Source organism: Nothobranchius furzeri, chromosome 3 (assembly GCF_043380555.1).
Source record: "Nothobranchius furzeri strain GRZ-AD chromosome 3, NfurGRZ-RIMD1, whole genome shotgun sequence".
Taxonomy (NCBI): Eukaryota; Metazoa; Chordata; class Actinopteri; order Cyprinodontiformes; family Nothobranchiidae; genus Nothobranchius; species Nothobranchius furzeri.
Window position 1 is genome coordinate 49,382,847 of NC_091743.1, and position 72,089 is coordinate 49,454,935.

Genomic DNA, 72,089 nt, shown 5'->3' on the forward strand with positions numbered 1-72,089 from the left:
TGAAGCTCCACGTTCTGAGTTCATCAAGAGGAGAAATGTGCTAAAACTGTTTTCTTTATTTAAAAAAACACTGTTTAACAGATGCTGCGGCATGCTTTGCACACACACACACACCTGAGTTTTTATTGAAAAGGTTCAAATATTCATGCACTCTTTTTAGGATCCTTTATTTGTTATTATTCTGATTTTTTGCCAGGTTTGGAGCTGCAGCCTTAAATAATTTCTTCTCTGTTGTGAGAGAAGCTCAGAGTTTTTATTCTGGGAGAAAATGTCGAACAGATACGTGAGAGTACGAGCGATGATCATAAATCCACTCTTGCAGGTTTTTAGCAGGTAGGTGTTGCTCTGCATGAGTATTTTGGCCAAGAGGTGCAGATTTGTTGGGTTTTCTTTGGCTCTCGAGCAGCAGCTGAAGACTGACAGACTGACTTTGTGGAGTCCTGCTCATGACCTCCCGTCTGTTTGTCCCGCTGTTGTTGATGAACTTGTTCGATGAAGCAGAAAAGTCAGAAACCAGGTGGAAGATAAACGAAACGAGAAGGTCCACGGAGGCAGAAAGAGAAAAGTGTTACACGTTTAGAAAAAACACTGAAAAAATAGTTGCACGTCTCTGAGAAGTAATACAGGTCGTTCTGAGAAGACTTTTTTTTTGGGCAGCACGTGAACGCCACGTAGAGTTCAGTCATATTTTTACCATCAATTTTATACAAAGCATAGCCCTTTAATGGTCAGACACACACACTGACTTTGTTATCGGGGCCCTCGTGGAGCCACTGGATGTAGTGCTTCATCTTCTTCAGTTTCCTATTCTGAATTCAACCCGCCATCGTCAGCATACAGATTAGGGATTAGACACATCTGCAGGGACGATTCTGCCACCAGACGCTGAGGCTCAGAGAGACGCAACTCACTGCGTTTTCCCTGCTTTCTTTTGTGTGGTCGCTGCTGACGCCTCCCCCCACGGCTCGCCATCACTGTCCGCTCCCCACTCCTTCTCCTCTTCCCAGTAGTCGTCTTCCTCTTCCTCCTCCTCCTCCTCGAAGGCCGACTCGTACGTGGACTTGTCCTCCTGCTTGATGTCCTGAACGGCGGGCGGAGCCGCCGTGGCGCTGTCGCTGGAGTCGCTGCTGTCCTCAAACACGTCCGGGTTCTCCAGCATCTCCCTGATCAGAGGAGGCATGGGGCCGGGGATCTCCATCTTCAGGGTGATGGCTCTTTCTGCACCTGCAGGGGCCGCCAACGAGCAAACGCAAGGTCAAGTGTTAGTTTTTCTTTTAACTCAGTTTTATTTTTCTTTATTTTTCTGTACCCTTGGTGCTGATTCCTCGGAGGTCGGTGACCTTCATCAGCATGCGTGGGAACATGTGAGGCTTGTTTGGGCGTCTGCGGCGGGTGTAGATCTTCAGAGCCTCCAGCAGCGGCTCCTGGAGCTTGTCCACCTTCTCTGGTTCCTCTAAGTCCATTCGGTCTGGATGGAGGAAGGAGGAGGAAACGTTAACGCTCGGACAATCAGCAAACAGGATGAGATAAATAGCCACTGAACAATGCAGGCTGCTCTCCAACCCCCATCCGTCTCAAGGTTCCTATTAATCATCTAGACACGGCATGTAGACAGCTACCTCCACAGATCAGACAGATGGCACTGAGGAGCCCCGTCTCTGTGTCATCCATCTCCAGAGGCAGGAGCTGACCGGCGAAGGCGAACACCAGATCCGTGAGAGGGCCGAAGCCAGCGTTGTGCATCTGGGTCCTGTTGAGGGTCAGCCCATCGGAGAACGTCATGGTGTCCTGTTCCGGAGTGTAGCGGGTGCATATCCTCAGCATCTGGGCCAAGTCATAAAGATGAAGAAAAATGACAACTCCACTATCTGGTTATAAAAACAGACGTAAACATGCTCATGTGGACTTCTGTAATAACTGGTGAAGCAGCGTGAGGGATGAAGAAGCATGGGGGGTGGGGGGGGGGTGGTGGCTAATACCAGAATGTCCAGACATGCAGATTTGAGGAGGGTGATCTGGTCAGCGATGGTGAGCGTGGTGAAGCCTGGTAGCCGCTTGGCAAACTCCACAATCTTTATAATGCACTTAGTGGAAAGCTCACTGAACTTGTCCCACAGGCCCAAGTCCAGCTGCACCCGGTGGTCAGCGCTGGAGTTCTGGGAGAAACAGAGAGACGGGACACGGTTGTGTTGGTTGCTTCCTGAAGAGATGTGAGCTAAGGGGTTCTGGTTAAAAGCACTCACCGTGGTGTATTTTCCTAGCTGGCACAGAGACGGGAAGGTCTCCTGGTGAGCTTTGCTGACTTTGTTCACCAGTTCCTCCAGCTCTCCGCTGAGCTCGTAGTTCTCCGGGAGAACCACCTCCTCCTTAACATCCTTCTTCTTCTTGTTCCTGTCGTTACGCACCGCTGAAGACAAAATGAAGGCAACGTGAGACGCTTTTAGGACAGAAACCTCCTCTACCTTTTCAAACTTCATGGCCAACTAACCTTCTTTGGACATGCCAACCTCAAAGCACTTCTGCAGCCGGCAGTACTGGCAGCGGTTCCGCGTCACTTTGTTAATCTGACAGTTCTTGTCTCTGTGGCAGGTGTACACCATGTTCTTCTGGATGCTGCGTCGGAAAAACCCCTGAAACACACACACACGGCTTTAGAGCAGGAGACATAACCCCTCTAAAAGCTCAGATCATGTTTTGTTCCTTTTACTTTTAGTTTGTCTCCAACTGGAAACACACAAACGGTGTTTGGCTGTTTGCCCGTGTTTTCGGTCTTCATGCCAAATAACAGGAGGAGGAACGTTTCCCAAAAACTCATCCAGGCAGCGTGCAAACAGGTTCTTCCTGATTTTATTTAAAAGGTGGTGGTGAATCCGTGCAGAGCACGAGATTCCTAAAATATACATTGACACCAATTTGCTGGTTTCTGGATGAAGTTGTGAAAGCCTGAACCTGATTTCATGCAGGAACAAAGTCTTTGTGGGTTGAACCCAGGTTCACGGTGCAGTACCAGGGTCTACACCAGGGGGCAGCTCTACAACATCACCCCAGTCAGCCTCAGGCGTTTGACTTTCCACCCATCCTGTAAACTCCTCTGGCTTCATTTACCTTGCAGCCCTCACAGGAGCTCACTCCGTAGTGATAACCAGATGACTTGTCCTGGCACACGAAGCATGGCTTGTAGACCCGCGGAGGGGGAGGAGGAGAGGGAGAGCTGGGCACCATCTCCTCTGAACTGGTGCTCTGGGTCTCCACCGCTGCAGAGAGACCAAAAAAAAAAAAAAACTTTATTATATCAGAGCATCTTGTTTGCATGAATTCTTCGAGCCTTTGAAACAATGATGAAAGCTATTGCAGCAGCTGATTAAGAGAGAGTGGTCAACAAACAACCCCACCCCACCTCCAGCCCCATACAGGCCACCCCGTGGAGCCAGGAGGCAACAAGCTCCAAAGAAGGGCATTTTTAAGAGAAAAGGGGAGGGGTGGGGACACTGCTGACTGACAGGGACTTAAAAGGGACACAATTAGCTGATGGCCAGATTGCCCTGCTGATAAAAAGCTGATTGGCAGCTGAGATTTGATTGGCTTCTTCATCATTGGAGAGGAGGGGGACGGAGCAGGATGCCTGCACTGACTCACTGACTCTCATCGAAAATGTTTTTTCTTTTTTGAGGTGTGTGTGTGTGTGTTCACAGGGTTTTATTTGAGAGGCTGCTGTCCAAGCAGACCTGGCCGTATCCCTGCAGCCCCATGTGAACAAACAGAGGTGGGATGTTTACGAGACGCCGCTGTCTCCCCCGAGTCCCTCTCACCGTCTCGCTAGGGAAGATTTCACACTGTACAACAACATATTCTTGGCAAAAGGCTGCTGACAGGCTCTAGTGAAGACAAACAATGTCCCAAAAAAAAAAAAAAAAAGAGGGAAGGTTGGAGTAAAGATCACCCGGAAGACGCCTGGTCCACATTTGAAGGTGATGACTGAAGAGCAACCAGATTCCATCAAATGTGCCTTTCAACTTTCACCTTCAGTCACCCCAACTTCACCTCCCCGAGTCCGCCCCCACCCCCTCTCCCTTGTTTCCTGGCCCTAAATTCCTCAGTGCAGGCTGGACGGGGTTTAATAGTTGCCCAGGCTCATAACCAGCCCCATAAAGGTTGTGTCTCAGATGGGAAGGGGGCCCCGGCCAGGGTGACGGCTCCTTTATCGGGATCCAGTCACCTTGGGCCGCTATTCACATCAACAGCTCAATCCTTGGATCCCTTCCTTGTAAAAATAAAGAATCTGGGGGTCAAAACCCCCGAAGCCACAGCCCCTCCTGTCACCTTGAATGGACAGCACAGGACTGCACCAAATGTGGCCTCCAACCCTCCACAGCAACCCCAACCTGAACCCGTCATTAACAGGACTGGCGAGGTTTCAGAACCACACAAAGGAATTATCTAGTAAAAACAGAGAGGGGAGAATGAAAAGAGAAAGGAGGTGAGCCCGAGGACAGAAACTTCTCAGTGGCCGAGAGGTTAAATGAAACCCCAACGATTTCACTTTGACCTTGACTGAAGGAGGCCAATGCTAATGACCAGCAGCCTGCTGTAAACTTCAGAAATGTGAGAGAAAATGACCACCATCATAAAAAAAAACGAGCAGACTCAAACTGTAGAAACCCCAATAAAAAACGGCTTTTCTGGAAACGACTGAAAACATTTTTAAGGACACACACTTCTTCTGCGTGGGTGTTTTTGTTTGTTTCTTCTGAACTTTGCTGGATAACGACCTCGCCCGAGATGTGGGACTCAGGCTGGAAAAACTATTACGGGACTTCTTAGAGCAAAGCAGCTGCCTGCACATTGTGATATTAGACGGTGCTTTTTGACTTGAGATATTTGGTGATTTTGACAGAAACAAACATGCCGACTCGGCAGGATGAGAGTTTCTCACATAAAACGTTTGCTGAAAGGGAAACACACAACAGACCAGCTGCTAATCAGCAAACGTGTAACAGACCTGAAGAATGCTACTGTCTCTTTAAATGTGTCACAATTAAATCCATCTGAAACTCTGCATTTAGATCAGATCTGTTGAGAGGACACAAAGCTAAATAATTTATCCTGTTTGTCATCTTTAAATAAAACTGTTTCTAGTCATGCTTTCTCATGAACCCTAACCTTAATCCACAAAGTATTAAAAAGCTGAAAACCTGTGAATTACCTAAAACTAAAGAAAGTTTCGGATGGGATTGACAAGCTAACGGGCAGCTCCTAAAGACCAAAGTGGACAGCCGTAACCTTAAAAGAAGTCCCAATGAATATTGAGTATTAATTATTTACCTTGTTGTTGAAAACAGTTTTTATTTTACATTTAGCTTTGTAGCGTTTTGCAGCCAAAGTTGGCAGCAACAGCTAGCTATAGCACTTCCTGTGCACCCTGGGGCCACTCCTGCAGGAGTATCATAATACGTTGCTGGGGAAATCCCTGCAAAGCAAAACTAACAATTATATAACGTTTTGATGCATTTGCATGAAAAGCAATAAAAGTTTGAGATGGGCACGTTTTAAGATTTTAGAAGAAGGCAGATAAAAAATAAATTTGTCAAAACGTGGAAAAGATCAAATAAAAGCTTAATTCCTGCTGGGGATGAGCGAGCGCAGCTTTCATTTTTTATTGACAGCTTCTCATCTGTGTGGTTCTTCTGCAGTTTTGGCACATTTAGCATCAAATTTAATACGTCAGAATGAGTTAGATCCAACGTGTAATTAGAGCAGAGCCCCTTAGGCCTCAGTTAACCCTTGACAGGTTCATTTCATTATTCTCGTTCTATAATCCAAGACGGCTTCAAGTTTCAAACGTCTTCAGTGCTGCAACATGAAAAGGTTTGATCTCCAGGAACAGGAGAGTGATTATTTACTTTATAAATAGATGCTGAATGGATTTGGTGCATCTGGTTGGGGATGAGCAGGTGAAGCAGCAGAGCGAGCGGTAACTCGACCGCTGCTCCGTGTTTATATAGTAACAGCGACAATGTAAAAGTGCTCCTGAGAGAATGAGTGGAAAATAGCTGCCATTGAAACGGAGAGGCTGCATTTGGCGCCAGGGGAGAGGTAGTGACTGACACCGTCTGAGGGCGCTGAGAGCAGAGCGTGTGAGGAGGGACGTGACTCAGAAACATGACGGAGGGAGAAACAGAGGAGGAGGAGGAGGGGGATTTTTACCTGGCTAGGAGAGAGAGAGGGCGAGGAGCCAGTAACTGTCAGCAGCTGTCATCACCCTGAACTGAACTCACCCTCAGAGCCCTGGTTAACAAAAAAACACACCTCTCTCCTCTTAACCTGCAGCTCACCCCGGCGTGTGACACTCCATCAGTCAGCACAGAGAACATGACTGGTGTGAATCAGCTGGTCTGATGCAACCAGAACCACAGCGGGTCCACGCTTTAAAACCTCACAGAGGTTTACTGTATCACTCCATCACAATTCCACGTGTTTGTTCCATCTCCTCTTTCCCCCGTGTTTGTTGTCGGATCAGCACATCCCTGTTTAGACAACAGGGGCCTCTCGGAAAGCAGACACCTTCCTTATCAGCTCTGCAGCTCCAGAGTCAGACTCAGGACTTTAGAAAGCCTGCAGGGTGAAAGCTGTTTCTGACTAGAATAACTCTTAAATACAACCGTATCACAGCTGCCCTCGCTGGGCTGTTTAATGCTGCAACTGGGAGGATTTATCAGAGTTGTGCATGTGCAGGGATAACACCATCAAAGAGGAGAACTGTTAAGACTCATGCACTTTTACCCCTGAGTGCATCATGTGCAGGACTAGCATGCATACGGGAGTAAAAATTTGATTTTATTCAGGATTCTCAAACAAAACCTATAGTGACTAAAGTTCTGATGGAATGCAAATTTACCTGCAAAATTGCAATTTAAACATATTTGCAAGCATAGAATTTCAAGAGTTTCTGAAAGAGTTTCTGTTTCTAAACTTTTATGCTTCCTCCCATTAGATCACAAGTCCTGCAGATTTAAAAGATGCATTTACTTCCTATAGAAGCTTTTTGATAAAACATTAAATTCACTTTTACTTTCTGGATTTAGAGGTGTATGCACAATGACTTTAACATAATAAATTATCCAGATGTTTGCAATAAAGCACATTATTTGCAATGATAAACTAAACCCGTGCCTCTTCCTCTTTCTTAAAAAAGACTTAATTTCAGTCAGTGACTAACATCTCGACTCACAAACTGTTTAGTAGCGTGCAGAGGAATGCACATGGTGTGTGTGTGTGTGTGTGTGTGTGTGTGTGTCTCCAGGGGTCAGCTGGACTGTGTGTGACGGCTTTCCGTGTGACTGCAAGTGCAACAACATTCACAAACATGGAGATGAGATACGGGGCGGAAACGCTGATATAAATGCCCCGTTAAACAGTCACAGAACAACCAAAGCTGAGCTTCTCTGCAAAAACAGAGCAGATCCAAGTAAAATAATGCCCGACTCTGACAGGATGTGCGATGCGTCTCCAGTATAAGACGGACGTGTCATCCACTGGCCCGCAGAATCATAAGCAGATAAACTCGGAAGTGCTGAGCAAGAGGCAGCAGGGGGGAGATGGAGCCCATCTGAGGGACAATTCCTTTCATCAGCTGTAAGTTCACTACTAGCACCCCCCCATCCACTTTCCCTCCCCTCGACCTTCACTAATACCCCCCCCCCCCCCCCTCCTCTCCAGCCTTCCTGCCTGGCAGGAGGAGGAGCCCTTCCTGTCATTGGCAGCGCCTTTTAAAGGGAAGCCTGTGAAAACCAGGCTACTGTCCAGGAGATGGCTCCATAAAAGACAGCAGCAAACACTTGAAAAGGGACACAAAAACACACAAACAGCAGCAGCAGTGGACATGGACACATAAACAGCAGCAGCAGTGGACATGGACACACAAACAGCAGCAGCAGTGGACATGGACACACAAACAGCAGCAGCAGTGGACATGGACACACAAACAGCAGCAGCAGTGGACATGGACACATAAACAGAATGTGTGAAGCACATAGGAGACATGGGACAAAACATCTGGTTTGGATTTAGGGTTTCATGCATAGAACATTTTGTGGAATAAGGTTGAAGAGTTTGTCTGCACTGTTTATGTGTGTGTTTACTGTATGTGTGTGTGTGTGAGGGGGTGCATTTATATGACAGGTTGTTAAATGCAGGTTTGCCCCTCCTGTCCCTTTTGTTCCTTTCTTTATTTTACTACTCTCAATAAACACAGATGTGTACGTTTCCCCCCTCTTTGTGGTGTTAGCTCCTCTAGCTCCACTCACGCGTCCTCTCCTGCATAAAAGCTCAAGATCAGAGTCCGCCACCGCTTCATGTCCAAAGTTGTTTTTTATTTCTGCATGCAAAAGCACTAAAATCTGACCACACCTGACCTTCGGGGGTTCCTTTGCTTATATCTAAAGCATCATGAATGAGTACACGTGAAGAATTTTAGAATGAGGAACAAGTTCAAACAGGACCCAGCAGGATGTTGGTTTCTAGCATTGTTACTCAAGAGCGAATCAGCAGAACAAATAAACACAAAAACAAACAGTGACTGCTGTTTCATTGACTTTAACCTCTTCGCCATGTGACTCTAACAGGAGCCTCAATGCAACCTGGAGCCTGATGTGAAAAAACGTTTGTTGCAAAACCGGATCTAAAACACATTTAAAGGCCCTATGTGTGAAAGCCATAGACATCACGGTAAATAAAATGCGACTCTTTAGCGCCATGCACCTCAGGGTAAGTGTTGCAGCTACGGTAGCCCGCGCATCAAAAAGGCAATATGTCAACGACCTCCGGCTTTCACTCCAGCCATCAGGTCCGTGCTTTAAAAACAGCACAAGCTTGATACTATAACCAATTTCCAACAGCCTAACCCACACAAAGCATATAGCTACTACGATTAATCAATATAAAACAAATTTAAGTACGACTGTTATATTAACCAACCAGTACTGAAGGAAGAAAACAAGTTCTGTCAGGCCTTGAAGCTATCACCAATTCCCACATAGCGGAGGGGTGGTGTCAGCTGGGGAGTCTAGTGTCGCATGGATCTGGGAGCAGAGTTGCAGTAAACACTGGCCACCGCTTAGCCACCAGCTAACGGATGAACGCTGGCTTGAGCCGCGGTGGAGATGGACATGCATGGCTGATTGTTAACCATCGTCTAGTGAAGCAGGAGTGGCTAGAGCTGGGGAGACGAGGTTGATATGGAACAGACAACGTTAGCTTAGCCACTGGCTAGCGGAGGAGCGCTGGAGCTTGCTGGGAGACCGCTTGGAGGCTGGTGTCAGCTAATGGCGGGCGGGGATCTCATCATATGCGGCTACCGAGACCAGGACATGATGATGACCTATATTTGACGTGTCTTTCGATTTCATTGTTTGTTATTTAAACTAAAAGAGAACAACAATGGTGTATGTAGTCTCATCTTTATTGGTTTGATAGCCTCCATGTTTCCAGAACGTACAGCTGCCCTCCGCCATTTCTTTCAAGTTACACCATCATGTCAAAGCACAAATGCGAAAAGCGGAGCTTGTATGTCCTTAAATGGTTACTGCATTTCAAGATGACGCATGGCCATGGAGCGTCGACCACAGTTTATATGTTTGAAAAATTTCAAGCTGAGAAGAATATTTAGTTTTGATGTTGGTGAGAAATACTGAAAGTCTATTATTCCGGTGAACCATTCACACGAGGACGTCGTCGTACGTGCTCGTTGCTGGGTAGTTTTCACTTCCTGCAAAAAGCGAAGGTTGGGCTCCCCCACTCTGACGGCGGTTTTCTGCTCGACAGGTCAGCTAAAGTTTGGCACGCTATTTGGAGAAACCCATTTCGGATTACTGCAAGAAGAAGTTAGACAAGGCCGGTGTTCTGGGAATTAAACCGTAAACCGTCCTACCCGTTGTTACTGAGCATGTGCGCGCATGCGCACAACACAACACAAAAGGGGAATGCTACTCCGCTGTCATATTTGCAGGAAAATAGATAAGTAGTAAGTATTAGTACTTTTTATTGACGTTGATACTTAATTTTTTTGGTTAGGGTTAGAGTTATGGTTAGGGTTTGTGTCATGTAAAACACCGTAAAATTATCCTACGGGTAGGAAGTTTTGCCAAAGTAGGACGTTTTCTCAGAACACCGGCAGCTACTTGTGAAACAGAGCGTGCACGAGGGTAACTGGGCGTTCTCTCTCATGTGCTTTTTTTTTTTTAAACGTGGAGAGAGCGGTTATTCCCTAAAATCCAGAAACATCGTCCGCCATACCTGGAAAAGGACAAGTTAGTGAACGGGATGCACAGAATTTGATAGTAAACAGGTAAAAATATTACACACTGTGGCTTTAAAGCTTACTATTTCATAGAACACTGAATGCAGCGTCTTTGCTGGCTTTGGAGCAAGAAAGATGAGAGTTGCTGGTCCAATCCCAGTGTCTCCACCACGTCTCCAGCTCCAGAAATGTCTGTTGAAGCTAAAACAGTCCAACTCTGATTAGACTGAAACAGAAAGTTTAGGTTGCTCTTAACCACCAGGAAAAGCTGCAACCTGAATCTGGTCTTATTCCTGTTTGTTTGTTTGTTTATTTGTTTATTTGAGGCACAAAGTCAGCAGAGAAGAATTTCAAGGTGTCATAAAAAGCTCACGTTCAGTGGAGACCCGTTAAGAGAAATCACAACAGTTTCACTAAAAGCTCGTTAATAAATCACACCTTGTCTTCATCAGCTTCTCCCTATTGTGTTGTAACTAACGGAGCTCCTCCTATCAGATGATATAAAGGCCCATTGTTTGACACGCTTTGAAGAGACACCCTTAAAGAGGATGCCAGGGGAAAAAGGAGATTATCAGTGAAGAGGGGAGAAGTGTTTCCCCTCCAGGCCTAAAACACCTTGAATCCCAAATTCCAGCTTCATCCTGCCATTCTTCCCCTTCCACCCGCCCACACCGACTAAATCTCCTAATTGAGCCTTTCCGGTTGTAATGAAATCATTAAACGTGCTCTGTTATCCAACACGAGGCGTGCGAGGCGATCCACACGCGAGTAAAAAACAAACACTTCTGCTGGAAGGTGCACACGAGAGCGGGCTGCTTCCTTTAATTCCTCCTGCCTCCAAAACAAAGGAAGGCAGAGAGGTGATGAACTGACCCGCCGTTAGAAAAATGCAGGAAAAGATGACTAAGATGACCCCGTCAACACAAACACCCAGGAGAGACATTGCATGTCGGAAAGACGGGAGATAAAAAAGAGAAGGCTGAAGAATCCAGAGATACCACATCCCGCCGGCACGTCGCTCTAATTAAACCCCGACCTTCTGAGAGCGAATGGGAACCGACGCAGCGCTGGAAATCTTTTATATAATTATCAAAAAAGGTCACAAGACCTCCAGAGTGATGTTGACATTTATCAGGACCCACAAAGTAACAGAAACAAACCAGTGGAGATTTACTTTTTAATTTAAGGAGCAAAAACTCACAAACGTTTTACTTTAAAGAGACGATGTTTCCTTTTTACTGTTAATCTCTGGAAACATCCGTCGGAATGTTGTTGAAAATCAATTAAATGATTCCCAGTTGTTGAAAAATACTGGCAGTTTTGTAACACATAACAATACAAATCGGGTCAGAAATTAGGAATGAACGATATATCGGCATCAATATTGGTATGTTAGTCATTTTTGAACATATCTGCATCGGTCCGAAAAGTAAAACTGAGCCGATATTAACAACCGATAATTTTTCCATCTTGTTTCTGTTTGTGTATCTCTTTCATAGGGTAAGGGGGTGATGATGTGTAATTGTTTAGTCCTGTGACAGTGATGGTAATCATCTCAGAAGCGAAAATGTGTGTGCGTGTGTGTGTAAATAACATATTGCAAATTCCACTTTATAGAAAAATAGCAAAACATTCAAAAATTCTGTTTGCATAATTTTAGTCTATCCAAAGTTTGCTAATTTCAGAAGCATAAATCGGTATCGGCAAACATCGGTTATTGGCCTTAAAGTGACAGCGTGTAGTTTCCTTGGAGATTGGGGGAGTACACCTAAATCACAGCAAGCAAGCATTATTTTTGTGTTCAAATAAGACCTTACCAACACATGGCCATTAGGGTCAAACATCCCTGGGAGAGCAACCTCCATCAAAATAACAAGAACATCAGATTGTCTTTCATCACCGGCAACAAGTGAAGAGGTAAATGTGCAAAACTACAATGTTTATTAATGGTGAAAGTTTTGTAACCATGTGTTACAAATCAGTAAAGGTGTTTTGTCCTCACAGACTTCCGTAGAAAGAAACATGGCACCCAATATGGCGTCGCCCAGAGACTTAGACCAGCTCCATGTACTTTAGACCAGATTTTTATGGTTATGTCTTATACATTTTTCAATAACTGGGCACCTTTTAATTTAATTACTACAACATTTTGATGAATATTTCCAGAGATTAATGGTTAAAATTACACACTGTCTCTTTAACAGTGACATTAATATTGGCCCAACAACTTCAAATCGGTGCATCCCTATCCAAAATACATGGGAGTGGGTCTAAGGGCCGTGATACAGTTGCTGTTTAACGACAAGTACACATGTTTAAAATGGCTGCCACGCGTTATTTGCATTCATTTGAATTGTTGTTTGTGCGCGTCCGAATGCTGCAATATACGAGTACCCTGTAGGTGGAGCTGGCAAAACGAGCGAGACACACAAACGACGGTGACTCCGTCTCTGGTTTAAAGGACTTTCACACCATCTAAGGAAACCACTGCTGTCTTTAATTCTGTTGTGATCTCAAAATCAACCAGTTAGTGAGCCCTTTTACCGACGCCATGTTTGTTTTGGTTGTACCCCCAAACCCGGCTCTCTATCCGGTCTGAGTTCTCTAGTGCGCAGCCTAGTGGAACACTCCAGTACTGCATGCAGTGCTGTGCCGTGTAGCAGCAAGTATGTGAACAAAGATGCAGCCTGCGCCACCATGGGGTAAACAGCAAATATATTCCAGCCCTTAATCTCTGGCCGACAAAAAGCATTTACTGATTTGTAACAAGCTGTTAAAAAACGTTCTCCATTTATAAACGTTGTTTTACACGTTTACCTCTTCACTCGTTGCCAGTGATGAAAGGGAGTCTGATCTGTAGTCATTTTGCTGGTATTTGTGCTTCCAGGGATTTTTGACCCTAATGGCCATCCGTTGGTAAGGTCTTACACGAATACCAAAATACAGCTTGCTTGAAACGCTTTAAGTATGTACTGCATCCCATCGCCAGGGAAAATACACACTGTCACTTTAAACTACTGGGATTTAAAAGCATTAGTGTTCATGAAGCCGCCTGAACAGAGCACGTCTATCAAGATCTCTGACAACAAACCAGAAAACAACACTAATTATGTGTTAATAATGTCTTATATTTCCTTCATGAAACAAACAAAAAAAAACTCAGGATATTACAGCGCAGAGATATTTATTTCATCAGCATTAACCCATTTTCACTAATTTAATTTTTAGACACCAAACAAACTCATGATGGAGGACACCGGGTTATTCAGGGACACAACCCTCCTTAAAACCCTTCTCCCACTTTTAAGTGTTTCTATTTGCTCATCATCTTTTTTAATGATGTGACTGACTCCCAACCTTCCCAGCTAAAAGAGAACCTGAACTCAATTTCATCCACAGAACAGAAAAAGAAAAAAAATCTCATGATTAATGAGCATTTGTGGACATTTGTCTTTCAGGCTGGCATCTGGCAAAGCTCCACAGCGAGTTGAAACAGGCCCTGCTGTGGTGTTTGTCATCCTGACTGCTCATCCATCATCATTAGTGAGCACCGCCAGCCTGACAGTGTTTAATGCACTGGTATCCAAATAATTACTGAAGACAAATAGACTCAAGGTGCTCTTTGGGAAAATCTCCGTTCAGCTGCAGAGAAGTAGGAAGTTTGATCCTCCAGCCTGGTGACACATGAGAATATCACGTCTTTTATTAGCTATGCAGAGACAACAGAGCAGCTGTTTGGTTTAAAAAAGTCTTTCAGTGAGACATGAATGCACGACAATAACAAAAAAAGCGTATTATTCCAGCAGACAGAGTGCGGTTTTGTCATTTATCTCCACTGTTTGTGCTGATTAGATTGGTTACAACACTGTATTCAGAGCCCTGATGCAATCTGGGCCTCCCCGCTCAGGAGCTATCAGAAGAATGTCCACAGCCAAGACACAAGGAGTGCTTGTGTGCCATGTGACTCTTATTTTATCTTTTTTAACAGATGACTCCTTATTCCTGCAGTCATTCCTTTACTTTCCTCTAAGGTTCAGAGCTAAAATTAAACGGAGATTCGTGCAACTTTCTCTGGGAGAAAACCGAGTGATTGCTCATGTGGTGAGATGACTCGGCCCGCTCGCAACTCCATTTATCTTTTTGTAAACGACGTGACTGAGTGCGTTAGCCAGCGTGTGATTTCAAGGCCCATTTGCCTCCGGTCAGTCAGCGTCGCTCCATGTGTGGACTCTGGCAGTGTTCTGTTTTCTGAACACATCGACAGGTTAAGTCCCGGCATTGTTTGAAGGAGTTGTCAATCACGTGGAGTCATTCATAAAGAAAACAAACCCGTGATGTATAAATACACTCCCTGGCTCACTCACTCGCTCACAGAGCGCATAAACAAACAAACGGCGGGGTGAGAATGGGCACATGTAATCGAAAGGAATCTGACTCTTCCTGTGGAGAGGGCGCTCCGTGATAACAGAAACCTCACCTCCAACAACATCACCACACACACACACACACACACATACGGATGGGGTCAAGTACTCACACTGAACACTGCCCGTCCCAGCCCAGGCAAAAGGGTCCAGCCTGGAGAAGTAAGGCGTGGGCTTGCTGAGCATGCAGGCGCCCTGCCTGGACACATCGAAGAGGGGCCGGGGACCCAGGCCCAGAGCCTCCATACAGTCGAACATGCTCCCCTCAAGCCACAGCAGCTAAACCAACAACTTCTGCTTATTGTTCTGCAGCCGAGCCGAGAGAACCCCCCCAGAAAAGCAGCTTCCTGTGAGGTAACTGAATGCCCTGCTTGGTCCAGGTGTTCCCTGTCTGATCTGTCTGCCTGTGCGTGTCACTACCTCCTGATCGTCCGTCTGGTTTCTCCTGAACTACATGGACTAAATCCTTTCTTTCTCCTGCCTTTATCCAAGTGTCCGTCTGCTCCTGGATCACTTTGCCTGCCTGCTGTAACTGATCTCAACTCCCCTCTTGTTGGATCTGTGGGCCTCTCACACTCCAACACACTCGCAGCCAACTATCTCCCAGCACTGACAAAAAAATAAAAAGAGGAGGGGGTGTGGGTTCATGGAGAAGAAGCAGGGAGGAGAAATCCAGCCAGAGGAGGTGTGTCTGTGCTTTCTGATTGGACACACACCAAACACCCTCTCCCTTCCTTCTCTTTCCTCCAAGAGTTCTCAAACTCACCTCTTCATATTTCATATTCAGAAAACAAACACTCATCGGCCCTCTTACTCCCTTCCCCCTTTTGTTGCACCAGAGCTGGAAAAAAGCCCTCCATCATAAAGAGTACAGCTGGGCGGCTTTGAACAAGACGAGAAAATCACAACTCCCAGTGCACGGTGTGTGTATGTGGAGCAGAACGAAAGGTGCAGAGGGTTTCACGTGCAAATTTACACACATTTCACTGGAACTGGGAGCATTTACAGAAGTTAGGTCCTGCAGGATTCTCCAGAATAAACATCAGGTGATGAGAACTGACATCATATAAAACATCACCGATGGGGCTGGCGCTAAAACGTGCTCCATCGTTTGTACACATTCTGATGAACCAACTTGTAAAAACGCAGTGATTGCTAAAGAGAAAGCCATCCTTACTAAACTGACTTTTTTCTCGTTTACTGCTAGCGTGCACGCGTGTATCTGAGCTGAATTTTAAATTCCGTGACCCGCTGAGCTCCTGCTGACTGAATTTGTGAGAAAATGTCACTTTTTTTGCTTCTGGCTCCAGTTTGCACGTCAATAATTCTCTTTGCAGATCATTTACTCCTGCTGCAAAAAGTTTGGTTCGCCTCGTCCACATTTCTCTTCTTACATCCTATCAAGCTCAGTTTTTCCGTTTAGCTTTGGAATGGATTCAGTTTGGTTCCCTCCCGGAGCTCATTGGAAACTTCAGTCACACCGAAGTGGAACTCAGCCGCAGGCGGACCACACCGGCCCCAGAGTCTGGACAGTTTGTATACGAGACAAACTCCCTCCTCACCTCCTCCCTTTTCCTTCCCTCGTTCGAGAGAGATGAACTCTGGAAGAAACCCCCACTGGGGCCTTAACACCCCCCCTTCACACAGACACACACTCAACTTGTCCTGCCTGTGGCTTCGTACGCTTTCAACACGCTTTTTTCGTTGTTTTTCTCTGTTTTTGTTTGTTTTTCTTCAAGCATATCTATTATTAAATATTTTCCCTTCATATTAGGAGGAAAACAGGAGACTCCTTTGTGTTTTTACGGTTACTGATGCTGGCATGTCCTCATACCTGATTATCACACACACGCACGCACGCAGGCACGCACGCACGCACACACACACACACACACACACACACACACACGGCACTGCAAGGAGCAGAACAACACAACATCAGCTTGCTGAGCTCTCTCCACACCTTGAGACAATTAGCCTCCCTGCCTCACAGCACCCTGCCCCCTGTTGCTGCTTTGAGGGAAGAAATCCAAAGAGAGAACGAAAAGAAGAGGGAAAAGATGGTTTAAGCTAAACCCAGGTCCACTTCTACTCTTCTATCCTGGCAAACTGCAGCTCTGTGCAACTTTAAAACCTGCCCTCTCTGCTTCTTCTGCAGGCACTAGCTGAGCACTGAGTCACATCACTTCTACTCCAGATCAGGTTCTTCATCCTGTTGACACAAACACAAAGAAAGCTGAGCTTTGCTGAGCCGTCTGCACTAACAGCTCCTCTTGATCCACACTATTCACACAAAGTCCAACTAGTCCCACCAGTAGAGTCACAAATGTGAAGCAATGAAATCTGAGCTTAGGACGGCTGTTTGCGATATTCATGGGTGTTGGAATGTGCAGACTAAAAGAGTGGCAGTGGAAACGTGTGTGTGTGTGTGTGTGTGTGTGTGTGTGTGTGTGTGTGTGCAAACATATGGACAATTATGTGTGTGCTTAAAGAGAGTGCCTTTGATGACAGACAGAAAGAAAAACACACAAGTCCCATTCTGGGGCTTTAGGTTCAAGTTACTATTACTGTCACACACACACACGCACGCACGCACGCACGCACGCACACACACACACACACACATTATTAAGAAGAACAAGATGTTTTTCATGCGCAAATTACAAAGGGATGTTGAGTTCACTTATTCAAAAAAAAGTTTGTTTTTGTACGAGTGGACTGATTATTGATTGAGACGTCAGAAGAAGACAAAAATACATTAAAAAATCCCTGTTTCTGAGAAAAGGCGACAGCCTCGCCCACCGGGGACTGCAGCAGATCTAGAAACCAAACCAAGATTCAAACGTCTGTTTTTGCTCCATTCCCACTCGGGATGTGAGAACTTACTGCTGGAATGAATACGCATCAGGGGTCTTTTGATGTGGAGATCCGCTAATTTCAAGTCTGGGGATGTTTTAACTTTGATCTCATTAGGCCACAAAGTCCCGCTATGAAGGACCTGGTTTGAATTCATCTGCAAAGTCCTCCATCAAACCTTTACTGTAGCTGTGGTGGCCTTTGGGCCAGTCTGCTTTAATGGGATAAGTGATTCACTCAGGCCAATTAGCAGCTTGGTTGATCTTCTACCTTTAACCAGTAAAAGGCCTTTATTCATATACTTTAATCCACTTATGGATGTCTACAGCTGACACATCAGCTAAAGGTTTCAGCTGAATTTAGTTGAGCTTTGTAGGACAGCGTGTTTGAGATGACAAACATCTTGTTGAATTTGTCTTCCTACAGTGATGGGCTTGTGTGCTTAGGGTGTGGTCACAATGAAACCAACACTGTGTGTGTGTGCGTGCGTGCATGTGTGCATGTGTGTGTGTGTGTGTGCGCGTGTGTGCGCGTGTGTGTGTGTGCGTGCGTGTGTGCGTGTGTGTGTGCGTGTGTGTGTGCATGTGTGTGTGTGTGTGTGTGTGTGTGTGTGTGTGTGTGTGTGCGCGCGTGCGTGTGTTAATAGGTGTGACACACAAATGACAGATGATATCAGAGCTTGTAGAGTTGAATATCTTAACTGTAATTATTTTATTCCCTACAATAAAATGTTCTATAAACTCATCATGTGCAACCTAAAAGTAGATGGCTGCTGCTCCAAACACAAAAGACCACAATGCATTGCAAACGGAGTCAACAGCAGGATAATTTCACTCATTATTCAGATTTTTAGATTTACTTAAAACATATAAACAAATGTAATCTATATTCTATATTTTCAAAGTGGTTCATCTCTCGTTCTGTCTGAGCTGCAGGGCATTTGGGAATGTGATTAGTCCACTAAAACTTGATTTTTTAGTTGTTTGATAAGTTTATATTATTAAATATGTTAAAAACACAGAAATTTTTAACATAAATGAGTCCAGTTTTCAACATCCTAATGCTTAAGTGAGTGGCACACGTGTGTGTGAATCTCCAACTTAGAAAAATCACTGCATATATCTATATACATTATATATATATATATATATATATATATATATATATATATATATATATATATATATATATATACGATAGTCTTAAAATACTAAACAGTTTAAAACAGTTTAAATAAACTTAAAGTTGTGACAGAGATATGGCCCCGTGCATACATAGATATGAGAATAGTTATGTAGACAGATGATGCTGTAAGATTTTGTCTGACAGCAGCTAAACGAAGCGTTCCGAAACTGTTGAGTTGTATTCTCCTCCTTGACTTTATTGAAGTGACACAAAATAACAATAACATAAAACTGCAATTCAGTTTTAAAACATCTTTCTTCTTTTTCTTGTTAAATAAAGTTAAAAAAAAGACAAATGCGACTAATCCAGCTAGAGAACATGCCTGATGGCCCGTCTTTGCTACATGTGGTCCTTATCTCTCTGAATGGCTTCATGCCGTCTCTAGCATCTCTCTATCACAGTCTGACTATCTGCTAAAGCTCCAGAGGCAACTTCTAAGAGATGTAATCACACTCTGAGTGCTAGTAGCCTGCAGAACTCCCACTTAAAGAATTCTCCAGAAAAATACTGCAGATTGGCAGATAACAGCATCTACACATCATGTCACACTCATGGACACAGATTAAGAAGATGGAAGTTCTAATATTTGTTGGAGTTCAAACCAAAGTATTCAGGATATAAGTTTAGTTTAAATGTGGCAGAAGCTTAAAAAACATTATATGGATACTTTATTTATGTAAAAACCTAGTCAGTTTATTATAAAACTTCTAATCCAACACCCGAGATTTTTTTTATCTTCAGTGGCAAAAAAACAACTAAACCTAATTAAATGAACTGAATGTAATTATTTAGGAACATATTGTGTCTTTGTAAACTCACATAACTGGAACACTTCCTACAGAATAAAAACCAAATAATCAGATTGGGGAAAGTTTCCAAATATCTGAAAAACAACAAAGACGAGAACACATCTGATCTGCAGCTCAGGAGGCTGAGATGTGATTATCCAGCTAGTGTTTGTGTCTATTCTGGTGCGGGCATCCCAACACTCCACAGGATAAAAAGCAGAAATAAAAATTAGGCTATTAGCTTAAATTGGTTGCACATTTTTAGATTTTTTTGATTAAAGTAAATTAACCAAACATTAAACCTTTTCATTTTAAGACCAAGTTCACTTTTTTTTTTCCCAACATATTTACAGTGGTCTATATGAATGAATAGAAACACCAGCATGAAGGTAGCTAGGGAGAACGAGGGTGAACAGGAGTTCACAAAAAAGACAGCCTGAACAGATGTGCTTGAGCTGCTTTTAAAGGAGGTTCACCAAACAACCTATAAACCAACCAATCAACCAACCTATAAACCAGCTTATAAACCAACCAACCTATAAACTAACCAAACAACCTATAAACCAGCTTATAAACCAACCAACCTATAAACTAACCAAACAACCTATAAACCAAATTATAAACCAACCAACCAACCAACCAACCAAACAACCTATAAACCAAATTATAAACCAACCAACCAACCAACCAACCAAACAACATATAAACCAACCTACCAACCAACCAACAACCTATAAACCAAATTATAAAACAACCAACCAAACAAACAACATATAAACCAACCTACCAACCAACCAACAACCTATAAACCAAATTATAAACCAACCAACCAAACAAACAACATATAAACCAACCTACCAACCAACCAACAACCTATAAACCAACCAACCAACCAACCAACCAACTTATAAACTAACCAAACAACCTATAAACCAACTTATAAACCAACCAATCAACCAACCAACAAACCTATAAACCAACCAATCAAACAACAAAAAACTAAGCAACTAATAAACAAACTGTCAAACCAACCAATCAAGGTAATAGTTTAAAGTAAAAAAAAAAAAAAAAAAAACGTTAACATTTTGAAGACTGATAAACAAAATGTCATGTCTAAATACAGTAAATCCTCTAATATTGGCCTGTATTCAATTAACGGCTGGGTATCACATTTTGGCCAGTGTCCGTGTCGGAGTCGGCGGAGGTGAATAATGGCCAGGTGGAATGTGGTAACAAGCAAGTACCACGGGGAGGGGGGGAGGGGGGGGGGGGGGGGGGGTTGTGTCATCGTCTCACTTTTGATTTGCCAGTGATAGACCGCTAGGGTAACTTTAACCGTGCGGAGACGAAGAGGAGGCGAAAATTTGATATCAAGTTCAAAGAGAACGTGCTGATTATGCTGCAGAACACTCTGGGGAGCAGTAGGGGTTGTATGAACTAGTCACTAGTCGACTTCACCGCTCTATAGTGACTTTTTATGCCTGTCATCGACTAGTCGCTGTCACGTGATAATGACCGGCAAGATGCAGTCCACGGAAAAGACAGCAGCCTGCTGTCAGCAGGTGACAAACTCCTGCGCGTCGGGAGGCAACGAGCTGTGCCAGAGCGTCGGTACCGACACCCGCCGTAAAACGGACATTTAACCAAATTGTGACATTTACCCTCTTGCAATTTAACCTTCCCCTCACCCCCATCCTAACCATAACCAGCTTGCGCATGCAAAGCTCTGATTGTTGACGCGCTCCAGACATCTGCGTCCTGAGCACGGCCACAGTAACATTATCAAATCAGGTGTCGCCACCTCAAAAACTAATTTAACACGCGATTGTTCATGTCGGCTCATTTCCTTTTATGTTTTCTGTCTTTTATTCTTTTATTTGTGCCTGATGCTTTTCGCTGCTGTGGATCGGGGCGCATCACCTTGTCCTCCAGTGACGCATGTCACCAGTGCGGCCGGCGCGCAGCGCGCACTCCGCTGCTTCTGCGGTCGGTAGATCTTTTAGAACTGCAGTTCAAAGGTAACTCATGAGGTGAATATATATGAACCCAGGTAGCAGTTTTTCTTTAGGATTGAGAGGAGATGCAGGAAGATAATAAACAGACAGGACAGAAAAATAGTCAAATAAAAACAAGTTAGTTTTTGTACCTGGTGGTTGCAACAAACAGACACCATTGAAGGTTATCAGAAGTGAGGAACAGAAAATGAAATAATTATTTTAATGTTTAGAGCAGCAGGAACTCTGAGAGGCTGCAGGTGCATCAGTGAGTTTGCGGCCGCTGCGCGGGGGAGGGGGGAGAGGGCTCAAGCAGAAACTACCGTTGTTAAAAGAAATGTGTTTAACTTTGAAAATGTGGGAGCAATTTTAATTGTCAAAAACTCCAGCGAACCAACCAAACAAATAGAAATTGAGGCCTGCCTCTAATTCTGGCCCTCCTTTCAAAAAAGGCCTGGAGCTTGATGAGCTTGAGTAAAATACAGGCCCGGGCCTGTATTAGAGGATTTACGGTAAGAGTTGAGGGATTTCCTTTACTTTTCGTCAGGTCAATATGAGATGTATTAACCTAGTTCAAGAGAGATTTAACAGCTCTTTAATTTAGCCTTCAGAGACTAAAAAACACAAAACTTAAAATGCTTGTGAGAATTATTTTAGCTGGTGATTTCTTTTGAAACATGAGACTTTGAGCATCTTTCCAGACAATTTGTTCATTACTTTGAGTAATCAAAAAAATAAAAATAAACAACAGGATGACTAAAGTAATAGGACAAATAACTTTTTATAAGTTTGCATAGAACTTGTATCTGACTAGATTAACTGTCATAGATGTGAGGAAATGACATCAAATCATTGAAACATTAAAAGCTATTCATATTTTCTCTCTCATTTTATTTATCTTTAACTGAATTATAAGCACCTTGTGAGGTGCCACAATAAATAATCCTTTTTTCTTCTTCTTCTTCTACTCTAATTATGCAAGGAGAAAAGCTGAAGGTATGAATTACTTTCAAATGTATTTATCAACAAAAAATCAACCATTCCTGCTGCCTGGATGTTCTTCTGGACCGTCTGACTGTTTTTTCTCAAAGGAAATAGCTCCAACTCGGACCTCAGACACCTTTCCCTCACTTACTTTGAATTACAGTAACTCAACAAAGGTTTTGGACCATCAGAAAAATGCAAACTGCTTTTAAAAGGAGAAAAGATACGCTTTCAAGTCCACTCAGTGTTTTTACGGTAAATCCTACTCTAATGTTGCAGCTGTGGCTACATTGTAGCTCATCAGCACCACCGGTGTGAATGTGTGTGTGTGTGTCTGTGTGTGTGTGCGCATGGATTCACTGTAGTGTAAAGTGACTCAGAAAGGTACAAGTACGGGTCATTTATAACTTACAGTTGAGTTATTATTAGTTAATTAACAGTTTAATTACAACTAATTGATTTTTTTTCTTTTCATTTCATGTGTCAGACTTCAAAAGTTAACATAATTAAAATGTTTTTATTTCTGTGGGAAAGTAATGTAATGCAATAAAAATACCACAGGCGCGTTTCTGCAAACAATCCTTCCTCAGGGACTAGCAGTCTTCTTAGACACGACTCAAATGAAACAAAGCATCATGGGAATAATAAAGCTTGTGGGAAACGAACAAACCAGCTGACTGATATTCAGAACATCAGTCAGTGCAACATAAAACCTGCAGAAGATTCTCCCCGTTTCTGGGTGGATGCTTTAGAACAATCCGGAATGGAACTTTTTTTTTCTCCACACTCTGGCAAAGATTCAGCAGGACAATGAGCTGCTACAGACCTCCAGAAGTCATCAGGAAAACACCTGGACCAGCCCCGCCGGAGTCTGGATCTGAACCCAGTCAAGTGACTTTAGGGGAGGCCTCAGAATGAAGCTCCACATCAACCTAGCTGAGTTTTAACATTCCTGCCAGAAAGTGTAGCAGAACCATCCAAAAGAAAAGACGTGCCAAGCTAATAAGATCATTCCTCAAATGACCCGAGGAAGCTAATGCTGCCAGAAACGCTACAACAAAGTTTCAGAAGAGACGTCTGAAAACGGGTCGAGTCAGGACGTTTCAGCGTTTTAGCTCAGGAGGAAAGTTGGAAACTTTCAAACAGCTTAAAAAAGGATGAGATCACAACAACAAACCTCTTCTACCCAACATATGTCATATTTAGAGCATTTAAAAAAGTCTAGACAATGTGCAAATTAAAGATAACTATTATTAATTATTATTAATATATTAACATAAAGGTCTCTAATGACAAAAACGTCTAAATGTTAGTAAGAAAATAGAATAGTGCATTAATTATCCTTTACAGAATCTTTTTGCTTATTAAATCAGATTTCTTCTATTTGACCCTTTTTTAAAAACTGTTAAAAACTCCTAGAAGGCCATCAGTGTGTCGGTGTGAAGCACAACGGCGCCCCCTGTGCCAAAAACTCTGAACTCTGTGTCACAAAAACACAAAGCAAGGTTCAAATGTGAAGACTTGGATCATTTTCTTGGAAAGCTAAACATGACCAACAAAGACCACATTATTCTGACTGTTTTCTGTTATTTTTTTTCATCCTACCTTCGCTGACATCTGTCTGGTTTACCACATGGAAACAAAATCACTTCTCTTCCCTCTGTGATGAATTTAAGAGATAAATATAACCTCGTTCTTGCCCAGAGGGTGTCAGATTTTTTACTTTTGTACGCTAAAAAGATCTGGTTGGGGGAAGAACCTGGTCATGTGTGCAGCAGAAGGATCAGGATGCATCATCTCCTGATAGTAACACCCCCCACCACCACCCATTAGCTTATCATTTTAAATTAATGTGCTCCATTGTAGATTATATCTGATTAAACTAATTGGTGGCTAAAAAAATTGGCCTTTCATTAAGTGGCTGCAGAAGTTGTGTGAGAAATAAGGGATTGATTGAGAGCATCAAACTGAAGATCCTGAAGACGAGTGTGCTTTTTTCGTTACTCACACAGAGCAGCCATCTCTTTGGGAAGGTCTGCTCCGAAGCGTCCGAACAGTTGGCTCCCGGCCAGCAGGTCAAACGGGGAGTGGCTCCTCATGGAGCTAAAGGCGAAGGGGTACATAGCACGGGAGAATCCCGTCATGTGGCGCATTTGGTGCTCTCTGTTTGTTGCCATTGTGAGACTCAGGTGACTTCGCTGGGAATTTCCTTCTGTTTCCTCTTCCAGTTTCCTTGTCAGGGTCTTACAGTGAGTCTGGAGCAGGGTGCCATCCAAAACCGCTCGGCAACTCTCCTGCCAGGACTGAGATGGGTGATGATGAGGGAGGTGAGAAACAGAAAACAGGTCCTGTCCAGGTCCAGACTCTGCAGAGAAAAGACAGAAAAGTCACAACCCGGTAATCACCATTCACGTTTTAACGTTTGGACTCGTCTTTTTTGCAAGAAAACATGAAAGTGTGATCAGAATAAAGAGCAAAAAGCTCAAAGAGGAGGAAGAGTGGGGGTAATAATATAGTAATGTAATAATTTCAGGCGATGCCGTATGATTTCAATCAGCAGAAGTGTATCATAAAGGGCCTCTCTGTTCTCTGTGGCAGCTAGCCGACCCACAAACAGCTAGCCACAACAGGGGCAAGTTTAAGCCTTTATGAAAACAGACACACCACACCTTCCTGATGAGCTGGGTCACAGAAGAGCTTAGAACCTGATCAAAGAGGCCAAACGTGGAGCGTTTCCTCCATCTTTCTCCAGAACTCCTGCCCCTTCAGTGAATTTATGAGTGGGTGGAGTTGAGTCCTCTGTGGTGAATCTGTGGTAAATAGAGCTCAGCCAAAGAATGTCTTGTTGTTTTGAGCCTGTTTGAGCCTGGGAATCAAACGCCCAGGGTGGGTAACAGGCAGCGGGACAGGACAACGAGTGTCCAACACGAGAAACACTTCCACTACACAACCTCATTCTGAAGAATTGAAGAAACAAAGAAGGTGTGTTTGTTTTAAATCTGTTGTGTTTATGCTGGTAATAAAGCAGGAAGTGGATCAGGCTCGCAACAGAAACAAAACCGGACTGACTCAGAAAAAGCGCTGCGATAAAAATAAGATGAAACTGTTTTAATAAAGTGTGTTTGGCACAGTTCATGAGTCTGAGGTGAAGTAAACAATAATATCTTTAATTTCCCGCTACACCCATCTCTGTGAAGAGAACAATAAATAATGGTAATGATTAATAATTACATAGTTATAGCTATTATGTGTCTGGCAACTAAACAAGAGAACCTGAACTCCAGTTGAAGTTTAGTCACAACATTTTCTGAGTTTTGGTTTTCATGAATATAAAAAACACATTTTTACTGTTTTTTTTTTTTGTTGTCTTCATTTGAACATTTATGTCTGGATTTAATTGTTTGAGATTCAAACAACAATAAAGCACCTCTAAATAAAGTTCTCAGTACTGTTGTATGTAGGGTGAGGACAAAGACCAATCCCAAACTGCTTGAAAGTAAACTCTCATTTTATCATTATTATATTAAATATAGATCGATAGGTAGACTGGCTCTGCGTCTGCAGTGATGCGGGCGTTGTACCGATCTGTCGTGGTGAAAAGAGAGATGAGCCGGAAGGCAAAGCCTGATTTACCGGTTGATCGACGTTCCTTCCCTCAGTAGCAGTGATCGAAAGAACAAGATCATGGACAAAATTAAATTATCTTTGCAGGGAGTCTGGGCTCTTCTTTAGAGAGAGGGTGAAAAGCTTGGTCATCTGGGAGGGGCTTGGAGTAGACCCGCTACTCCTCTACATCGACAGGAGCCAGTTGAGGTGGCTCGGGCTGGTGAGGTTTTCCGGGCATGTCCAACTGGAAGGAGACCTAACCAAAGACCCAGGACACGCTGGAGAGACTACGTCCCACGGCTGACCAGGGAGCACCTTGAGATTCCCCAGGAGGACCTGGCCCAAGTAGCTGGGGAGAGGGAAGTCTGGGCCTCTCTGCTTAGGTTGCTGCCCCCGCGACCCGACCCCGGATAAGCCGCCTAAAATGGATGGATGGATTTAAAACAGACACTAGGGAGTGTTAAAGCACCCCCAATCCACTTAGTGTTCCTTTAAAACTAAACACTTGCATTTAATTCTCAGTTTTGGTTTTGTATAGCTTTACTCTTGTAGGCTATGTTCCATCCATCTGTCCATTTTCGGAATCCGCTTGTCCATGTAGGGTCACGGGGGGGGGGGGGGGGGGGGGGGGGGGCTGGCGCCTATCTCCAGCGGTCAATGGGCAATCAGGCGGGGTACACCCTGGACAGAGATCCAGTACATCGCAGGACAACACAGAGACACACAGGACAAACAATCATGCACACACACACTCACACATAAGGGCAATTTAGACAGACCAGTTAACCTAACAGTCATGTTTTTGGACTGTGGGAGGAAGCCGGAGTACCCGGAGAGAACCCGCATGCACAGGGAGAACATGCAAACTCCATGCAGAAAGATCCCAAACCTTCTCGCTGCAAGGCAACAGCTCTAACCACTGCGCCACTATACAGCCCGTAGGCCATGTTCATATATGAAATTATTTTTTTTTATTACAGTTGAGCTAATTTAGAACTACTTTGTATCCAACTTGTTAAGAACAATTTTAAATATAATTCTGCTTGATTATCATTGTCTCCATAAATAATTAGGGTGATTTGAAACTTTCTTAAATGAGAAAAACACCCAGAAATTATTAATGCAAAAAAAGCTATTCATTTTGGTAGTGTTCATTTTAATTCCCTTTATTTGCAAAATATTAAAAAAGTATGAACCAATTACTAAATTAAGTTAGTTACTCACAATAAGAAGCCCAACTGGATTAAACTGGAGTTCTAACTATAAATGATTTTGTGATTGACTGTTAAATACATGACCGACACGAACTAAACCGTGTTACGATGAGAGGTGTTCCTGATGAGAAGAGAACAACTGGATTGGACAAAATGTTCTACTAATCTTCTTCACAGTCATCTGTGCAGCTATTATTAGAGTAAAAATCCTTCTTCACGCTTTACACACGCACGCGCACGCACACGCACACGCACACGCACACACACACACACACACACACACACACACACACACACACACACACACACACACACACACACACACAGAAAGCTCAGAGTGTTGTTTTTAAGGTCATATTTCCCATATTGACATATTTTCAGTAACTGCTCAGCTCTGCTGCGGTTTTTCTTCGCCGTGAAGGCCCGTCGGGGAGAGTCACTGCAACTGTTTCCACAGAGAACAGCAGTTTTCTGTGATTTAAGAACTCAAACAGGTTGGTCGATAAATTAAGTTATATAAAACTCAATCACACACACACACACACACACACACACACACACACACACACACACACACACACACACACACACACACACACACACACACACACACACACACACACACACTTCCTAAACCAAACACAGAGGAAGATGTGTACTCAGATGTTCTGTGACTTTGTTCATGTTCATGGGTAAGTAATGAGTGGAAAAAAAAATCACACACGCTGTTCACACACTCTGAAGCACCATTGACTGTGGCAATTGACCTTGAAGAAAGAAGTAGTAAATACAAGACGGAGGATCCAACAACAGATGCAGAAGCTCCAATCGAATTCAAAGAGCACAATCTGAAGAATGAAAACCAGATGTATCAAAGAATTCAGAGAAAAAAGGATGTGCTGAAAGCTGAGAAAAGATGTAAAAGAGGGAAACAAAGGAAAGGAACGAGAGAGGGAGGAGAGGGAGGTTTAAACATCTGGCCAGCCATGTGTACGATGCGAGGAGAGCAGAATTAATTAAAGCCACACAGGAGAGGCGATTAATAAGAGAAAGAGCTGATTGTGTTTTAACGACAAGAGCAGAGGGGAAGAACACAGCCATAAAAGACTGAAAAAATGTATTTCTACTAATAAACTATGAAATAATGTGTGCCCACGCCATGAAAAGGTTCCTGTTTTTCTAATGAGACACACACACACACATTGCTCTCCCTCTTAGGGACATACACCTTGGGTTGGGCAACAAAAGCAGCGCTGTCTCTGGGCCTCCAGGCCTCAATGATGCTTTTATGAGACCTCACCAGGTCAGGTCAAACCGGGTCACCTGGTACTGCTGACACACACACACACACACACACACACACACACACACACACACACACACACACACACACACACACACACACACACACACACACACACACACACACACACACACACACACACACACAATCAGCCTCATTTCTGAAACGTTTGTACATTTTTATGAGTCACTTCATATTCGGATATATAATCAGTGCATCAGCTGAAAATAAAAAGAAGAAATGTTTTGAATCACGTTTCCGGGTCTGGTTATTCTGAGTGTAAATGCGACAAAATTTCATGTTTTTTCCACTCGAATCAGCTTGAAGTTATGGTTATAAAACCCCCACAACAAGACTGGACTGTTTCTGAGAAGCCGTCCACCCTGAACTGGTGATTTTATGTAAAAGCAACACGTCTCCACACTATTTCAGCAGTCCACTGTTAGAAATCTGCTCCTGAGTGACATATTTTCCCTTCCTCTCGCCAAGATTAACTAACAAAATGCTGTACTTGTACAAGTCGTGCTAGAATAAACGACCTCTGGCTCTGATGTAAAATGTGATTTTTAAACATTTCTTGATAATCTGTTTTTGTAAGAAAACACAGTTAACAGCTGCCTAATGGGGGTAAACTACAAACATGATTAAAGTTGATACTTGATCATAAGTTGGACAGAAACTTTATTAATACTCATGTTTCCTTTGTTTAAATATGTTTTTGCTAACATATCAGAACTAGCTTCTGTTTTGTGACTTCATCCACACATCAAACTAAACAAGAATGATTACAGCTTAAAGAGGTAGTTCAGACCTTAAAGATGATGAACTATTAATATCTTATCTGCTGTAGACAGCCCTTTGAACCAGCTCAGAAGACTAGTTCTACCAGATAAGCCTAACCAGCTTATAACTACGCACAATGAGACAAGAATCAAAAGAATCTCAGAAATGTCAGAAATGCTTATTGCTGTAATCATTTTTTAATCCTTACACTGATTTACATGATTATTCACAAAGACTTCTAATTATTTATAACTAGTAGATTTTAGTAGATGATCTGCAGCACTTCCTGTTCAAATTCTATATTCCTGCCAGAATAATTGTGCAATTTGTAACTGATGACTGCGTCAACTACGAGAGCAGTTTCCATATTAGACTATTAGCTCTTCAGTTTGGTCAGAATTCTTCTCCAGGGGCCTCATTTATCAAGCTTGCTTACGCACAAAATGGGGTCGGAAAACTGCGTAAGCAACCTTCCACGCAAACTTTGGGATTTATAAAAGAAAACGTAATGGAAAAATGTGCACAACTTTATGTTGACTAAGGACCTGGCTTACGCACATTTTGGACATGGAGAGCACCTGCAGTGCTGCTGCTGAGAAGGATACAATTATGAATTCCTGCAGCATGATCACTTGTAATGCTTCGCTTTCACACAGCCTGAAGCGCAGATTACGGAATGCAGAATATCAGCAGGGGAACGGATTGAGACAGAATGTCATGCGTCTGTGACAGTGTGTGTCCTGTCACTGTGACCCAATTGATCATGCACCCTGGCTACTTGGTCAAAGTGGCTCTCCGTTTGGCTGACTGGTCAGGGTGTGTGACTTTCACCTGGGAGTCTGGGAATTGAATCTTGATTGGACCATTTTTTTTATATTCGCCACAGATCTCTCTGAAGAATTCACAACATTGACGGCTTCAGCAACGCTGTGCCACTCCGTGGATTTTCTCTTATTTGTTTTGCAAAAGCACTTCCTTTCATGTCTCCACCTCACCGACAAGTACCTCAACTTCTGCTTGTGAAATAGCGCTTCCTTGATCTGCGGTCGCGATCAAAATGCTGCAAGAAGCCGGCTTATGTATATGCACGAGATCCACAAGGCACTTTGCATCGACCATTTATGGCAGAAAGTTGGCATGTTGAGGGCAGGATGTGACTAAAAAGCAGCTGAGAACCTTTCTTGTTAGTCTCTGATTTATAAAGCGGAGATTGCGGGAAAGCTGTGCGTACTTAATGCTTTATAGGTCACAAACATACTTGACCTAAGAACATTTTTTTTGCTGACCTTAACTATGGGTTTTTTAAGGATTCTATACAATGTTTTATAAATGAGACCCCAGTTCTCTAAACTAAGGTAGCTTACCTGCAGTTAAGAAGTGAACTGTTCACAACTTCCCCACAGAACCCCACTTCCAAAGATCTGAGCTATCCACTGAAATGTGTTCCAGTTGTCGGTGGAGTTCGGAATTCTGTGATTCCCCGGGAATTTTGAAACAACAGACCAGAGCCATTCTTGCCTCTTACATGAGGAAATGCAACAGCCAAAATAATGAACACACACACACACACACACACACACACACACACACCTTAAAGTGACAGTGTGTATTTTCCCTGGCGATAGGGGGCAGTAGATACCTAAATCATTGCAAGCAAACATTATTTTTGTGTTCAAGTAAAACCTTACCAACAGATGGCCATTAGGGTCAAAAATCCTTGGGAGTGCAACCTCCAACAAAACAACAAACATATCAGACTCCCTTTCATCACTTGCAATGAGTGAAGAGGTAAATGTGTAAAAGAACGTTTATTAATGCTGAAAGCTTTGTAACCATTTTTTACAAATCAGTAACATTCTGTACTCACGAGCTTCCGTAGAAGAAAACATGGCATTCAATATGGCGTCGCCCAGAGACTTAGACCCGCACCGATGTATTTTAGACCCAATTTCTATGGTTACATGTTATGAAACTGCCAATATTTTTCAACATCTGGGTACCTTTTAATTCATTTACAACAACATTGCAATGGATATTTCCAGAGATTAATGGTAAAACATACATGTTGTCACTTTAACATGTTGCTACATTGTTACACACTGTCATTAGCGTGTATTGGTTACTGAGCACAGTCAGTAAATCCTGCTGGTTTTCTTACTTACAACTGGAACATGGGGTTGACTTGGATCCCAGATCTGAGTTCTAACTTGTGGGATTAAAGGATCACAGCTGAAGATTTGTGTTCTTGTTGATTGGGTGCATTAGATTTGAAACCACTGAGCTTTGGGGCTAAACTCATCTGTGTGCAAACACTGGGTGGATTTTCGCAGATACACGACTCCAGTTGTATTATGGTTTCACGTTGCTCTGTAATTTTACTGCATTCCAAAAATGGCTCCTTCCCTGTGGTAGGAGGCAAAACTCTTGTCATCTCCGTGTCTGATTTGAATAAATCACTGTTTGTATGGATCTGATCTAATCTGACACAGTTACATCTGATTACTTTCTCATTGCTCTTTCACAAAGACGTTACATGAAGATGAAACAATCACTATAAAGTAAATATGCTCCTTTCCATGTGGAGACAAAGAAAATAGGGTGCCCGACGGTTGTGTGGAGTCTATTTTGATCTGACAAACATGTAAACAACGGTCTTTCCCTCAAACCCAGTCCTAGTCGACACAAAAACGGTAACGTATGTTTGAAGAGATTTATCGTTTCTGGACACATATTCTGACAAACTGCAGCCAGATGATAAATTGGATAGTACACAGAATCCCCCCCCACACACACACACACACAACAAGAAAGGCTTCTAAAAACATTTGGCGTCTTTTGGACGTATGTAATGAGCTCGGTTTCCAACAAAAACTCTGATAAATAATTCCAGACAATGTTTCTATGACTGTCACATAATTCACTGCACAATAAATTACTCTCACTGTTGGATACACATTTCTACTTAAGTTCGTTGTATTTATATAATGCAGTCAGTGAAAAATCTTGTAATTAACATTTCTTGCTTTTGCCATAGCAAAAAAAAAAAACATCTGAGTGTGGTATTGTGGGCAGAGTGGTGCCTTATATTCATGGAAAAAAGAACCAGATGACCAGAGAATTAAACTTTACAGTTCACTGGCTCCACTTTTAGTGCCGAGAAACAAGATTTAGAGTCTTTATGTCCTTCAGAGTCAGCTCATTTTAAAACAACAACCTCAGATCAAGTCTTCCAGAAAACTGAGTTTGGCCACTTTGAACATGTTAGTATATTCATACAAGTCAAAGCTTGAACCCATGTTATATTTCTGAAGAAGAGGTCATCCTACAAACTGATGGTTTTACCCAGTAAGTCTTTATGAAATATACCCCAATATCAATCATTTATATATCAAACAAAAGAGGACTATAGTTCATGAACTGCTATGTTTCATGTAGTTTCTGGGTGTTTCTCACTGTCAAGGAGCCTTGCCTTGATGTCTTGGTCCTGCCCCGGTTGTCTAGGAGATACTTCATCAGGAACCGCCAAAACGTGTTCCAACGTTCAGGTTCTAGCTAGGCATGCGTTTTCCGTTTGTTAGCCATTTAGCTAGCTGAGAAAGGATACACGGGAGGTGTCTTGTAGCCTAGTCTTGGTCAAAAATTACCCAGAATACACTGCAGTATTTTCAAAAGGATGGCGGAGCAGAAGCTGGCTGCTACTTCGGGGGCAAATTTCAAGTTGAAATGTAAGTTGTTTTCTTTTTTAGATCCAAAGAAGTTATTTATGGTTGGTTAGTTGCAGCTTTGGTGGCTAGCAGGTAGTAACTCACCTGGCCTCGCAAGACATTACCTTGCAAGGCCAGGCGCCTTGACAATGAGAAACAGCCCCTGTTTTGATGTCATGTCCATTTGCTATAGAGAGCCTAAGTCTCCTCCCTTTCCGGTCAGCTCATGGGTCCCAGGAAGAACGAAAAAATGAATGCAAGTCAACGGAGCTAAAAGAGCTATTTTCTAATCCACTTTGCTTCATGCCCTGGATCGCACATATGTTGTACTGCAATTTAAATGAAAACTATTGATGGGTGTTTTGACCATGCCTGTCACGTACTTTGAGACTTATCAGCTCGTAAAAGTTCGTAATTAGCACAACTACAAACAAGACATCGGTACGTCGAATGTATGATGTCACCACTGAATTTCCGCTCCCCTATCTTAGCTGCTACTTACCACATGGCCAAGATTATGGTGGTTCTTTCTTCCTGAAGGAAGGATTTGATGTTCGCTGAACTTACAGCCATTTTCCCTCTGTTTTTCTCTGTGTCTGCTTCGAGGGTTAGGGTTACATCACCAAATTGATGTCATCAAATCAGACACGGAAAAAAACAGAGGAAAAATGGCTGTAAGTTTAGCGCACCTTGAATCCTCCCCTCAGGAGGAAAAACCCACCATAAATCTTGACATTTGGTAAGTAGCAGCTATGCTGGGGAGAGGAGATTCTGTCATATATGTAACGTACCGACATCTGATTTGTAGTCAATACGAATTTTTACAAGCCGTTAAATCTAAAAGTACGTGACTGGTGCACTCAAAACACATCATTACTTTTTGATTAAATTGCAGTACAACAAATGTTTGATCTAGGGCGTAGGGCAAAGCAGATTAGAAAAAAAAGCTCTTTTAGCCCCGTTGACTTGCATTCATTTTTTCGTTCTCGTGGAGACCCATGAGCCGACCAGAAAAGGAGGAGACTTAGGCTCCCCATGCTTAAATAATATATAATTCTCAGTTTTTATTCATGTTTCTTACCCTCTAATTCAAATTTAAACACTTTCTATAGAAGTTAAGGTTTTCTAGAATCTTAACACTAAAAACATTTGTTTCACTTTGACTGTCTTACAAAGGTAAATATTATGCTACCTCCCCATCTAATGGACACTTATGTATCGTGTGAAGTCTGTGTGCATATCTGTCTGAGGTGTTTTTTGCATAGCAAAGCTACCCTCTCTGATCTGAAGTGCCTTTTTTCCCTCCCCCTTACTCAATCCTCATATAAACCCTCTTGATCTATAATGGTAGCGCGACTAGTGTTGCGAATGACCACAGTCACCAATTCTTGTCACGTGTCTATGTATGTATGTCTCATCTTGGAATTACGTGTACTGAAACTCTAATTTCCCTCTGGGATTAATAAAGTATTTTTGAATTGAATTGAACTGAATATGAACCATTTCAATAGAAAATGCAAGCACTTCAGTTAAAACTTATCCACGTTTAAAACCTTAAAAACACCACATGAAAAAGCCAGTTTGATCTAAATGGTAATGGTTGGACCCATGATGGTTTAGAGCAGCGAGGTCATGGTGGATTTGAATTATGGTGGTCCCGGGTGGAGTGTGGTGGCAGTGTGTCTTGGTCAGGGTACCACATGCATGGTGTGATGGAGCTGTAGCTACATCCTGACGCAGTCTGCCAGGACTGAGCCCGCAGCGCTGAGGGATTGTGGAGCTAAGTGGAAAGTTTTTAGTTGGAACGGGCTGCCGTGGATGTGGTGAGCGTGTCAGAGTCTTAATCCTGAATGAAAGGGGCACAAACTCAGAGCAAAATCTTTTATTTTTACACCTCTACAATTAGTTTTTTTATCACGCACAATTTTTTACAACATCTATTTACCGATCCTGTCCAGATAACTAACCACTAAAATGCATCACACGTTCAAATGCCAAAAGCAGTTGGCTGCACTCTTTATCACAGTATTCTTCTTTCCTTTGATCCAGCCAACGTGCTTTTAATTGAAAGAGGTAAATGCAGAAACTTTTTCTCTTTTTTGGCAAAGCTTGAGGGAAATCTGAAGTTGTCTGAGATTTGAGAAGCTTTAATTGAAAACACACTTCATAAATTAGTAGAAGTTGAATTTGAAATACACTTTTTGGACAGTTTATGGAGTCATTTAATGCTTTATGTATGCTGCGCTCCGCATCAGTGATGTCACGTTATTGTCAGCGGGATGAGTAGAACCAGCCGTAGAATGATAGAAACTGATTAATTGCACATTTAGGTTTATTGACGTGTGACACAGCTTGAAGACCTGTGTAAATCACTGTTTGTCTGATGATAAAAACACTTTTCTTTCTTTCTTAATTTTTTTTGGGGGGGATTACTTTCCCTAAATCCTGTTTTAATACGTAATAGATCTGTCCAAGGTGGTCTTCATCAACTGGAAATTATGGAACTGCAGATTACTTCAAGCTTTCCTTTTTGAGTCTGTTTCTTTGATTTTTATTTTATTTGATTTTGGTTCTATCAGTCATTACTTTAGCCTAAAAATCCAGGAAGCTAGCAGTAGCAAAAGATTTTGCTCTGCGGTCTAGCCTGGTGGTGAGTTCGCTCAGATGGTGGGGGAGGATGCCGGTCAAACCTGGCAGGCCCAAACATATTGTGAGGGTCTGCTGGGAACATCTGGCTGGGTCTCTTGTCAGAAGGAGCTTTAATTCCCACCTCCGACAGAACTTCCAAAATGTTCCGGGGGAGGCGGAGGACCTTGAATCCAAATGGACCCTGTTCCGTGCCTCCATTGTTGAGGCAGCCGACCAGAGCTGTGGCTACAGGTTCGTCTGTGCCTGTCGTGGAGGCAACCCCCAAACCCGCTGGACACCGGTGGTTAGGGATACTGTCAAGCTGAAGAAAAAGTCCTATCAGGTCTTTTTGGCCTGTGGGACTCCAGAGGCAGTTGATGGGTACAGACAGTCCAAGCGGAATGGGGCTCGGGTGGTCACGGAGGCAAAAACCCGGGCATGGGAGGAGTTCGGTGAGACCATGGAGCAAGACTTCCATACGTCTCTGAGGAGATTCTGGTCCACCATCCGTCACTTCAAGAGGGGAAAACAGTGCACTATAACACTATCTATAGTGGGGATGGTGTGCTGCTGACCTCTATTTGGGACGTTGTGGATCGTTGGGCAGAATACTTTGAAGACATCCTCAATCCCACCAACACATCTTCCATTGAGGAGGCAGAGCCTGTGCACTTTGAGTTGGGCTCTCCAATCTCTGGTGCTGAGATCACTGAGGTGGTCAAAAAGCTCCTCTGTGGCAAGGCTCCAGGGGTGGATGAGATCCGCCCAGAATTCCTTAAGGCTCTGGATGTTGTAGGGCTGTGCTGGCTGACGTGGCACTGCAATATCATGTGGACATCGGGGGCAGTTCTACTGGACTGGCAGGCCGGGGTGGTGGTCCCCTTATTTAAAAAGGGGGACCACAGGGTGTGTTCCAACTACAGGGGGATCACACTCCTGAGCCTCCCTGGTTTTGGAGAGGAGGGTCCGTCTGATTGTCAAACCTCAGATTTAGGCGGAGCAGTTTGGTTTTTGTCCTGGCCGTGGAACACCGGACCAGCTCTATACCCTTAGGGGGATCCTGCAGGGTGCGTGGGAGTTTGCTCAACCAGTCTACATGTGTTTAGTGGATTTGGAGAAGGCGTTTGACCGCGCTCCCTCGGGAGCTCCTTTGGGAGTATGGGGTACCAGGCCCTCTGATACGGGCTGTTAGGTCCCTGTATGACCAGTGTCAGAGCTTGGTCCGCATTACCGGCAGTAAGTCGGGCTCGTTCCCAGTGAGAATTTGACTCCACCAAGGCTGCCCTTTGTCACCAATTCTGTTCATAACTTTTATGAGCCCCGTTGACTGACATCAATAGCAACAAATACATCACACTGTTCATTGCTTTGATTGGTCCTAGCGCTGTCCAATTGCATACAGAGACCGTTTGAAAAACAATTGTAGATTCCGCCCATCGACTGGGTTGCTTCAATGGCCCGTGGCCAGACTATATATTTACATATATAGGATGGCTTACCAGGCTATAATTTTTTTTTTGCCTTCTCTGAAATCTTTGTGTGTGGATTTTGTTTTGCAGTGGAAAAATAACAGAAAATAAGTTGAAAATCAAGCAGTTAAACAAAATTATGCCAGAGTTTGTGTTACATACTTCTCTACAAAATACTCCAAAATATTCAGCAGGAGCAGAAACTTCTTCCAAGAAAAGGCAACTAGAGATGAGATGTCAAACACCTCAAAGAGAAAATGCATCATAACTGTGGAAAAAAACACACACACACACACACGCAGTCAGGCACAATCACCCACAAATGACATAATGACATTTTCCAACAAATGACCAGCCCTATATTTCATGTCAAACTGACATGTAAAAAATTCCTTTAGAGAGACACAAATTGTCAATAAACCATTCGTCTCCGACAGCCATCTTACAACCACAAAATGTTTCTGGCTGTGGTGAAAACATATCTTTAATTTACAGATGCAATTATGTTGTTAGTTTAGTCAGGAATGTAAATATGGAGGTATACGTTAGGCCTTAGCAAAATATTTGATTTCTGTTTTCTGGGTATTGTTGCTTCGAAATGTAATTTAAAATGATTGTTCGTGAGATATTTTCTCTTTGACATGATCTAATTATTTCTTAAGCTTTTTGAGGATTTTGGAGGAAAAAGCTGCAGAAAAGTTGTGCTCAAAAGAAGCAGAATAAGTAAGATATCTCACAAAGAACTGGGTGGACTTAATAAAAAAAACTGGATGAACTGATTAACTGACAGAGGCAACACAGTTGAAGATGGCCACTACAGCTAATCAAACTTACCAAACACAAAACTGGCTACAACTCACGGAATTTTACTGAATTGTCCTGATTAGCTTACATTCATCAACACTGCATACAAGATCATGCGGTATCTTACAAAAGGTTGAATTTCTATTACTTTCCAGATTTGACCAAATCGAAGGTAACGCCATCGTTTCTCCACCGTGAAAGGTGGAGGGTTATACGCATCCTTCTAAGGAATACCAGGCCTTTAATGTTTTTAAATGTTCTTTGGACAGCAGGAGTGATTTAAAGATATGAGGTTAGACTTCTGGACCCTGATAGTAGAAGTAACAGCCAGTTTGCCTGAGGGAACAAATACACAGATTAAACTCAATAGATAATGTTTTTTGAAGAGAGAGAAACATAAATAAAACTCGGAAACTTTTAATCAGAACCTAAAAATCCCCTAACAAAAGTAAAATATGTTTAAGCCCAATGTGGTCAATCATCATGGAAATCCATAGAATGTCACTTTTACTGCCGATGACAGAGTGAATTCTGTGTCTGTAGTATTATTACTGGTGATGTTGATGATAGCTTTGTTTAATAGGACACACAATGTTCTCATTATGTGGGGGCGACCACTCTGGGCTGCCCAGGGTCTGCGGGTCGGAGCTGGAGGTCAGCGCACGTTGCTTCAGGCTCAGCAGCCCTGCCATGGGTCAGGTCTTATTTAGGCATTAGATAGGCAGCTTTTCATTTAGAACTGAGTGACAGCCGCACACACACACACACACACACACACACACACACACACACACACACACACACACACACACACACACACACACGCGCACACACACTTCCTTCTCATGGTGAATTAAAAGTATCCATAAAGAACTTGCAGCTTTATTCCAAGAGCAGCTATGAGTAGCAGACACTGAGGCCTTTTCAGACGTGACTTAAAAGACAATCTGAAGGCAAAGTCACTCCAAAAGCCAAAAGGGAACATTAAACTGGACCACAACCAGAACACAACTCTAACCAGTTCCCTCAAAATATGTAAGCCTTTGGAATAAAGAAAACACTGTGTCCTATCAAGCTACAAGTGGTCGAGTCTTTGTCCTGAAACGCTCCAACCAAGAGAACAAACCCATAGAAAATGAAACTCAGCTGACACGAAACAGAAAGGAGGACAAAGAATTTTCCTTTTTAAATCCAGAGGAATTAAAGGAGAAAGAAGCCAGTGAAAGAGAAAGAGAGAGAGAAGAGCCAGACTTCCCTCTCAGCCTGAGGGGTTGTCATTCTTCAAAAGTGGAGAACAAAGCTGAGATTGCAGACATTATACCCAACACACCCTAACACATGACCATGCAAGCACACACAAACTCTTCCAGAAGCAACTGAATGCAAAACTAACGGGAACAAACGGCTAAAAATAAATGTTAGATTAGGAAAAACTGAGTTTGAGATCTTAAAATACCCCTATGCCGTGGAAAGTGATCAGGGAAACGTTATTTTCCCCCGTGTCCTCCGATGTGCACAGTTCTCACCCACGTGTTTACCCCCTTCTGCTAGACTCATCTGCTATTCTCTGAGGCACGGCGATGAGCATCCCTCCAGGCATCAAGGAAAATTAATCTGGAATAGATTTGTCAAGAGTTTGCAAGAATAGCTCGTAACAAGTCCTGGCGTGGTGCGAGCACTCATCGGTGCAGTGTGAGCTGATGGACACCGAGGGCTCAGGGAAGCTGCGAGGAAGCACTCAGCATACAAATAACATCTTAATCACTATCATCAATCAACCAGTGCATCTGTTATTTATGCACCACACGCCGCACAAAATATACTACTTGAAATGAATCAGAATGTATAAAAGGCAGCATGTGTTTCAATGTGAGGGGTTCACCAAGTTTGGCTGCACACACACTTATTGTGTGGAGAACACACACATGGTGCAGGGCAGCAGCAGAGACCAGACACACAGCCATTTGTGATATCTGACAGTGAGTTTTGTAGTTTCCTTCAGGGGAGATGAGTAAGCCAGCGTGTACGTACTCAGGTAGACCAGACGTAGCGGGTCATCTGTGATGCCGATGGAGTGATCCATCAGCTTTGACAGCCGGTCTGTTGGCTGAGAGCCTTCAGGCTACTGCAGCCACTTCGTCTGCTGCAGGAAAAGGGTTTCATAACAAAGCTGACCAAATCTGGTGCTGGAGAAAAGGTCTGTTTAGTTTAGTGGCTTTGTCTCCAAAATTATTTTAATTGTTAAAGAAAAAAGTCAGATTTGATCTAAAATTTCTTTCTTCTTTGCAAGAGTTTGATCTTTAAACCACTGTGACTTGGAGAGGAGCTCAAACAGATGTGCGCCCATCAATGGAGCAAAGAAATACAAACTTCACATCGTCTCACACAGAACAGCTTGAGATTATAAACCTGATCGGCTCGATTTCTGTTCTTTCTGCTCCTCTCCAAAATCTCTGTTCTCAATTAAAGTTGCCCTCAGGAAACTCAATCTCCCCGCTCTTGCTGTCCTACAAACACACGCTCACAAAGAGAGGCAGAGGGACAAGAGCAACTTCTCACTCATGCTCTGACATGTCTTCTGCCGGTCCTCTCGTCTCACAAACCAATACAATGAAGGTATGAGGAAAATCAGACTGAAAGGCAAACTTACCAGATGTGGGAAGTCCACGCTACACCAAGCGATGGTCGGAGGAGAAATCAGCGGAGAGGTGAGTTGAGACAGCGCAGAAGTTACATTTGTCAGTCAGAAGTCTGTCTCAGAGCGACGACAGAGCTCAGCCCGTTGCATTCCTCCTCCCTCTGCTTTTCCCTCGTCTCTCTTTCCCACTAACATACACCCCCTTTCTCCCGCTCCTCTTGAAATCCTTGCGTACTTTGATTCACAAACCCTGCCTTTGTCACGTGATCTAACACTTCAAATATACAGCACATATTTTTACCAGCCACAGAATGCCCCAAGGCAGGGAAAACAGGGTTCAGGGAGCTTAGGTTTCAGCTTGCTGCCCCCTATACACCCACCCACCACTCTTTCTTTGTCTCAAAGTCACTCTTTACCTTCACTCTGTCTAAAGCGTACCATCAGACGGCGTTATTGAGTGTACAGCTAAGTTTGCCTTAAACCGCTCTACTTATCTCCTTTTGCTCATCACCCAAAGATAGGTCGACTCTAAGCAATGCATGCATGAATAAGCAGCCTGAGTAATGAAACAGCAATTAACTCACTGACATACACAAAAACACATCTGGCAAGGGGCTGCACACCTTTGAGGGTATTGGTGTCACTCCACAGCTTTCGTTGCATGTTTGCAATCCTTTGACTTTGGGAGTTGTGAGAGACGAGGTGGTTGCGACCAAAAATGTCATCCAATATCAGTGTAGGGAGCGTTACTTTAAAAAAGTAATTAATTATAGTTACTAATGACTTTGTCAAAAAACAACTGAGTTAGTTACGGAGTTACAAAATTAAGAAAGTAACTAATTACCAGGAAAAGTAACCATTTTGTTACTGTTTTCATAAAAATATGCTAGAAAAAAGGGATTCCTTCTTAACAGGACTTACTTAATTTACTATAAATTACTACAATACTAAAATATAAATGACTAAATAGATTTGAACATAATAAAATGTGTTTATTATAAAACTGAAAAATTAAAATAAATGGGCACCTAAAGAAATGGTCTGTATTTGATATAGCACCTTCTAGAGTCCTGGAAGCCCCCAAGGTGCTTTACAACACAATCAATCACCCATTCACACACACACACATTCACACCCTGGTGGTGATGAGCTACATTGTAGCCACAGCTGCTCTGGGGTGCACTGACAGAGGCGAAGCCTGCCGAACACCACCAGCAAGCACGGGGGGTTAAGTGTCTTGACAAGAACTACAAACAGGAAACACAAATCTGATCTAAACTCTTCAAATGTTGCAGTGTGATATGAAACAAAACCCCAATAGAGTAAAATGTATAACTGCAAATAAAAAACACATGCAAAGGGTTCCTCCTGAGCCTTTAAATGGTTTCTGTCTAATGACTGAAATAAAAAGAATTTTGCACAGTATTGCATTAGTGTACAGTACAGCGTGTCATATTGTGCTCATTTCATTTGATCTTATCTGTACAATGTTCTTTGACTTCTGTGAAATGGACTAAGAGCCAGAATAAAGGATACTTGACTTGACTATTCTAATTTTTCCAGTTTCACTTGTATATAATTGTTTTTTTTATCAGCATTTCTACTACTCATAATCTAGTAAAAGCATATCTATAAAAAAATCCTTAAAGATGACACTAGAACAGGCACAAATTTGATTGAGGACTTAAGTTACTGGCGGGTCGGACCCAAACGCAGAAGTGCTGAAGCTGGGTGGTAAAGATGAACAGTGAGTTCTTGTAACACCTGAGCGCTCATGACGAATTCTGAGACTGACGGACTCACCCCTTCTTTCCACCGGAGCCGTCAGCAGCACGTTACTGCAGCAGCACGTCTTGCTCGCGTAAGCTGCTGCTTGGCCCTTCCCACGAGACGTGAAGCAGCAGGGGAGCAGCTGTCACCGACAGAGCACGAAGTCACACGAGTGACTTAGTCAGTAAACACAACAACAAGCAGGAGAAAAGTACAACATGGCTCCAAAAGGTTTGTGTTTTATGTTCTGTCTGTTTTATAATCGCCAATACGGACCTGAAAAACTAAGGAGACTGCTAGCTAGGTGATAACTTCTCACGGGGCCGCACAGTTAGTAAATTTTTTTAAAGTAAAGCAACCGGAAGGCAGTACGTTTCTTTATTCTAAAAATCTCGGGAGCTTCGCTCCATTTCCGCGTCCGATTTCCTGTCTTTCCTTACCCAGAAATGTCGAACTTGACCCGTTTCAGAGGCGTAGTAGAAAATAGAACCAGCGCGTAAAGGCCGTGACATGCTGCTCCTGAGACGCGGCTGACTCGCGCTGCTGACGGCTCCGGTGGAAAAGGTTCTGTTGACCACAGCGGTTCCTATCAGCAGCTATGACGTGCTGCTGCAGTAACGTGCTGCTGACGGCTCCTGTGGAAAGCCGGGGTCAGTGTTGCAGCGGGACTAAAGAAAGGATCAGGAACACTAACTGGTTCCAGTTGGATGACTGGAGGACGATCTAGGATGACAGAAGATCATGGCGAAGAATTAATGATCTGACATTTGAGCGGACCTTCCTTACGTAGGAAGTCCCGCTTTCACGGCTGCAGACCTGCTGATTCACGACTGCAGCTGCTAACCTGCGGGTCTTCAGGTCTGCAGCTTGGTCACGCCTTCCCCATTGTTCACTGATGCGCCGTCATCCAACCCTTTAGCTACCAATCAGTTGATGACACACCTCACTGCTGGATTATAGTAACGCATGCATTTTATTATTGGTTTTCTGTTATTCCCATCACTGTATTTTACATTAATTTGTAATAAGAATTAGCTTGTAAAGAAGATATAATAAAGTTTAAAACTGTTGGGAAGTAAAACAGCAACAACTACCCTGAAAGTGAACTAAGTTTAACTACTACGGACAGAAAGCACACTGTCACTCAACAGTCTGGTATACAGTCAGGTCCATAAATATTGGGACATCGACACAATTTAATTCAGTTTTGTCTTCAGCAAGTGAAATGCATGCTCAGTCAGATTCAGGTCAGGTGATTGACTCGGCCATTGCAAAGCAGTCCACTTCTTTCCCTTCAAAAACTCGTTGGTTGCTTTTGCAGTATGCTTTGGGTCATTGTCCATCTGCACTGTGAAGCGCCGTCCAATGAGTTCTGAGGCATTGGGCTGAATATGAGCAGATAATTATGCAAACACTTCAGACTTCATCGTGCTGCTTTTGTCAGCAGTCACATCAATAAATACAAACGAACCAGTTCCACTGACAGCCATACATGCCCACACCATGACACTTCCAGCACCATGCTTCACAGACAAGGTGGTATGCTTAAGATCATAAGCAGTTCCTTTCCGTCTCCATACTCTTCTCTTCCCATCACTCTGGTACAAGTTGATCTTGGTCTCATCTGTCCATAGGATGTTGTTCCAGAACTGTGAAGGCTTTTTTAGATGTTGTTTGGCAAACTCTAATCTGACCTTCCTGTTTTTGGGGCTCACCAATGGTTTACATCTTGTGGTGAACCCTCTCTATTCACACTGGTGGAGTCTTCTCTTGATTGTTGGCTTTGACACAGATACACCTACCTCCTGGAGAGTGTTCTTGATCTGGCCAACTGTTGTGAAGGGTGTTTTCTTCACCAGGGAAAGGATTCTTTGGTCATCCACCACAGTTGTTTTCCGTGGTCTTCCGGGTCTTTTGGTGTTGCTGAGCTCAGCGGTGCGTTCCTTCTTTTTGGGAATGTTCCAAACTGTTGTTTTGGCCACGCCTAATGTTTTTGCTATCTCTCTGATAGGTTTCTTTTGTTTTTTTCAGCCTAATGATGGCTTGCTTCACTGATAGTGACAGCTCTTTGGATCTCATCTTGACAGTTGACAGCAACAGATTCCAAATGCAAATAGCACAATTGAAATGAACTCTGGACCTTTTATCTGCTCATTGTAATTGGGATAATGAGGGAATAACACACACCTGGCCATGGAACAGCTGAGAAGCCAATTGTCCCATTACTTTTAGTCCCTTAACAAGTGGGAGGCACATATGCAAACTGTTGTAATTCCTACACCGTTCACATGATTTGGATGTAAATACCCTCAAATAAAAGCTGATAGTCTGCAGTTAAAGCACATCTTGTTCGTTTCATTTGATGTCCAATGTGGTGGTGCAAAGAGCCAAAAATGTTAGCATTGTGTCGACGTCCCAATATTTATGGACCTGACTGTAAATATTAACCAGCTTAGTTAAATCTCCAAAATGCAAATGACTACTTCCTGTTTTCCCTCTGGCCTGAAAAGCACAAAGGGCCTTTCTCTTTGCCGCTTCCACAACTTCATAACCATTTAAGCGGACCTCTTTTTTCCTATTTGTGATTTTCCTAAGCAAACCAACCCAGTGGTTTTCTGGTAAGGAAGTGTTTAATGGAGTAGTATTTGATCTGTGATGAGATCAAACCTGGCCAGTCAGGCCTTGAGGGGCAGGGCAAACTGCCTCTTTGTGTCAGAGATGAAGCGGTCTGCGTGTTTCAGTAAGCACACTGCAGAGCCATCCAGCAATGGACAGCAGAAGTGCAGGCTGCAGAGCTGAAGCAGAAATAATGATTTTTTACTTTATGCAGTTTCAATAAAAATTCATTGTCAATAATGAATATTTAACTTTTTGTTTAAAATAATTGAAAAGGGAATATTAAATTAGTCATTAATAAATAAGTTCAATCCTGCCACAAATCTGAGTGACTAAAGGTATTTTGCTTCAAGAGGGCAGGAAGTGACATTAGATAGATGTAGAAGTTTCTGAAAGACTTTTTAAAGTTCTTTTTTCCCCCCAAATTGACCAGTTTTGTATTTCGTCACCTTAAACATTAACGCATTTATGCAACAGAAAGGATCAGACTTAAAGAGCAAGTCACCCCCCACCAGATTCTTACTCAACTCCCACTTCCTGTTTGAAAAATGCAACAAATGCTGTTGCCTAGCAGACCAAGAGGGCGGAGCTCCTAACAAATACACACACACAGGCTCACAACAACATTGTGACATCATATGGTACCAGCTAGCGTTCTAGGTTACCTCTTAGCCAATAGCGATGTCAGATTTAAATTAAAATGCAGTGCAGAGTTTTTACCTGACAACGGCACAACACTGACAGTTTTAGGCAAAAAATTAAAATTTTAACTAAAATGCACTAAAGTGCAAAACTATTGACAACATGTGTCTGCAGCATAAGACACACATTTATATAGTTTTTCAGAAAAAAAGTTGATTTGGGGGGTGACTTGCTGCTTCAGAAACATAACAGACATACAAAATGTAACAAGACCGCAAATGTAATGTAAAAGCTTGCTAAACTATTCTTTCCTCTTCTCCATGTCTGGTTCGATGAAGTCAATTTGGTGAGACAAAAATTTGGAGTCCTGTACGTCTTTTCAGATAAAACTTAAAATAACGTTCGCCGCCGTTCACAAAATTAGACCTTTCTTGGCATTAAAATGTGTCTTTAAAATTCATGGACATCATATGTGAAATCCATGGCACCTAACAGATAGGATTAGACAATAGCTTTTATAGCCTCATTGATTTGCATTTATTTTTTCTTTGTTCCGGGCGCCCATGAGCTGAGTGGAAAGGGAGAAGACTTGGGCTCCTCATAGAGCACAGGCACCACACCACACAGGACTGAAGATAAAAGCAGACAAAGAGCATCAGAACCAAGTGTCTGGAAAAGAGTACAGGATCATCGGTGTTGAAAATGGACTGGAGGATCCACTAAGTGGGAAACAGAGTTCTCTGGTACTGCTCACAAGGACTGTGCAGAGACCTTTGAAGGGGCGGGTGCTCAAAGTTTAAAAAGGGGAACGTATAGAGCAAATTTTTAAAACAGATTCACAATCCAACAAGTTTGAACATTCAGATAAGGAGAGACCCTTGGGTTCAAATAACATAATATAAACTAGGAAACATATTTCATTTAGTCTTATTAATTGAAAGTAATGTTATTTCATTAATATTTGTTTTAGTTTTTAAAGCTAACTTGCATCTAGGGATGTTACGACCACATTTTTTGCTCCTGATCTGAGTCAAAGTTATTTGATTTTTTATTATCTTCTAAAACTGAGCCCTATTGTGATTCGAGGTGGTAAAGCAATGCGTTACAAAAAGAAAAAGGGGAGAACACATTCAAGTTGTCCTTTCTCCGTCATGGTTTGCTCCATTTATTTCTGCGATGCTGGAAAGCAGGTTTCTCTCTCTAGTGACATATGGAGTTACACAAATTACATCATGCAATACTCTTTGAAAAGCTCGTTTTATGTACTTTTAGAAACCATTTGAATTATTTTACTTTGATCAGCCTTTAAGACAAAACATCTAGGGTGACAAATATCGAACATCTGTGATTCTTTAATGTGTGAGTTTCTCTAACTTCACTTCAGAAGTTTCTCTCATGTCCACTTTGTGTCATAGATATGCTGCTACCTGACTCTGCTCCACACACACACTAACCACAGACTCAAATGTTAATGTAAACAGAAGCTCTGATATTAAAATCCATCCAGCTGATGTGATGCATGCAGGCAGAATAAAAACTCACAGGTAGATGACTCCTGCTGACATGCAAAACACCGGTCTCAGTTGTCTCCATGGCTGCGAATTGGAGCAACAGCGGAGAAAGCCAATCACAAGTCAGCATGACGCAGCAGACCCAGTCAAAGAGCTTGTGGGTGGATCTAAAGGAAAAAAGGCTTCAGCTTGAGGCGGCTGCCTCCTCCGCATGGTCCTAGTGCCTGACCTGTATCCATGTACGACAGTTATGGATGGTAAAATCTGATGGAAGACCAGAAAAAGGGCACTTTGGACAAAAGGGGATGGTGCTCAAGCACCCTCCACACCCCCCTCTGCACGTGCTGCTGTTGACAGATCAAAACTCACAAAGAGGTGATAGGTAAGCACATATTAGCCAGCTATTCCATTAGTGCCTACTCTGCACAACTCCAATCAATTCGGTCTTTTTAGATGGCTTGTCCATCAGCATCGAGTACCAGGTTGTCGCCAACTTTTCAGTATCTGTTTCATTGTGCCTCCAATGGTCAATCACTGATTGGCTAAGGGGTGGGGTCACTGGTAGTTCCAGAGTTTTCCACTTAACTGCCTCCATGCCTTTTCTAGGTTCAGAGACTGACAAAAAGCCAGGGACTGAGCAGAAATCAAATCAAATCAAATCAAAGATACTTTATTAATCCCAGAGGGAAATTAGTTTCAGGACACACAATTCAGAGATCAGACATACATGGGCAAGACACATGACAAGAATTGGTGACTGTGGTCATTCGCAACCCTGAGTCGCGCTACCTTAATAGAGATAAGAGGGTTACATGAGGGTTGGTTCAGGTGGAGGGGAAAAAAAGGCACTTCAGAGCTACCCTCCATAGGGAGGGCAGCTTTGCTCTGCAAAAAAACCCAAAAAACAAATAAAAAAAAACACCTCAAACATGTATGCGACAGACTTCAGGCATTACACAACATAAGTGTCCACTAAGTGGGGTGGTGGGTTGGGACTATCCCCACTTCAGTTCCTGAAGCCACATTAGAAGCAGCACATGTCACCTCAGTGTGGATAGGGGGAGGAGCATTGAGTGGTGGAGGGTTGCAGTGACCCTGGAACGTTTCAGCGGCCTTCCCGCAGTCCCGCCCAGGCTGGGATAGGAGACAGAGTTGAGTTGCCATAGTGACGGCATATTCCACATATCTTCTGAGGGGGGAGTTTTCGTTGTAGCCTTGCAGGCTCAAAGACGCCAGATTCCGATTAGAAATTGTTTTGGGGCCAGACAGAGATAATTTCCTCTCTGTCTTACAGTTTGTTGGTCCTCAACCTCTCAAAATTCCAATAATGGACATTAAACTATCCCAATCCGTGCTGATTCGTCCACTCTATCCTTGATGGCATCCATCTTTGTGCCAATGAATGAATCTCGGCCAAAGTTCCAAGCTTACGATTCATCTCGACAATTATGTGAGTCTGTGAATTCACAGCGCGGTGCAATCCATCTCTGAGCTCCGGGATCCGGCCGATATTCCTCGACAGCTCGTAAATTTTCCGGTAAGCCAGGTAGCCTCCAATGCCGATCAGCAGGAAACCCAACACCAACACCACGAATGTCCACACATCTTCAGAGTCCTCCACAGACAGCTGGTCTGTCCTGGAGGGGCATACGGGAACCTCTTCTCCTGTTCTCATTGTTGAAAAAATTTTATCAACCGCGTTGAGTGACCAACTGACGAGATCAATTTTAGTGAATTTCAGTTTCCAGTTTCCAGAAAAAATGCAGAAGCAGCCGTGCACCCAGCACACACCAACAGACAAAGGCCTTGAGGATAAGATATGGAGGAGAGGAGAAGAAAAGCGTCTGCACCCTCCAAGAGCCGGAAGCTGAAGAAGGTTCACCATCCCCACCATTTCCGTCATTGATGTTTTGTGTTGTGTTTTTGTGTCACATCCAGAATGCCACTAACGGCTGAAAGCAGAAAAAGAGAAGTTCTCAAAAGTCAACCCCCTAGTGGTGCCAGTGGTCAATGGAGCATTCAGGGCTGGAACCCCCACACTGGCAGAGAGGGGCCCAACAGATTACAGGAATGATGTTATAGATCTCTGTCCAGCAGAGTGAAGGCCTTGGATAACTCGTGGTTCAAGGACTCATCAACATGGCCAATTAGAAAGTCTGTGCGATCAGACAAAGATAATAAATCCATTTTCCATTCATTTTCATCCGCTTATCCGGAGTCGGGTTGCGGGGGCAGCAGCCTAAGGCGAGAGGGCCAGGCTTCTCTTTCTCCAGCCACTTGGGCCAGCTCCTCCGGGGGAATCCCAAGGCATTCCCTGGCCAGGTGAGCGACATAGTCCCTCCACCATGTCTGGGTCTACCTTTAGGCCTCCTCCCGGTTGGACGTGCCCGGAAAACCTCACCAGGGAGGCATCCAGGAGGCATCCTGACCAGATGCCCGAGCCACCTCAACTGGCTCCTCTCGATGTGGAGGTGCAGCGGGTCTACTCTGAGCCCCTCCCGAATGGCCGAGCTTCTCACCCTCTCTAAGGGAGAGCCCAGCCGCTCTTCGGAGAAAACTCATTTCGGCTGCTTGTATCCGCAATCTCGTTCTTTCGGTCACTACCCAAAGCTCATGACCGGTGAGGGTAGGAACGTAGATCGACCGGTAAATCGAGAGCTTCGCCTTCTGACCCAGCTCTCTCTTCACTAAGACAGACCGGTACAACGCCCGCATCACTGCAGACGCAGCGCCAATCCACCTATCGATCTCACGCTCCAGTTATCCCTCACTCGTGAACAAGACCCCGAGATACTTAAACTCCTCTACTTGGGGCAGGACCTCATCCCTGACCCGAAGAAGGCATTCTACCCTTTTCCGAATCAAGACCATGGTCTCAGATTTAGAGGAGCTGATTCTCATCCCAGCTGCTTCACACTCAGCTGCGAACCGCTCCTGTGAAAGCTGAAGATCACATTCTGATGTAGCCAACAGGACCACATCATCTGCCAAAAGCAGAGACCTGATCCTCAGGCCACCAAAACGGATGCCCTCCACACCTTGGCTGCACCTAGAAATCCTGTCCATAAAAGTTATGAACAGAATCAGTGACAAAGGGCAGCCTTGGTGGAGTCCAACTCTCACTGGGAACGAGCCCGACTTACTGCCGGCAATGCGGACCAAGCTCTAACACCGGTCATACAGGGGATAATAAATCATAAAAGTATAAAAAATCAGAGAAAATTGCTAATTTAATGGATTTTACGTAAAAATAGAAGCCAAAATGTGTGTAACTGCAATTTAAAGAGGGACAATTAATCTTTAAGATTTTTGTTTGTTTCTGTAAAGTCAGAATCTGTTCATAACATCTGTGTTAGCTGCACGCTTTTCAGTAACAGCCTCAGTGAGAAAGGTGAAAGGTTAAAGCTGTTTGTGTTTCTGTGTCAATGAATGGCACCAAGCGGAGGGGAGCACTCATCTGACTGAGTAAGAATGAAGTATTTGTGTATGTCTGAATGTAAATTCTTCCTTGCTCATGCATCAATGTGTTGAAACAAGCCCTCAGATGCACCACAATACATTTTCCTTTCATTTTAATCTCAGTTATTGTTAAAAGATACTGATGGAGTGCAGGATTAGAAAAGGGTTTGAAGAGCCCTGCAGGTAGGTTTTTGGAGATTTGACTTCTAATGGAAAGCTTGGTGATGTAGAACCAAGAAGGAAAAATGGAGGATAACTGAGGACGAAAAAGAAAGGAGCTTGTAACCGTCTGCAGAGCATAAAATGGGGCCCTTTTTGGCAGCAAGCGGAGGAGTAACCGCAGAGTGGTGCGACTCTGGAGTCAAGAGTGGAAGAAGCAGAAGAGGCGTTGAGGTAAAGGACGAGGAAGCAGAGGAGAGTGAAAAAAAAACTGGTAAGGCGGAGGGTGCAGACGGCAGGTTTTAATCAGCAACAGGCTGTTGGTAATGAGATCACTATCCCACTGCTTTCTGATTGATGTCATGTGAGGCTCTTTGGTGCACGGAGAAGCATGCAGAAGATGACAAGCATGCATGACATGTTCAATCTTTTTGCTCCGGGCGCACAAACATACAAACATGCATGCCGAATTGCAAAAGCAGAGCTAGACTCACACAGCCCACAAAGCAATTAACACTGGCACCGCGACTCACACAGCAACTCCACTTGCACAACACACAAAGAGGATTTAATACACCAAAACACCCTGTTATTAATTTTCCTCCAGCAAGAAAAAGAGCTGACACAAATATAATCACACCAACACATAACACTGTAAACACATTTCTGGTCCCAAGGCTCCTTTATGTATTTACTGTCTCTCCAACTGCTAAACATGCCTACACACAAAGAACATACTGTACCAGTGGCGAGGGCTGGCTAGACTCGCAGGCAAAAAAGGAGGAGGAAGAAAAAACAAGAGCAGTGTGGGGAAAAAAGAGGGAGCAAAACGAAAATGAGTGACACCGCAGTTGCCAGTTTGAAGCTGTAACTCCTAATAAACAACTTGAGAAATCAAGGCACTATGCCACTAAAACACAGGCAAAAACTTCTGTGAAGACTCTCCAACTTACCAAAAACAAGCCTAAATATTTGCTGTTTGCTGCCGGAATCATTTGTGCTTCTGAGATAGGACAGAAAGTGGTTTAAAACGGGGGAAAGTGGTTGGAGATACATGTGCATTCAATGAAGAGCAAATAGTTTTTCCTATATAAATGTTCCCCCAAATTCAACCATGATGTCACCATGAACCTGTTGTGAACCTAACTCTGTCAACTACCATTACAGTCTCATCCCCTCTCTGTTTCCACTCTACCTCTCCATCTCCATCCCCTTCTTGTTCTTGCACTTCCAACTCGTAATCTTTCGCCATGCAAAGTTGTCTGGTTACATTTTGCTTTTTCAACACAAACAGCCTGATCCCGCCCCTCCACCCCAAAAATTAAAGCACAAACTGCACACAGACTTTTGGAAAGTCTTTTGTATAACAAGGAGAGTTTTAATCAGAACAAGCTGGCATAATTTGGCCACAACCTGCACTTATGGTAATTCAATCAGAAAGAAAGGGGAAAGAGGGGAAGAACGCTTTTTTAAAGGGAAAAAGGGGCACGCAGAGGGTAGCCGAGTGCAAGACGGAGAAATAAGAAAAACAGAGGGAGGAAAAAGGAGACAGTGGGTGGATGGGAGGGTAAGGTAGGGGGTGAGTGGCTTGTAGGAGTTTGATCCACATGTGGAAGTGATTGTCTAATTACAGCTGATATGTATAAGTGTTACTGCCTGCAGGACAGATGGTGATTGGAGGATGCAGCATCATTAAAATTGGATGATTGGATGAGGAGGGAAGTAAGACAACTGCAGAGAAGAACACCAGAACAGTTGTGATGGCTCCAGCCTCATCTCCTGCTCATTTGCCTTAGACACAAACTTCTTCAGTCAGAATCTGTAGAGAAACGTCTCAAAGGTGTGGTTCACATAAAAAACTAATTTTAATGATTATTTCTGATTATAATTGCCACTCTGGGTGTTTCGTGCAGCCTGAATTAGCTTCTGTTAGAAAATACACAGTGAAACTCTAGGACAGTGGTCTCTGGCATTTAAGCTACTTTTACACATGAAAAGTACAGACGAGCTACTGCCGTACAGTTTATTCCCATTGAAACTTTCCATGTGTACATATGCTTGCTATGTAAAAACGCTATGTTTACTATACAGGTGCTGGCCAGTAAATTAGAATATCATCAAAAGGTTGAAAATATTTCAGTAATTCCATTCAAAACGTGAAACTTGTACATTATATTCATGCAATGCACACAGACCAATGTATTTCCAATGTTCATTACATTTAAATTTGATATTCATAAGTGACAACTAATGAAAACTCCAAATTTGGTATCTCAAAAAATTAGAATATTCTGAAAAGGCTGAATATAGAAGACACCTGCTGCCACTCTAATCAGCTGATTTACTCAAAACACCTGCAAAGGCCTTTAAAAGGTCCCTCAGTCTTGTTTTGAAGGCACCACAATCATGGGGAAGACTTCTGACTTAACAGCTGTCCAAAAGACAATCATTGACACCTTGCACAAGGAGGGCAAGACACAAAAGGTGATTGCTAAAGAAGCTGGCTGTTCGCAGAGCTCTGTGTCCAAGCACATTAACAGACAGGCGAAGGGACGGAAAAAATGTGGTAGAAAAAAGTGTACAAGCTCTAGGGATAACCGCACCCTGCAGAGAATTGTGACGACAAACCCATTCAAAAATGTGGGGGAGATCCACAAAGAGTGGACTGCAGCTGGAGTCAGCGCTTCAAGAACCACCACGAGGAGACTCATGAAAGACATGGGATTCAGGTGTCGCATTCCGTGTGTCAAGCCACTCTTGAACATGAAACAGCGCAAGAAGCGTCTCGCCTGGGCCAAGGACAAAAAGGACTGGACTGATGCTGAGTGGTCCAAAGTTATGTTTTCTGATGAAAGCAAGTTCTGCATTTCCTTTGGAAATCAAGGACCCAGAGTCTGGAGGAAGAGCGGAGAAGCACAGAATCCACGTTGCATGAGGTCCAGTGTAAATTTTCCACCGTCAGTGATGGTGTGGGGTGCCATGTCATCTGCCGGTGTTGGCCCACTCTGTTTCCTGAGGTCCAGGGTCAATGCAGCCGTCTACCAGGAAGTTTTAGAGCACTTCATGCTTCCTGCTGCTGACCAACTTTATGGGGATGCAGACTTCACCTTTCAACAGGACTTGGCACCTGCACACAGTGCCAAAACCACCAGCACCTGGTTCAAGGACCATGGTATCCCTGTCCTTGATTGGCCAGCAAACTCGCCTGACCTTAACCCCATAGAAAATCTATGGGGTATTGTGAAGCGGAGGATGCAATACGCTAGACCCAACAATGCAGAGGAGCTGAAGACGACTATCAGAGCAACCTGGGCTCTCATAACACCTGAGCAGTGCCACAGACTGATCGAGTCCATGCCACGCCGCATTACTGCAGTTATTGAGGCAAAAGGAGCCCCGACTAAGTATTGAGTGCTATACATGCACATTCTTTTCATGTTCATTCTTTTCAGTTGGCCAACATTAGAGAAACAAACATTTTTTCATTGGCCTTTAGAATATTCTAATTTTCTGAGATACCAGATTTGATGTTTTCTTTGGTTGTCACCTATAAATATCAAAATTAAACGTAATAAACATCGGAAATACATTGGTCTGTGTGCATTGCATGAATATAATGTACAAGTTTCACGTTTTGAATGGAATTACTGAAATATTTTCAACCTTTTGATGATATTCTAATTTACTGGCCAGCACCTGTATTAACATGCATTGTATTCACAAGCTGGATTAGGGTTTCAATACATCAATATTGTAAAAAAGTAAAAGGTAAATAGTGATATTCCGGTTTTGAAACTCAAACTACACAAAACATGTTTTGTTTTGAACTAATTGAATACTTTCAGATAATGAAATACAAATTTCTCTTTTTGAGCATAAAGGAACAGCTAATCTGTTACTGTTCAGTCCCTGACCTTGTGCCCTGCCCATATGGAGCTAGGATTGGGACTATATTCAGCGTAACTTGTACCATGTTTTGTAACTTCGAACATGTTTCATCACATGTAACTTTGGATTCGTAACTTGTAACTTTAGTTTTCTAACTTGTAATTCTCAATTCGTACTTGTATTTCTTGTTTTGTAACAGAAACATTGTATTTTGTACATTTACTACTCATTTTGTAACATCAAACATTCATTCAGAAACATTTAACTTTCGTTAGCAGACTTCCAAATTGAAAAAATCAATGTACAAGTTTGAAATCAAAACTCTCAAAACACACATTTCATTCTACAGGTACAAACCTCAAATCTACAGTTACGGATCTTTTTGTCTCGATTCTAGCGTCAGTGGGAGGAACTTGGGTGGAACCAATGATAGCACGAGTCTTAGCTACCAATCATGTTTCTCAAATTCCTGTCCAATCATTGGGAGAGGAGGGCAGGGTTCTGTCAGAGCTGTAGAAAGAGAGAGTTACGACACTCTTTGAACTAGCCGACTCGCGTTCACGTGGTTCATGGAGCTCTCAGTTCCAAACATCTCAGCGCCGTAAGTCAGTTTGAAAGGCGTATGGTGGGACAAATCACAAAAATTTAATATAATCACATTTCCCCTGACGATTTGTGGTAATTATTGAATAATATTATATATTATGTCCTAACTCCTTCACAAAGTAGTCTATTTACTTTTCCGAGCATTTGTAGGAAGGCAAACACCCGTGACTGTTCTACATTACAGGAACACGACATTCTTAACACACTGTAGAACACATTTAGACCACATACATTACTATAATATACTAGAGCAATAAATTTGATGTAGTAATGCAACACACTGCTCTAATATAAGCATATTTAATAACTTTAAGTACTACAAGAAGCCCTAAACTCGAGTTGTAATATCCATTTTAAAGTGTTTATTGAAAGCTAGAATTCTGCTCCAGCTTACCTTGAAGAAAATATGTAGCTGTTTATGCTTTGAATGATGATCTATTATGTTCAGTAGAATACATTTTACAATCATTACTTTATATTTTTATGTGAAGACAGTACATGCATCTATAACCAAGTTTATTTGGCTTCTATAGCAACTAATTAAAAAGAAATTTTCAGTAAAACTGTATGGTTCATCACAGTAGATAAAAAAGTGTCAACTGTGGAAAAAATGAACACCAAACTTGTACAACATGTATAATAGCATTTTTAATAAAGCATTTTACCAACATTATGTTTAGTCATTACATATGCACAAATAAGCTGAATAATTAATTATGAGCAATGTACTCAAGACCTAATGAAACTCTTTTGAATAACTTTATTTTGATTATTAAAATAAAATGTGTCCGTGGGTTAAAATTTGAAATGACTAATTTTAGGGTTGGATAAATTTTTGAAATGTAATTTAACATCTCTATATTTTTGGTTTAGTTCAATATTTCTACATGCACAAAAATAGTATTTTAATAATCCCTTTATAGGTTGATTATCTTACCATGGTTGGCTGCCTTGCATACAGCAATCGGTCTGAGAGAGGAATCAGAATTACGGCTTACCCAAAGACGCAGAGAGAAGAAGAAAATGGTTGGCTCAAGTCAGCAGGAGCAACCTCACCATGACCAGAGATCACAAAAACAAAAAGCTGTGTGCAGTGAGTTTAATGTGCACTCTCAAATGTTTTCTATCAAGGCTCTACATGCTCTGCTCTCAACTGCACAAGGCTGCAATTAAACTGTTAAATGTGGCAGGAAATAAACTAACACACCCCTCTACAGGTACATTTTGAGGAGGGACAGTTTACTAAGCTTAGGCAAGGCAAGGTGAGACTCAGGGCTGATGCTGTACCAACCCTGTTTGTTCATCGCCCTGAACCAAGGAGGAGCAAGGACCCCGCAGTGAGAAGTACAGCAGAACCACTGCATGTTGGTCCACTGACCAGTGACCACACATGTTGTACTCAAGTAAACTGTGGTACGAATCTTTTGAAATATTAAGATATTTTTATTTATTTTATTTAAAAACGATTCTTTATTCTAACAGTGCCATTATAAATTCAGAGAATGAGGAAAGCAGCAGCAGCAGTGAGGTAAATGAGATGAGGGAAAGTGAAGGGGGACATGAGATGGTATCAGGAGAGAGGGACATCCCAGGAAGCCACGAGGAGCCGGCGTCAGGGCCAGGAGGAGAAAGGAACAGGCTATGCAACCAGGGAACCCAGCTGGAAAACCTAAGGGAGGAAATAGAAAGTCAAAAAGGCATGAAAAACACAAGAGGCATTAAATGGAGTAAACAGACAATCAAAAAGGCGGTACAACTCGGTTTTTCAGTGGGTTCAACAGGCTACAGGTTTCTTCAGGACATGAGTATCCCTCTGCCTGATGTCAGAACCCTGCAAAGACAAATGCAGCCCAGTAACTGGAATCAGGTGTGTTAGGAGAGGTGTGTGATATGCTCAGTTTGAAGGTAAAAAACCTGACAGAGATGGAAAGAGTGTGTGTGCTTACTGTGGATGAGATGGCAATCACTCCAGGCGTGCATCACTCCATCACAGACCCAACTGGGTTTTGCCACCGCCGTTGTTTCTGGTCAGCTCTCCGCTCAACCACTATGAAAACATGAAGATGGACACACAACACAGTTTAACCTTTAATGGTTACGTAAGATTTTTGTTTTAGTAACTCTGACATTTATTTATTGATAATTGTGTTATTAATTCTTATTTCTTGTCATTCCTTAATAACAAAATTGCAAATGCTGATATTATGAAGCAAGTGGAAATGAGCAGTTTTATGGAAAATGTCTCATTTTTAAAAGTTATTGTTCGACTACTATTCTTGAAATATCGTAATTTTATTCTTATTACTTGAGTCCACAAAACAGAACAACATATCTTCTTATGTTCGTAATCCTGTTTGTCTCATGCTTCAGCAGTTCGTTGCAGTCGGCGTTATTAACTGAAAAATATTAAATAATTACTTGTCTTCACAATCACATTTTCTTTATTATTGGTCTCTCCATTTGTGCTTCCATTTCTGGTGCATGTTCATGTTGATACAGCAACCAGCAACGTATTGTACAAAAAATCCCAAATAATGTAAAAAGTTTATAACCTATTTCAAACTGTGGGCAATATTTTTAAAACACAGAATCAAACTGAAATAAACCCGTCTACAGCTCGTCCTCCTGCTCACAATCAACAAGCTGCACACAATTAGCTCATTAAAGGTTATAGCTAAACCTGGCAACATAAAATATCATCGTTGGCTTATTTTGGTACGAAGCGGTTAGCTAACGCTTCACAATGCAACAAAATGATGACATTTCATCAACTTACCGGAGAAAATCCTTCCGAAACACCGAAAATGAACTGCAGTCAATGCAGCAGCGGGGGCTGTTTGGAACTATTCGAAGCTACATGAACCACGTGACTCCCGCATTCTGTGTCGTAACTCTCTCTACAGCTCTGACAGAACCCTGCCCTCCTCTCCCAATGATTGGACAGGAATTCGAGAAACATGATTGGTAGCTAAGACTCGTGCTATCATTGGTTCCACCCAAGTACCTCCCACTGATGCTAGAATCGAGACAAAAAGATCTGTAACTGTAGATTTGAGGTTTGTACCTGTAGAATGAAATGTGTGTTTTGAGAGTTTTGATTTCAAACTTGTACCTTGATTTTTTCAATCTGGAAGTCTGCTAGTTACAAAACGAAAGTTTCATGTTTCTGAATGAATGTTTGATGTTACAAAATGAGTAGTAAATGTACAAAATAAAAGTTTGATTTTACAAAACAAAAAATACATGTACAAAATGAAAATTTCCTGTTACAAAACAAGAAATACTAGTACAAATTGAGAATTACAAGTTAGAAAACTAAAGTTACAAGTTACGAATCCAAAGTTACATGTGATGAAACATGTTCGAAGTTACAAAACTTGGTACAAGTTACGCTGAATATTGTCCCAATCCTAGCTCCATATGCCCAGAGCCTAGGCAGCAATGTCAGCGCAGTGGCGGCTCGTCCATAGGGGGCGCTAGGGCACTACCCCACCAGTCTCACAGGAAGAAGATGAAGATAGGGATCACAAAATATATTTAAAAAAAACCTTGAACATTAAATTACATGACCTATACATAGTACAGACTATAAGTGCTGTGTAGAATCTGCATTTATGTGAAGTTTAAATAGGTTCATTCACGCTTTTACCAGGACCCGTCGGACTCTGCCAAGGCTGCAATTTGTCACCGATTCTGTTCATAACTTTCATGGACAGGATTTCTAGGTGCAGCCAAGGTGTTGAGGGGATCCGTTTTGGTGGCCTAAGGATTGAGTCGCTGCTTTTTGCAGATGATGCGTTCCTGTTGGCTTCATCAGAACGTGATCTCTGGCTCTCACTGGAGCGGTTCACGCCAAGTGTGAAGCAGCTGGGATGAGAATCAGCTCCTCTAAATCCGAGACCATGGTCTTGATTCAGAAAAGTGTAGAATGCCTTGTCTAGGTCAGGGATGAGGTCCTGCCCCAAGACGAGGAGTTTGTGTATCTCGGGGACAGATAGAGCACGAGATTGACGGGCGAATAGGTGCTGCGTCTGCAGTGATGCGGGCGTTGTACCGATCTGTTGTGGTGAAGAGTGAGCTGAGGCAGAAGGCAAAACTCTCAATCAAACAGACGATCTACGTTCCAATCCTCACTTATGGTCACAAACTTTGGGTAGTGACCAAAAGGATGAGATCGCGGATACAAGTGGCCGAAATGAGTTTTCTCTGCAGGGTGGCTGGGCTCTCCCTTAGAAATATGGTGAGAAGCTCGGTCATCCAGGAGGGGCTCTGAGTAGACCTGCTGCTCTTCCACATCAAAAGGAGCCAGTTGATGTTGTTCGGACATCTAGTTTTAGGATGCCACCTGGACGTCTCCCTGGTGAGGTTTTCCTGGCACATCCAACCAGGAGAAGACCCAAAGGAAGACCCAGGACACGCTGGAGAGACTATGTCTCACAGCTGGCCAGGGAACACTTTAAGATTCTCCTGGAGGAGCTAGCCCAAGTGGCTGGGGAGAGGGCCTCCCTACTTTGGATACTGCATCTGCGACCCAACCCTGGATAAGCGGCTGAAAATAAATAGATGGATGGATGGATGGATAGATGGATGCAGGGTTTCCCCCAGCGCTTTATAAGCCTGGCGGCCCGCCAGACTTTGCTTAGTCACCCGCCAGGCTAAGCGTCATGCCCCGCCCCCCTCCCTGACCGTGTCCGCTGACACGGACTGCGCAATGAAACTAGAGCCCTCCATCAGCTAATACTGGTGAGAAACAGCAGCGGAACGTGTGTGCCCCCCCCCCCCCCACACACACACACACACACACACACACACACTTTCACGAGGAGCACTGCGGGACGGAGCCCGCGACTCTCCCTTACACCCCATGCCCCCCAGATGGACGAATCCACCAGGCTTAACTCATTTTCTGAAGGAAACCCTGATGGATGGATATTTTAAATCAAATATAAGCTAAATGTAATCAACACGCAAAATTCTAAATAGAATGAACTTAAGTAAAAAGACGTAATAACAAAAATAACATTTCTTCCTGCTTTCCTGACTCATTTGTTTTTTTAACGTATTTTTATTTTTTTGCTCATGAAAGTTAAGTTTTGCTTCAGTAGTGAATAACTGCAGGTAAATGTATGCTTTGCTACGTTTACTTGTTTATTTTTAGATAATATTAAAATAAGATTGGAGGAAGCATGTTGGGGTTTTGGTGCTATTCTGTGATCACATCACTGCCAGTTCAATCACAAAGCTTGCACTGTAGTAGAAGTGAGATTTCAGCGGGCCAGTCAGTTTGGTGTCACCTCAGTCCCAGTCAGACGTTAGGGGAGAAGGAATGAAAAGAAGTCACCTTAGAACGGAAAACACACATATGACTCCGATGTTAAACCAAATAAGCTACCCGAATCAGCCCGTACTGACCCAGATGCGGAAGCGGCTTATGTTTCTCGGCTGGCCAGGGAACACCTTGGGATTCCTGGAGGAAGTGACCCAGGTGGCAGCAAAGAGGAAAGTCTGAGCCTCTCTGCTTAGGCTGCTGACCCTGCAATACAACCCAGAATAAGAGGATGAAAATGGATGGATTATTATAGTCTAATTTATCTGTTAATTTGATATTTGACTTTATCTGTAAAACTGTTTATTTGGAGAAGGGGAACAAAGTATTGTTTTGGAATTGTAGTTATTCTACAACTGTTCATTAGAACACTTATAATGGACTAAGAAGTGAAATCTTTTAGCCCCACCAAGACTCTTTTTCACCAGTCATCACTGGCGAGTTTAGTCTCAGTGTGACACTCAGCACTATCTGTGCATGTTAACACTCCTCCTTTTAGCTTTAATTAGAAAAGCAATGCTAATTTCCTCTAAGCTAAAAGTGGTTTTTCCTGTGTCTGCTGATACAATCTCATGAACCCACACCTATTTTCTGTTTTTAGATTAGAGACACCAGAGAATTTATAGCCTGTACATTAAACTTAACATGTAAGAGTTTTAAAGTCAGAACAGACATGTCCATGCTCGTACTGCCACCTTGTGGAAAACTGAATTTCAGAACCACAAAGTTTTAAAATGGAAATGAAATAAAAATGAAATGAAATTTTAAATGATTGAACTTCAGAAGTTACAGCGGCTGCGGTCACACACCAGAAATTTTAACACCACTGAACAATAGTTCAAAACAAACAAAGCACGTGTTGCGTTCAAGTGCATCAGAAACATCCAAACCAAAACCAACCAAACATTTCTCACACATAGAAAAGAACATAAGGGTTACAAACAAAATATTCAACTACAATAGACCAGATAGGAGGGGGAAACATAATTATTTTTAAAAGCAATTGTTAAAGGGTGTAACTCTTTGAAACTTAATCAAAACTTGCATTATTAGGCTTTTTTAACACAGGAAAGGTTATTTTATCTTCTTCTGCTGCCTGCAAATTAACAGAGATGGAAGTGACACCGCCATTGGAGGCTAGCTCTGAAGAAGACTGCGGGAGTGGTCGAAGCTGTCAGCAAAAAGGTAAAACAACCTTTCTCGTGTAAAAAAAAGAACCTAATACTGTAATCAGAAGAAACACACTGAATACACAAAAAATGTTCATAAAAACTTACATTTCTTTGGTGACTTGATAGATCTAAAATGCTAAGTATTGTTTTCAGTTACTTCTCCCATTGAATCACGTCAGATCAGGCTGAAACCTATTGAATGTAAACATGATTTAATTAAACATTAGGTTTTAACAAAAGGAAAATTTTGTCTATATTATGTTTGGAGAGCGCTCCTTCAAGTGACTCCCTCGTTCTGCTGGGGGACTTAAAACGCTCCTGTGAGCAACAAAAGTGGGACCTGGAGAGGTGTGGTTGAGAGGACCGGACCTCTTGATCAGAATTCGAGCTGTGTTTTGTTACTGAACTTCTGTACTAGTCATGGATTGTCCATAATGAACACAATGTTCAGACATGAAGGTGTCCATATGTGCTCTTGGCACCAGGCTACCTTCGGCCCCAGTTGATGATTAACTTTGTTGTTGTTTCATCTGATCTGCGGCCGCATGTCTTGGACACTCGGGTGATGAGTGGGGCAGAGCTGTCAACTGAACTCTACCTGGTGGTAAGTTGGCTTCGATGGTGGGGGAGGAAGCTGGTCAGACCTGGCAGGCCTAAACCTATTGTGAGGGTCTGCTGGGAACGTCTGACGGAGTCTCTTGTGAGAAGAAGCTTCAATTCCCACCTCCGACAGAATTTCGAACATGTCCCGAGGGAAGTGGGGGACATTGAGTCCGAGTGGACCATGTTCCATGCTTCTATTGTTGAGACGGCTGACAAGAGCTGCGGTTACAGGGTTGTTGGAGCCTGTTTTGTTGGCAACCCCCAAACTCGCTGGTGGACACTGGCGGTTAGGGATGCTGTCAAGCTGAAGAAAGAGTCCTATCGGGTCTTTTGGCCTGTGGAACTCCAGAGGCAGCTGATGGGTACTGGCAGTCCAAGCGGAATGTGGCTCGGGTGGTCGCAAAGGCAAAAACCCGGGAGTGGGAGGAGTTCGGTGAGACCACGGAGCAAGACTTCCGTATGGCTTTGAGGAGATCCTGGTCTACCATCCAGCATATCAGAGGGAGAAAGCAGTGAGCTACCAACACTGTTTACAGTGGTGACGGTGTGCTGCTGACCTATACTCGGGACGTTGTGGATTGGTGGGCAGAATACTTTGAAGACCTCCTCAATCTCACCAGCATATCTTCCAGTGAGGATGCAGAGTCTGCGGACTTTGGGTTGGACTCTCCAATCTCTGGGGCCGAGGTCACTGAGGTGGTCAAAAAGCTCCTCAGTGGCAAGGCCCTGGGAGTGGATGAGATCCATCCAGAGTTTCTTAAGGCTCTGGATGTTGTGGGGCTGTGTTGGTTGAATCAGCTCTACAGTATTGTGTGGACATCGGGGGCAGTTCCACTGGATTTGCAGACTGGGGTGATGTCCCCCTATTTAAAAGGGGGGCCGCAGAGTGTGTTCCAACTACAGAGGGATCACACTTCTGAGCCTCACTGGTAAGGTCTATGCAGGGGTTCTGGAGAGGAGGGTCCGCCGGAATGTTGAACCTCAAATTCAGGAGGAACAATGTGGTTTTCGTCCTGGCCGTGGTCGAACACTGGACTAGCTCTATATCCTTACGGGTGGCTGGACTCTGTCTTAAGAGACAGGGTGAGAAGCTCGGTCATCTCGAAGGCTCAGGCATCTGGTCAGGATGCCTCCTGGATGCCTCCCTGGTGAGGTTTTCCAGGCATGTCCAACTGGGAGGTGACCTAGGGAAGACCCAGGACACGCTGGAGGGACTACGTCTCTCTGCTGGCCAGGGAACGTCTTGGGATTCCCCCAAAAGAGCAGGCCCAAGTGCCTGGGGAGAGAGAAGTCTGGGCCCCTCTGCTTAGGCTGCTGTCCCCATGACCCAACTCCAGATAAGCGATTGAAAATTGATGGATAGATGGACCCCCCTGGGTACCACCATCACCCAAGACCCAAGTGAGAGCCCACCATCACCTCCATCATTGAAAGGCCCAGCAGAGGATGTACTTCCTGAGGCAGCTGAAGAAATTCAACTTGTCAGTACAGTCGATGAGGCAGTTCTACAGCGCAGTCATCGAGTACTTCCTCACCTCTTTAATCACTGTGTGCTATGCTGGAGCCAGGGCCGGCTTTGTCGACAGGCGACACAGGCGGCCGCCTGGGGCGCCATCTAATGGATAGGGCGCAAAAAAAAAAAAAAAAAAAAAAGTTAATTAAATTCATGTTTGTAATATGAAATGCACTCTCTACATACTCAAAATTCCCCTTTGAAATGACATGAAATTAAAACATCAATATTTAAATTCTAATGATCTGGCTGCATTTCGAGCTCCCGCTTGAGCCACCGCTCCGATGCATTTGACCGTTAAGGTTGCCACAGCGATTACGTGTGTGGGTGGCACTGTGGAAGGACATCCTGTTGTCGTCGCGTTTAAACGTTTGATATTTTACAAGGAAAAGAACGCCTAAGCCATCGGGATCAGCATTCCGAAAGCGAAGGAAGGAAGAAGAATAAAAACGGGCCCAAAGCAGAGGTATGTAGACTTTATAAGTTTGCAAAGGAACTTTTTGCGTTAGCATTGTAGCTAACTGCCTCTCCTGCCATGCACGGTCCACGGACGGACCCTCACTAGCTGTTTACACACACAATACAGTATCTGTAACTTTAACCCATTCATTTTACTTTTGAATCGTCGTTTCCAGATGCAGTGAGACAATGTTGAGTCTCACTGTGATGATGAAGAATGTAATATTTTTTACTGGTTTTTGGAGCTTGATTGCAGCCTTTTATGAACGTTGTTTCAAGTGTTAAGTACGCATACAATATGAATTTAATATTTGTATATCAGAAGCACGTTAGGTGTGGGTGTAGCAAATTTTCAACTTTGTCCGACACATCGGGCGGGCGGCACCGCCGCGGCCGTGGCGGTGACTCCCCCGCTGCCGCCGGGCCCGGCGGGGAGTGAGAACTGCCTAAACACAGCATGACATCTTATGCCGTCTATTTCTTGTTTACGCTGCAGCGTCTTCATCCAGGCATCACGCAGCACTGAGCTACAATCTCAGCATCTACAACCAGGTAAGTTACTTGTTAGGCTATTTGTAATCAGCAGTAGAAACGGACTTTTTCAAATTAAACGGCTTATCACGTATGATATGCAAAATTAATTGATTTAAATCCACACCAGACACTTGTTTTTGGCACAGTCAGTGCAGCATTGATTTAGCATTGAGAATATTAAATAATCTCAACATACACATCTGAAATTGTCTCCTTAAGATGTTATTGTCAATTAGGCTGTAAATTTGTAAAAAAGGATGGACGTTAGTTTTTGTGACATAGTGAGTCATCTTCAGGGCAGAAACGTTTATGCCCTGAAGATGGTCGTACAGAAACGCGTTGTTTAATAAATGAAATCCTCAGAGTGCCTCAGATCACCTCAGATCACCGGTTCTTCCTCCTCATATTCTACGATTTATTTGATGCTGAAGAGCACGTGAGAGTGAGACATAAGTTTTTTCAAATATTCCCCACTTCCACCTGTTTTTGATAATTTTATTCATGTTTTCATAGAACAGATTAAAAAAGATCAATAAAATAAAAAGTCCAATAATATTAAAAATAGTGAAAAGCATCACTGCACATGACCGAGGAATATTGAATGTGAAAGTGGCACTGTTCTTAATTCATGCATCAGAGGGTTAAGTTGCTTTGTGTGTGTGTGTGTGTGTGTGTGTGTGTGTGTGTGTGTGTGTGTGTGTATTTTCTCACAGAAGAAGAACCCAACACCAGCAGACTCAGTGCTCCAATCCAACAGCCTGAAGAGACACCATCATCAGCTTCAACAGATGTCTGTGAACATATATGAGCTGCTGGCCCCATGGATCCTGCTGACTGGCCACAGCAGTTGAATGAAATGGAAAGTAGAACTTTCTTTATGATGACACTTTGATATTTAAGTTTTGCTTTTGATTGCACAGTTGTTGATTTTGCATCCACCCCAATGACATTTGCACAAAATTTTGAGTTGTTGGCTATTGTAATATTCTCAGGTTACTTATCTTTCAAGCTTATTTATTCTTCAGGCTGTTGACTTTAAAGAGTTGCTGTGTGAATATTTAAAATAAAAAATTAGTAACTAAGGAATAACTGTGGAGTTGCTTTTTCCAATGTGTGGACTTGGGTTTGGGTGAGAGGCGGGGGGGGGGGGGGGGGGACGCAAATGGGAACTCTCGCCTTGGGCACCAAATTACCCAGAGCCGGCCCTGGCTGGAGCTACCATCACGGACAAGAAGAGGCTGCAGCGTGTTGTACGCTCTGCTGAGAAGGTCTTTGGCTGCAAATTCCCCTTTATACAGGACCTATTCACCTACAGGACATTGAGGCGTGCAGGTTGGATAACAGCGGACCCGTGTCATCCTAGGTACAGTTTTTTGACTCGCTCCCATCTGGCAGGAGGCTCCGATCTATTCAAACCCGAACCTCTCGCCACAAGAACAATTTCTTCCCTCCACAGTTGGACTCAAAAATGACAATCCTAGGACTGCCCACTCCAGTCTCTTTTCAGTCACATGACCCTGTGTTGTGTTAGGAGCTGACCTGTTCCTCTCTGATCAGTACCTACACTGTCTTGTATATAGTAACCATTTCTTTAATTATTGCCACTTTATATAATTATTTTATTGTTATTATATTCTTATTTCCTATATTTGCTTATATCTTTATTTTTGTTTATTCTTTTACACCAAGTACTGCAGCAATTTCCTAATGATGTGATTTCTTGCACACATTGCAATAAACCCTTCTGATTCTAATTCTGAGATGAAAGTCTTTGAAGAATTTGCTGAGAATAAAAGCTTCCGTAATTCGAAACATAATACAGGGTCTCACAGACCTTAATTCACTTTAGTTTCATTTTATCTTGTGTGTTATTTCTTCCTGTTCAATTAGAATAAAAAAATAAAGTACGCTTTTATTTTGAAAGCTTCAAAACTATACGAGGGCTGATTTGATTGTTGGTTAAATTAGGTCCTGTGATCCATTACTTCATTTAATAAGTTTGATGTGGGCTCATAAAAAGTAGAAAGATTTTTTTCCCCTATATCAGATTAAAAAAAGAATTGGGAAAAATCTGTCACTTTTTGAGTTACCGTAAATCCTCTAATAAAGGCCCGGGCCTGTATTTGACTCAAGCTCATCAAGCTCCAGGCCTGTATTGGGAGGAGGGCCAGTATTAGAGGCAGGTCTCTATTTCTATTTGAGCAAAATGAACTAATGGTTCGCTGGAGTTTTTGACAATTAAAATTGCGCCCACATTTTAAAAGTTAAACACATTTCTTTTAACAACGGTAGTTTCTGCTTCAGTCCTTCTCCCCCCCCCGCGCAGCAGCCGCAAACTCATTGATGCGCCTGCAGCCTCTCGGAGTTCCTGCTGCTCTAAACATTAAAATAATTATTTCATTTTCTGTTCCTCACTTCTGATTACCTTCAGTGGTGTCTGTTTGTTGCAACCACCAGGTACAAAAACTAACTTGTTTTTATTTGACTATTTTCCTGTCCTGCCTGTTTATTATCTTCCTGCATCTCCTCTCAATCCTAAAGAAAAACTGCTACCTGGGTTCATATATATTCACCTTATGAGTTACCTTTGAACTGCAGTTCTAAAAGATCTACAGACTGCAAAAACAGCGGAGTGCTCGCTGCTTGGTGGCCGCATGATCGGTGCGTCACCGGATGACAAGGTGATGCACCCCGCTCCACAGCCAAACGCATCAGGCGCAAATAAGACAGAAAACATCAAAGGAAATGAACCGACATGAACAATTGCGTGTTAAATAATTTTTTGAGGTGGCGACACCTGATTGTTACTGTGGCCGTGCTCAGGAGGCAGATCTACAGACCGCAAAAACAGCGGAGTGCTCCGTGCTTGGCGGGCGCATCAGTGATCGGCGCGTCAGGAGGACAAGGTGATGTGCCCCGCTCCACAGCATGCAGCGAAACACATCAGGCGCAAATAAGACAGAAAACATTAAAGGAAATGAACCGACATGAACGATCGCGTGTCAGTACCGACGCTCTGGCACAGCCTCCTCTTCGTCTCCGCATGGTTAAAGTTACCCTCGCGGTCTATCACTGGCAAATCAAAAGTGAGACGATGACACAACCGCCCCCCGTACTTGCTTGTTACCACATTCCACCCGGCCACAATAAGAGACCGGCCTTTATTCACCTCCGCCGACTCCGACACCGGCCAAAATTGGAGACCCGGCTTTTAATTGAATACCGGCCTGTATTAGAGGATTTACGGTATTTATTTTTAATTGTCAACTGAAAAAAGAACAATACACTGATTATTTACTATTAACATTTTTCCTATTACTTCATAATATTTAAGGCGTATATTAAAAGATCTAAAACAACATTGTAATTGGTTTGATTAGCCAACGTCACCAGTGATTATTGTTTTAACCACAAGGTGGCACTGTTTCATCACTTTTTAATCCACTGAGCCTCACGAACATGTTTGTGCAAAAAATATTACTTTAATTATGAGAGTACCAGGAAAAGCATGTTTTATGTTGTAAAATGTGACACATCAGGTAGTACAACTCTTAACAGTAGCTCTATTATGTTTAGAAATATTAGCAATAATAGTTTATTTTACTGATTATTAAAATACTCCAGAATTAAATTATGTGCAAACATACTTGATCAGATAAAAACATTTCTTTTTTCAAAAGATAACATGTCTACAATATTTTAGCTTTTAAAAAAAGTCACAATATTATCTAAATATTTCTGGTGACTTGACATTTTTAACTCTTGTCACTAAATGATATAAATTGAGTTTGAATGAAGCAATTTCTATAATTTTTGAACCTCTGTTTAATATTTATCACAGAAATAAAAACACTCCCATTCATATCTAAATGTGGGCGACGGTGGCAGGAGTTAAGCGCTTGCCCCGGAAGGTTGCAGGTTCGTTGTAGTCTGTCGCTGTCGTTGTGTCCTTGGGCAAGACACTTAACCCACGTTGCCTGCTGGTGGTGGTCGGAGGGACCGGTGGCGCCAGTGCTCGGCAGCCTCGCCTCTGTCAGTGCGCCCCAGGGCAGCTGTGGCTACATCGTAGCTCATCACCACCAGTGTGTGAATGTGTGTGTGTGAATGGGTGAATGACTGTGTTTTAAAGCGCCTTGAGGGGTTCCATGACTCTAGAAGGCGCTATATCAAATACAGGCCATTTACCATTTAAAACTGACAAGTCAAATATAAACCTATTTTAGCCTAAACAGTGGGAAGGTAATCAAATATCCCAGCACTTTGGGGTAAATTACAAGAAAAGTAAGTAAATAAATTCAATTTTGTAATTTGACTTGGCCAAGTGACGCAGTTTGAATATTTTATTGTTGTAAATAATAGTTAAAAATAGTCTCGTTTAAAAAGTCAGATCATGTTCTAGCATTACATTTTTGCGACAGAAACCGATGATTACATCAAACACTTCATGACCCAATAGCCTAATTCCCCACCAGTTAGAACCTGTGGTGAGTTTTATTAATTCAGCTCACCTACCAAGAAAAGGAAGGTTTTTGAATACAAACATCCCCCGGACACCTGCGGAGCTACGTGACCTAAATGTAACTGTTTTGTGAGCCCGGCGTCACCAGTTCTGGTTCCTTCTGTTGGGACGCGGAGGTTTTAGCATATTTAGGCTATTTTACAAGGCTCGTGTTTGCACAAGAAGCTCCTGACCTACATTAGCAGTGTCCCCGGACGTCTCCTGCTGTAGCGTCTCTCAGCTATCACAATCTGCTGGGAGAAAGGAAACGTGACTGGGAGGGGGAGGGGAGCTTGGAGTCACGAGTGAGATCCGCCCTTTCCGCACGTGTCCCCTTTCTCCAGCAAAGATCGTCTAAATGAATAAAGAGGTTTCACTCCACAGCTTCCGGGTTACTTCAGTGTATTTTTAGGCCAGTGACCAAGATGTTCACAAATCGAGTACAAATTCAGGATAATTGTGTGTTTGTTTTACACTATCATATGTTTTAAAGGAACGGTATCATTTAAAATTTTTCAGGGCAATGATTAAATATTACCATTGCCACAAAAGAGCCATTTGTTTTGAAATGCTATTTTCTGGCGACACAAAAGGGTGCCAGCAGAATGTTCTCACAATGTGGAAATGTCCACATGTTCTAACAAAAACGCTTTAATTTATTAGCATTTTGGAATGCAGAGTGTTATGTAAGTGAGTTATATTAATTCAACTATTTGAAAGACACATCAGCAGAAAACACAGAATTTACAGTAAAATAAAAAGTTGGATTTACTATCTTTTGTTCTTAAAATTTGAACTATGTGTATGCGATGACATCATTCATGCAACGTCTGATTGTAGTCACATTATTTATGAATTTTTACAAGCTAACAAATCTCAAATGTGTGACAGACATAGTCGAAACTCGCAAATTTAATTTCGTTTAAATTGAAGTCATATAGGAAGTCTAAGTCTCCTCCCTTTCTGGTTGGTTCATGGGTCCACGGTTGGCTCATGGGCCTCCAGAAGAATGAGAAAAAGGAATGTAAGTCAACGGGGCTAAAAGAGATATTTTCTGGTCTACTTTGCCTTACACCTTAAATAGCATTTGTTGTACTTCGGTTTAAATGAAAAGTATGATGTATGTTTTGACCACACCTGACACATGCTTTGACATTTATCAGATTGTAAACGTTTGTAATTAGCATGACAACAAGTCAGACGTTGATACATCACCACAGAATCTCTTCTCCCCTAGCGTAGCTGCTACTTACCAAATGACCAGGTTTATGGTGGTTCTTTCCTCCTGAGGGAAGGATTTGACGTTTGCTGAACTTACAGCCATTTTTCTTCAGCTATTTTTCGTGTCTGGTTTGATTACGTGATTTTGTGTTTTGGTGATGGACAAGACATCTAACCCACTAGCCTGCTGGTGGTGTTCGGAGGGACTGGTGGTGCCTGTGTACAGCAGACTCACCTCTGCCAGTGTGCCCTAGGGCAGCTGTGGCTACAATGTAGCTCATCTCCACCAGTGTGTGAATGTGTGTGAGAATGGGTGAATGACTGATTGTGTTGTAAAGCACCTTGGGAGGTTCCAGGACTCTAGAAGGCACTATATCAAATACAGGCCATTTACCATTTTGTCCTGGACTTATTTTCACACAAAATCTAAACTTTTCCCCCTGTTCAAAAATAAGCTCTTTCTTGGAATCAAAATGCATCTTTAAATTTCACATCATATGTGAAATCCATGGCACATAACAATCAGGATTAGATAATATCGTTTTTAGCTCCATTGACTTGCATTCATTTCTATGTTCTTCCTGGGACCCACGGTCCAAAAGTAGGACTTAGGCTCCCTATATGGACTCCAGGGTGTAAGGCAAACCGAATTATAAAATAATTTTTACAGCTATTCACTTGCATTAATTTTTTGTTGTTCTGGGGAACCATGAGTCGTACGGAAGGGGAGGAGACTTAAGCTCCTCACCTCATAGCAGCCAATCAGGAGACTTATGGGTATGGCCAGCAATAACTTGTTTACTTTAAAATGACAGAGCTCTGAAATGTCTTGCTCAGGAAACAACTGATAACATCAACAATAAAGCTGCTAAAATAGCTTTGTGCAAATAACATGTTTGTTTAGACCAAATATGGCACAAGTGGCCGGGTAGAGGTCTGGGCCTCCCTGCTTAGGCTACTGCCCCATTAAAGGGAGACTAGGCAGTTTGGGCTTGCTTTTAGCACCCCCTAGTGTCCGTTTGTAGAACTAAAACCAAACCTATTTCCTTGCTGTGCGTTCGTTTTTTAACACGTTGATCTAACAGCTGAAACATCTCCAGGCCTTCCCTAAGCCTAATTTATACTTCTCCGTCGGCGTCGGGATGGACACACGCAACGTCATTATCCATCATTGCGAGCCTGCTGGAGAGCCCTTACAAGGACGGACGGAGTCAAGCTCTCTTTTCTAAACATCAGTCCAACGAGACGGAGAACGCAAGCTTGCAACGAAAGCACTGCACCCTCTGTTGTCCTGGCAGGGAACTGCTTTGGTGGCGCCAGGTATGTAAGCTCAATTTATTATATTATTAAGTCCCAACCAAGCCCCCAAAATGCGGCTCAAAAATTGAGGCCAACCCGGAAATACCAAAAATTGCAGTTCCACCCTCATCCGCTGGGG

General features: G+C 42.9%; 1 protein-coding gene across 3 annotated transcripts; it reads right to left on the reverse strand.

Moving 5' to 3' along the window:
• Nucleotides 1-267: 267 nt before the first annotated feature.
• rargb (retinoic acid receptor, gamma b) lies at nucleotides 268-40,826 on the reverse strand. 3 transcript variants are annotated; one of them, XM_015959647.3, is made up of 9 exons: nucleotides 40,687-40,826; nucleotides 24,534-24,890; nucleotides 3,106-3,254; nucleotides 2,489-2,630; nucleotides 2,244-2,407; nucleotides 1,980-2,156; nucleotides 1,620-1,824; nucleotides 1,310-1,468; nucleotides 268-1,224 (listed from the first exon to the last, which is right to left on the reverse strand). In XM_015959647.3, exons 2-9 carry the CDS (start codon nucleotides 24,700-24,702, stop codon nucleotides 908-910), a joined length of 1,482 nt encoding a protein of 493 aa, XP_015815133.1. In that variant the 5' UTR covers nucleotides 24,703-24,890; nucleotides 40,687-40,826; the 3' UTR covers nucleotides 268-907. The 3 variants fall into 3 exon arrangements, with proteins under 3 accessions (XP_015815133.1, XP_015815134.1, XP_070405369.1); XM_015959648.3 differs by lacking the exons at nucleotides 24,534-24,890; nucleotides 40,687-40,826 and adding an exon at nucleotides 14,832-15,193; XM_070549268.1 differs by lacking the exons at nucleotides 24,534-24,890; nucleotides 40,687-40,826 and adding an exon at nucleotides 10,378-10,513.
• Nucleotides 40,827-72,089: the final 31,263 nt, after the last annotated feature.

Excerpts from the sequence above, each read along its gene's own strand:
- rargb (XM_015959647.3), bottom strand. The coding sequence starts at position 24,702 with ATGGCAACAAACAGAGAGCACCAAATGCGCCACATGACGGGATTCTCC. Across the intron at positions 3,255-24,533 it reads CAAAGAGATGGCTGCTCTGT|CGGTGGAGACCCAGAGCACC; the intron begins GTGAGTAACGAA and ends GTCTCTCTGCAG. Across the intron at positions 1,825-1,979 it reads CTGCATGTCTGGACATTCTG|ATGCTGAGGATATGCACCCG; the intron begins GTATTAGCCACC and ends GACTTGGCCCAG.